Source organism: Salvelinus sp. IW2-2015, linkage group LG5 (genome assembly GCF_002910315.2).
Source record: "Salvelinus sp. IW2-2015 linkage group LG5, ASM291031v2, whole genome shotgun sequence".
NCBI classification, from domain to species: domain Eukaryota; kingdom Metazoa; phylum Chordata; class Actinopteri; order Salmoniformes; family Salmonidae; genus Salvelinus; species Salvelinus sp. IW2-2015.
Genome location: NC_036844.1, coordinates 12,173,143 through 12,245,231, shown reverse-complemented (window position 1 = coordinate 12,245,231; position 72,089 = coordinate 12,173,143). Strand labels below are relative to the sequence as shown.

At 43.1% G+C, this 72,089-nt stretch overlaps 3 protein-coding genes and 1 long non-coding RNA gene across 16 annotated transcripts in view; 3 read left to right on the top strand and 1 right to left on the bottom strand.

The window, feature by feature from the left end:
• Positions 1-6,982, top strand: part of LOC111963930 (uncharacterized) — a 36,014-nt gene extending 29,032 nt beyond the window's left edge. For 4 of the 5 annotated variants that reach the window (XM_023987524.2, XM_023987526.2, XM_023987522.2 and 1 more), the window contains exons 6-9: positions 2,445-2,655; positions 3,144-3,277; positions 3,490-3,561; positions 4,588-6,982. In XM_023987524.2, the coding sequence (XP_023843292.1) occupies positions 2,445-2,655; positions 3,144-3,277; positions 3,490-3,561; positions 4,588-4,858 (688 nt within the window). In that variant the 3' untranslated portion in view covers positions 4,859-6,982. The remainder of the gene's footprint in view (positions 1-2,444; positions 2,656-3,143; positions 3,278-3,489; positions 3,562-4,587) is intronic. The other variant, XM_023987525.2, reaches the window with a different exon arrangement.
• Positions 6,983-9,771: 2,789 nt separating this feature from the next.
• Positions 9,772-15,958, bottom strand: LOC111963929 (uncharacterized). The gene is made up of 2 exons (XR_002877310.2): positions 9,906-15,958; positions 9,772-9,864 (listed from the first exon to the last, which is right to left on the bottom strand). It is a non-coding gene; the product is annotated as an uncharacterized lncRNA (long non-coding RNA).
• Positions 15,959-21,226: 5,268 nt separating this feature from the next.
• On the top strand, positions 21,227-61,077 carry pisd (phosphatidylserine decarboxylase). 8 transcript variants are annotated; one of them, XM_070443559.1, is made up of 9 exons: positions 21,228-21,450; positions 23,137-23,207; positions 25,613-25,788; positions 46,827-46,992; positions 51,043-51,279; positions 54,517-54,664; positions 54,953-55,102; positions 57,153-57,313; positions 58,661-61,077. In XM_070443559.1, exons 3-9 carry the CDS (start codon positions 25,778-25,780, stop codon positions 58,883-58,885), a joined length of 1,098 nt encoding a protein of 365 aa, XP_070299660.1. In that variant the 5' UTR covers positions 21,228-21,450; positions 23,137-23,207; positions 25,613-25,777; the 3' UTR covers positions 58,886-61,077. The 8 variants fall into 8 exon arrangements, with proteins under 8 accessions (XP_023843282.1, XP_070299660.1, XP_023843284.1 ...); XM_023987514.2 differs by lacking the exon at positions 46,827-46,992 and having other exon boundaries at positions 21,227-21,450; XM_023987516.1 differs by lacking the exons at positions 21,228-21,450; positions 46,827-46,992 and adding an exon at positions 22,277-22,364.
• Positions 61,078-65,649: 4,572 nt separating this feature from the next.
• Positions 65,650-68,410, top strand: LOC139027745 (uncharacterized). 2 transcript variants are annotated; one of them, XM_070443557.1, is made up of 2 exons: positions 65,650-66,030; positions 66,415-68,410. In XM_070443557.1, the coding sequence occupies exon 2, from the start codon at positions 66,594-66,596 to the stop codon at positions 66,912-66,914; it is 321 nt and encodes a 106-aa protein (XP_070299658.1). In that variant the 5' UTR covers positions 65,650-66,030; positions 66,415-66,593; the 3' UTR covers positions 66,915-68,410. The 2 variants fall into 2 exon arrangements, with proteins under 2 accessions (XP_070299658.1, XP_070299659.1); XM_070443558.1 differs by having other exon boundaries at positions 65,693-66,030; positions 66,575-68,410.
• Positions 68,411-72,089: the final 3,679 nt, after the last annotated feature.

Sequence of the window (72,089 nt, the reverse complement as noted above, 5' to 3'; positions counted from 1 at the left end):
GGGAATGAGAGCAGTGCTTGAATGAGGCATGAGTTGAGGTGTTCAGAGGCTTGACCAGTGCAGGACAGGATTTGACTGAGAAGACAAAAAAACAATAACACAAGAGACTACACAGTTAGACAAAAGAGCTAAGAATGAGTTAGTCTAAGCAAGGTAACATCATTGATGTGTAATGTGTTTTGTCTATGTGATTGACTCAACATACAGTAATGAGAGAAAATTGATATGGGTACTCTTGGAGGGGAAACATTCAATGTGCCAGTGGATGAGCGGCCACATGAGACGTGGCTTCAGTTAATGTCAGGAAAAGTTGACAATGGTAGTGGAGTGGAGTGGTCATCACCTCTTAATCAGGGAACAGGAGGGGACTTAGCTGTAAATACAAATAGCAGATACATTATTTTACAGCTGCACCATRGTAGGTTTGGACAACGAGTTGTTCTATGAAGTTAAACTCAGACGTCTCAAAATTCATAGTCWKAKACAGATTACGCATCTCGCCCACTTGACAAATCAAAGTATCCCAAGAAACGTTCCTGAATAAAGCCCTGATCGTCCACATACGATGACTGACAACTGCAAGCAGACTGGTGGCACCATAGGTCCCAGAGTGGTTGGGCAATTTTTACCCCCTGGTACCTGGAGTTTTTCCTTATATATTAACCTAAGTAGGAAATCTCTGGACCCTGATAAGGTATGGCAGTGATTAATCAGTTGTAAAAAGGTTTTATATGGGCTATGATGCGACCAMTTTTTCCTCGTGGCCCTTGGGAGGATGAAAACCCTGTCAAACTGCAGCTACCTTACATGTGTTCATATACATTACATTTAGACTAGATTAGGATGGGTCTTTCCTCTACCCTGACACATAGACAACAACTGATAGTCAATAGAACTCACAGGGCTGAGCTTTATGCGTGTTTGCATCATGCAGGCCTATTCAACTATAGACCTTGTAAAAAATGGACTTACATCTGTCATCACTATGTTGATTGATTAATTCCAGTTAATKATTTTGGATTCAAAACGTATAGGCAGCCTAGCCAGCCCAATTTTGAATATAAACTAAATTTGATCACATTCACATTTTCTCCCGACACACAAATGGACTATAAATACAAAACGTTACCAATTAGTTTACCCTGACCAGATGGACACCATGGTGCTAGCCCAGACAGTGATGTTGAAGTTACTGTAGACCCTCTGGGCTCCCGAGTGGCGCAGCGGTCTAAGGCACWGCATCTCAATGCAAGAGGCGACACTACAGTCCCTGGTTTGAATCCAGGCTGTATCACATCCGGCCGTGATTGGGAGTCCCATAGGGTGGCACACAATTGGCCCAGCGTCTCCAGGTTTTTAAGCCTTGAGACAATTGTGACATGGATTGTGTATGTGTGCCGTTGAGGGTGAATGGGCAAGACGAAAGATTTGTGTCTTTGAACGGAGTATGGTAGTAGATGACACACACCGCTGCTTCTGTCAAGAACTGCAACGCTGCTGGGTTTTTCATGCTCAACAGTTTCCCGCGTGTATCAAGAATGGTACACCACCCAAAGGCTGTCTCTTATACACATCTAGATGTGTATAAGAGACAGGCCTCCGAGTGGCGCAGCGGTCTAAGGCACTGCATCTCAATGCAAGAGGCGACACTACAGTCCCTGGTTTGAATCCAGGCTGTATCACATCCGGCCGTGATTGGGAGTCCCATAGGGTGGCACACAATTGGCCCAGCGTCTCCAGGTTTTTAAGCCTTGAGACAATTGTGACATGGATTGTGTATGTGTGCCGTTGAGGGTGAATGGGCAAGACGAAAGATTTGTGTCTTTGAACGGAGTATGGTAGTAGATGACACAAACCGGTGCGCCTGGCAAGAACTGCAACGCTGCTGGGTTTTTCATGCTCAACAGTTTCCCGCGTGTATCAAGAATGGTACACCACCCAAAGGACATCCAGCCAACTTGACACAACTGCATTGGAGTCAACATGGGCCAGCATCTCTATTGAACGCTTTCGACACCTTGTAGAGTCCATGCCCCAACGAATTGAGGCTGTTGAAAAGGGAAAAGGGGGGGTCAATATTAAGGTGTTTTTAATGTTTTGTACACTCTGTACATTGCATCCTTTACTGCTTTTGTCAGTGGCATCGCAAATATAAACACAATGTTGTAATCATAGCAGTGGGAAGATTTGTGGGGATGCGGCGACTCTTTCGCCGACGGGGGGTGCAGAATTAATTTTTTTCACCCACACTACAGGCTATATCATTATTTAATTTTGGGATTTATCTAGTAATGAAGATTGTTAGTTAATTCTGATTTTTGAGCAGGTGCTTCAGCACACCTACCTCCTGTGACTATGATTGTAACGGTGCACAACCTATGAATTTGATCAAAAATACTTTTTCTAACAGTTGAACTGTTTTTCTCRTTCCTGTCCTGCCCCAGCAGCACATCTCTCACCTCTCCACCCACACAGCGATGTAGGGTCAGACTCACCCCAGAGCGGGCCCTTTCCCAACCCAGAACCAGCCACGGGGACAACCCCAAGACCATGCGTCTGGATAACCAACCTGAGCCTGTACCCAGTCTTGCCATCGCTGCTGCCAACGTCAAATACCCAGGTCTGCATGGGCATGGCTGCAGCCCATCCAGAGAGGTGAGCCTGCCATATACAGTAACTGTACACGTCGAACACTATACTCTTAGACTGGGCTTTGTTTGGTTGTACTACACGAAGGCTTCTACTCAATATAGGTGTGGCTCTGATGCTGTGTATTATCCTTACAATTTATTGGGGCCATGCTCAACAAACATTCCAGCAGATTTTAGCGAAATCTCAGTTGCAGTGTCTGCAGTCTCGCCCTGGTCCTAAGGGGCCTGATGAATGTTGTGTGACAATGGGAACACCATTTCGGTGTTGACTAATGAGGATGCTCATCTTCTCCACGGAGAGAGATGCGTATCTTTTATTCCCTTTGAGCATCATTCTTTTTCAAAGAAGTACCTCTTCCCTTGTTTTCGTACAAACTCTTGCAATCCAGCTAGTTGTACCTCTCCCATGTGACTTCTTTGCCATATTAAAATACAAATATTTTCCGGTTCTGTGACCCTGTTCACTTTTTCTTTCTTTCTGTGGCTCTGCAGGGAGGTCTGTATGAGGCGAATGTGGGGGCCCAGCCAGGCCAGCGCTCCAAGAGGGTATCCCAGATCCGCATTCGGAAGACTGTTCCCAAACCAGACAACAACCTCACGCCCATGGGCCTGCCCAAACCAAAGAGGTGAGGGGAAAAAKCAGTAACTAACAAAACAATGGGAATATTGATTTTATAGGGGCTCGTGTGATCACACAGATTGCCAATAGTAAATACTTAAGTCAAGCTGGAAGACACGTCTGAACAGGGCCGTTATGTCGAACTAGTAGTTTGATCAACTATCCTCCTGTGTCTCAACTGTGTTTGACATGTTTTTATTTGTGTGTACATTGCATCAGACTGAAGAAGAAGGAGTTCAGCTTGGAGGAGATTTATACCAACAAGAATTATAAATCACCCACTCCCAACAGGTCAGCCATCATCATCTGTATTATTCAAACTGTACCTTAAGTTGAACATGACAACGCACAGTTTATTGAAACACTTTGTCAGTCAGTAGGCTGTTTTTAAATGGGCATATCTACTGTAGTCTATACCTCTCATCGCTGCCCAGAGATCTCACCTTGCAGCCAGCTTGGCTCATGATATTAGACCTGATGCTTGCCTTACTTTATACATACTTTATATGTACACGGTGGCCACATACACGTAGTGTTCGAAACATTAGGAACACCTTTTTCAATTAGTCAAGGGCTTTGGTGATTASTTGGCTAATTGAATCAGGTGTGCCATTTTAGGGCTACAACACGTACACTGAGTGTACAAAACATTAGGCGCAGCTTCCTAATATTGAGTTTCACCCCCTTTTGCCTTCAGAACAGCCTCAATTTGTCAGGGCYTGGACTCTACAAGGTGTCAAGCTTTCCTCATGGATGCTGGCCCCATGTTGACTCCAATGCTTCCCACYGTTGTCAAGTTGGCTAGATGTCCTTTTGGTGGTGGACCATTCTTGATACACATGGGAAACTGTTGAGCATGAAAACCCAACAGCATTGCAGTTCTTGACACACTCGAACTGTTGCACCTGGCACCTACTACCATACCCCGTTCAAAGGCACTTAAATCTTTTGTCTTGCCCATTCACCCTCTGAATGGCACACATACACCATCCTCGTCTCAAGGCTTTAAAAAACGTATTTAACCTGTCTCCTCTCCATCTGCACTGATTTGAAGTGGATTTAACAAGTGACATCAATAAGGGATCATAGCTTTTACCTGGTCAGTCGGTCATGGAAATAGCAGGTGTTCCTAATGTTTTSTATTGCCCCTTATGTGTCCTCTGCCAGTGCACTCACCCTTCTCTAAGGCACTGAAGAATCTCTCTTTGTCTTTCTCTCATTATGCTCAAAATGCAAATMTTATCCTTGATATTCTTTTATCATATGGTTCATATTTTCTTTAGTATATGGTTTATCATATTTTTTTTACCATACCAGGAGCCTAGAGACCATCTTCGAAGAGCCCAAGGAGAAGAACGGATTGCTGGTCTGCATCGGCCACCAGAAGAGGAAGCGCGTGCTGGAGTTCCCAGACTTCACACTGCCGCGCAAACGAAAAGCCAGAGCCAACCTGCTGCCCCTGCGCGCGAAGGGCCCCAGGGGCCGGAGCCGGAGGGGGAGGCCTGACGATTCCGACCTAGACATTATGCTCATCGAGAGGCTGAGCGAGCTGGAGGACTTCTTCACCTGCCAAGGCCTGGAGGACTGAGCAGTCCCTCAATACCCCCTCCTTCACATCCAAATGCGCAGGCTGTGTCCCAAATGGCACCCTGTTCAGCATATAGTGCTCTACTTTTGACTCGAGCCCACCGGGTCAAAAGTAGTCTCATTTGTGACATGCTACACATGCATTGCACGCAGTTCCTCATTCTCAGTTTAAGTTTTGTTAGTCGCACTTGAAATACCCAGCCATTCACATTATTGTTTTATAACTGCTAGCATTTGAAGAGCTAGAAAAGAGCAAAGGCAAACRGCGCCACTGGCCAGCCCAGGCGCATTTGTTATTGTTTTTGTTTTGAGGAAATGAGCATTCGGCATCGTTAAAAATAAATATATTTGAACACACCGTGGTGTTCTATTGCGCATGCAGTGATGTCCGGGGGGGGCAGCAGTGTTCGTTGTTTGAAGTAAAGTCTTTGTTGTTGTAATATCGCAAACGGACGTTGCACCTTCAGCGCTATGGATTKCAGCTTTAATGCCTTAGTGGAAGTTTAAACTCAATCCAGCAAATCAATTATTTTGTTGATAGACAATGAATAGTGGTTGAACAATAACTGTCTTCTTAGGAACTAATAATTGAAACTGAGAATTTGGAACACTGATACCTAAATGTGTGCGTTCGTTCACACACATGCACACACATGAAACTTTTTGCATATGAACACTGTAGACTACACAAGCACATGGACGACAAGTTCACCAAACCATACCTGAGCACTTTCCTTCTTACCTTATTCAGACCATGTGACCTGTACTGGGAAAACTCTGGGTTATAGTTAAGGCCCAGAATCTTTGTTAGTCAGGTGGTCACATGGTCAGGAAAAACTCTTGTCCTTAACCATTTTCCATTTGATGGGGGTGTTTGAGGAGTTCAAGTCATGTGCACTGAGTGGTCCGTGCTTCTAGTACAGTGTGGGCTGTGTTGTGTGCCTGTAGTTATTTTCCTAATTCCTATTGCTGCTATACCTCCTACCTAGTATATTGCTAAATTATATTATAAATGTTATCTTAAAGTTCAGAACATACGTTTTTATTTTTTAAACCACGTGATCCATAGTCATATTCAGTGCATTGGGAAAGTATTCAGATCCCTTCCCTTTTTCAATATTTTGTTACGTTACAGCCTTATTTTAAAATGTATTAAATGTTTTTCATCACACATCTACACACATTACCCCATAATGACACAGAAAAAAAACAGGTGTTTAGACATTTTTGGCAAAATTATAATATAAACTGCCTTAGATTGGAAGGCCTAACCTGGTTGCCAGATCTGTTTATACTTCTAGCGTTGTCATACCAAACAGTCTGGCCTTAGTGCAATCTCATTTTCACATTGCATAATGACTGTCAAGATATGTTTATGCTTTAGCAATATCCTTATCTGGGAACCAGGCTGTAACTATTTGTTGTAGTGTTTGCTTACCACTTGTGCATTTTGTTATGACAGCATTTGTTATGAAACACTAATTTCAGGTGAATAATTAGAGTTTTTGAACTGTGGTCAGTCATCATTACATATCAGACAGGTCTTGGTGCGGATTGAAGTGGAAACGTTCAGCTCCGCAGCCACACACACATTGACATAATCCTCTCTTGAATTGTTCAGCACAAAATGAAAGTGTCATTATCTGACAGTGATCTAATGGGGTTAGTATTTAACGCCCAAATAATACTGTTCATACTTTTCTTAAGGTTTTTAATTTTTTCAATTCATTTTCTTTTGTATGGTTACTTTCTAAGAGAGCCCTCATGTGGATTGCGATCATTGTTTGTATACTTCTCTGCTACCCTGGACCTTTTTGCCAGTAGCTTTTCTTGTGTGGCAGAAATCTTCACTTATTGACCCCCCAAAGAGKAAGASCCAGACCCTGTGAAGTGTTCTATTGCACATTCTCTCCCATCCTCTGACCTCTGCTCTTTAGGCCAAAGACTGAATTGTAGAAACAAATTATTTGAATTTAGCTGTAGCAGAGGATTATTTGTGATTTCATCCTCTGTTAAAAGTGATGGGTGCTTACTGCGGAAATGTATCTCAGACTGAAGGTTAGTATTGTCAWTTATTGTAATATATTTTTATGAATAAAATGGTATTGAAATGTGTCGTTTCTTAATTGRTTTAATGTGCTTAGAACTGATTTGTTTGTCTGAAACCATTGCTCTGTTTGAGGAATCTAGAAGTGAGACCATTTCATCATGTATTGTAAGCAGTCTATGGACAAGGTATGACAGCAATCCATGCTTTACCTGGCTGCTGTTGTGGTACAAATCCAATGTAAATCAGTGCTACCTATATTAGCATTTTCACACGTCATGTCCAAAACATTCTAAAGTATGTTAAATTGATTGTGTAACTCAATGAAGTTACAAATCATAGATTTGGACATTAAGTGTGAAAATGCTAAAAATGTAGTGCCTTCAGAAAGTATTCAGACCCCTTGACCTTGTCCACATTGTTAGGTTCTAAAAGGTATTAAATAGTTTATTTTCCTCATCAATTTACACACCATACCCCATAATGACAAAGCAATAACTTTATTTTATTTTTTGCTAATTTATAAATAAATAAAAATCACATTTACATAAGTATTCAGACCCATTACCCAGTACTTTGTTGAAGCACCTTTGACAGCAATTATGGCCTCAGGTCTTCTTGGGTATGACGCTACAAGCTTGGCACCTGTATTTGGGGAGTTTCTCCCATTCTCTGTAGATCCTCTCAAGCTCTGTCAGGTTGGATGGGGAGTGTTGCTGCAAAGCTATTTTCATCTCTCCAGAGATGTTCGATCGGGTTCAAGTCCGGGCTCTGGCTCAGCCACTCAAGGACATTCAGAGACTTGTCCCAAAGCCACTCCTGCGTTGTCTTGGCTGTGTGCTTAGGGTCGTTGACCTGTTGGAAGGTAAACCTTCGCCCCAGTCTGGAGTACTGAGCGCTCTGGAGTGGGTTTTTATCAAGGATCTCTGTACTTTGCTCCGTTCATCTTTGCCTCGATCCCTCCCAGTCCCTGCCGCTGAAAAACACCCCCACAGCATGATGCTGCCACCACCATGCTTCACTGCAAGAATGGTGCCAGGTTTACTCCAGACGTGACGCTTGGCATTGAGTTGAACCTTGGTTTCATCAGACCAGAGAATCTAACCTTTTGGCAAACTCCCTGACCAAGACCCTTCTCCCCCGATTGCACAGTTTGGCCGGGTGGCCAGCTCTAGGAAGAGGCTTGGTGGTCCCCGGATCTGTGCCTTGACACAATCCTGTCTCGGAGCTCTACGGACAATTCCTTTGACCTTGTTGGGGTTTGTTCCTTGTCAATCATTGGTGAAATTAGCATTATGACAATATCTTTAATTAAATCATTCAAAAACCTTTATTAATGTAATTGCAGACAGCATGTTTCTGAGTAAGTTCTGCAAAATAGAAAAGGTCCCAAGTTGCTTTTATCAAGCCTGAAGTCCAGCCTTAGTGATGTCACTGCCTATGTCATTACCTTTTACACATGAGACCAAAACCCTACACAGCTATATAAACAAGGCTTTTAGTGTTATCTAAAAGCTTAGCAGTAAATGTCCAAGTTGATTTATAGTGGAATGTCTGACTAGTCTCCTATCTCTTACACTCCCCTGCAGAGTTCTGTCTTCAAAGTCACACATTTCTCAGACAGTTTCTTCATAAGAGGCAGAGAGCCTAGAAAAGTACTGTGGAACAATATTAAACCTCAATGTATATATATTGTTAATCTGTAGTCTAGGACCCTATAAATGTAAGGAGGGAGGGGTCTTATAACCCCTCCCCTTCTGTTAATACAACATAAGCATAATCAATTATTCTAATACATCAAACATTTGGTACAGCCCCAATTGTGAACCTCTAAAATGTTCCCCTTTGAGACTAATTAGTCTCACAGCTTCAATCATAATATTTTCCTCTGAAATCAAATAGATTAGGCAAATCCCCCGGATCCATTTGATCCCAGGGATGGCCTGCTAAAGGGAGAAATAACTCCTGAGGTTCCTGGAATGCTGGTGGGGGTGGGGTGAGTCTGTCTATACTCCCATTCCTCCTGAGTCCTGGGAAGAACCACACGAGTTGAATAAACAATGGGATTAAGAGAAACCAGAAATGCACCAGTATCATTTTCAGCATGATTTGTATCAGCTTCCACCAACACCATCATTCCAGCATGTTCATGAGCAGTTACAGTCATTTTCTTACAAATATAAACAGTAACCAAAATCACCAAACCTCCCACAAGTATAGGAATAAACAATGAAAAGAGTCAACATAACTTTTCCCATCACATTTCCAAATGTAGCATTAAACTAGTCACCAATTTTGTCAAACCAGATTTTTCAGATTTTGAGAGTTTTACTAAGATCAGCAATCTTATCAATTATTGCAGTCATATTCTCAGAGGAGTCAGGGAGGAGCATAACACAATTTTCAGGATCAATAATACCTAGTGCGTTACAGTGTCCTCCTTCCTTCGCCAAAAGATAATCTAAAGCAAACTCATGGCGCCAGACTACTGCGTTCAGATTTTGGACATCTAATGAGAGCTGGCTAAATCCTCAGATTGTTAAATTCATATGGGCCTGTAAAGAATAGGTTAAATTGTTTACCCACTTTCCTAGTACAGCCACACCCCAGGAGGGTATGACTGACATACCAAAAATCTCACCTGGGTGTAGGACATGACCATAGGCTTCCTGATTGTCTGGGATGAGTCGTTTGGCAAGCTGCAGTACCACAGAGTTTGTTTTACCTGTCTCATTGAAAAGATCGGTGACCTGAATTCTTAACATGTACATTTCTGTTCTCCCCAAATAACAACATCCCGCCCATCCAYGAGGTAAAGTGAGGTACRCCTTGTCACTGCTACCCACATCCARCCAAAAGGTGCTCCCATGCCTTCCTCTATCCTGGAAATGTTTACACCTGTCACCTGTTACTGTAAGTCTCATGCCTTCCTCTATCCTGGAAATGTTTACACCTGTCACCTGTTACTGTAAGTCTNCCTGGAAATGTTTACACCTGTCACCTGTTACTGTAAGTCTCATGCCTTCCTCTATCCTGGAAATGTTTACACCTGTCACCTGTTACTGTAAGTCTAACACACTAAAATCCCCTTTAGCACAGTTTCTCCGATCACTATACTCTTCTCCCAGTTGACCCATATATTCATGACAAGCTCTAGTATCTCCCATATCTTCCTTCTAACACATTAGGTAAGTTTGCTCCCTTCTTGTGATCACCCCAACATACCTGTGTCACATAATCCCCAAATGTTCAACAGTCTTTCTAGCCAAGCACTTTATTATATCTAAAGCAACAACAAAACACAAAAGTGGAAGTGGAACAATCATGGCAGACATGAACATCATTACCTTACCCATCACGTTTCCAAATACACCCTTAAACCAGTGTCCAATTTGGTCAAAGATGGTGTTGTCAGCTTTTCACAGAGTACCTCCTAATTTAGCCAGGTCATTTATAATAGCTGTCATGTTGTCAGAGGAGTCAGGAAGCAACATGACACAGTAATCCTCATTGTTTATTCCAAGGGACCTGTAGGCCCCTCTGTCTTTAGCCAATATGTGCCATTTCGTCTCTGGTTACTACTGCCTTCAAATTCTGCACATTTAGTGACAACTGAGTAAAACCCTGTACTATCAAATTAGTAAGGGCCTGCATGGAGTATGTCAAATTGTTAATCCCCTTACCCTTTACTACAACTCCTGCACCTGGAAAGATTACTAGGGCTGCCATCTCWACCTGAGACAGCACATGTCCATAAGCTCCATTATTTTGAGCCACTGCTCTTTTAGCTCTGCCAATCGATTTGAAACTAATTTGCAGTGAACTGTTCAGCAGCTCAGAAGCAAGTAATGTTGCTGCTGTCAGTTCAGTTTTCCCCAGATAACAACACCCTTTCCATCCCAMGGGGAGGAACATGTAGCCAGTACCCCCACAGATCCAGAGATGATCCGGAGGTGTCCCCTTGCCTTTGCCTATGTTTGACATATTTACACTAGTTATCAATTGTTGCCCATCCAGTACATCAAAACTACTGGTATCCGTTTTTAGGCCTGTGTAAGAGAGGCAATTAGTGGTGTTTCCTACATCCCCAATCCCTGAGTTGCAGATACAAACAGGGGGAGTTATTGTGGGTTTTAATCCTGTCAACACAACATCTCCTTTATCATTTAGGGGCTTTACACTACCAGTCAGATATTCTCCCCATTGTACTTTTGGAGGTCCTATGCATTTAATCAGCTGGGAATTGTTACCTGGTTGTACGCTAGGAACCTTCTTCTACCTTGGCCATTTAGTCGCAATGTGCCCACCCTCCTTAAATTCTTTAGCTGCATCTGAACTATTACCTATTGTCTTATTGGATACTCCACCTTCCCATGTTACTTCCTTCCCCCTAGTGACCAACATTAGAATAGTATAATTGCTGTTTCTTTGTCGAACCCTGGTATTGTTCCTTTGCATAAAATGGAGTCAGTACCAATTGGACAGAATGATTCTGGATGTTAATATCTGAGTTTCCCACAGAAAGGCTGTGGAGGTGGCTTTATGGAAAATCATTACCCATGTGCCAGATGTGTTCCCCCTCCCCTGTAATCCTATGTATGTCACTGTTTCCACCCATTTATTATTCTCCACATCCCGGTCCAGAAAGGGAACGGGTAGATTTGGAGAGCAATAAATACCCTGATGTGTGTTTCCATGGTTGTGATTTTCTTGTTTCACAACCATAGTGTGTGTGTATGATGGTTTCCCCGACATCTGATGARTCTTCAGGTTCTGTGGCTGAACCCTCTGTTGGTTCTTCTGACCTTTGGTCTCGGCCTTCTGCTCCTGTCCTTTGGGTCGGACCTGCTTCCTCCTGCAGATGTTCTCGGGGCCCTGCTCTCCCTCCCTCCAGTCGCTCATCCATGGCTTCCACTCTGGGAGGTGCTTGCAGTGGGAGAGATGATGCTAGCCGMACCTCTCCTCTAGCCGCAGGGCTGTTGGTGTTACCATGGTTACCTGGAACAGACCCATCCATCGTGGTTGGTTCCATTTTCGCTTGTGGACCCCGAGTTTCACCCATTTTCCAACGTTTATGGGTAGCTCGTCAGGGTCTTCACCTGGGATTGGTTCTGCTGCTTTCCTAGTGTGAGAGTGGAGAACTTACAACAGAAGTCAGTTCCTTCATGTACTCAAGATGGTCACACTATATCGCAGTTATGTCTGTCTGTCGGTCAGTCATAGGTCTCACCCCTGGGGTGTTCATTGGTCGTCTTGTTAACATTTCATAAGGTGTACACCCAATACCTTTGTTAAGGCTGCTGCGCATTTTCATGAGGACAAGAGGTAATCCCTCTACCCATGTCATTCCTGTGGAGTGGCATAGTTTGACAAGGGAGCCTCTCAGGGTCCAGATTGGACCTCAGTAAGTTACTAGTTACTCCACGGTTGATAGATGGACACAKACTTCTGGTCAACACCCATCATTTTGGCCATTTGGGTAACCACATCTCCTGTGAGATGGGTCCCATTGTCTGCAGACAAACCTCAGGCACTCCGAACCTGAGCATAAATTCCTTAACTAGCAATTTTGCAACTGTTCGCGCATCACGGATGGTTCCACCCACCTGGTAAACCTGTCAATTATCACCAGGCAGTATATTTTTCTTTCTTTTCGCTCTACCATGTCTATGAAATCCATAGCTAGGTGGACAAAAGATCCTTTTGGAGGGGGGAACTTCCCTGGTTGCAGTTGAGTTCCCTTGTCTATGTTATATAACAAACATGTCGCGCAACGATAATTGAACTGTTTTACGTGCCGATTCAAATTTTGGGTCAAATTTTCAAACATTCTCCTCCATTCTCCTCTCATATCCCCCTTTGACGAATGGCTCACTTCATGAGCCAATCGGCAATTATTAAAGATCATGGTTGATGGTAAACAGGGCATGCCATACAAAAGATATAGCAACAAGCCAGACCTAGGACAGAGAGCACACCCTCTCTCCCTCCACACTTGGTGATTGAGAATATCAGCCTGCTGCTGTTTCTCAAGATCAGTAGTTTCAGATGACACAAACGACTAAAAATAAAATGCATGTGTGTGACAACGGGAAACAGCCAATTTGGCCGCCTCATCAGCTATGCTGTTACCAATTCTAGTATTATCATACCAAACCGTGTATGCCTCAACCTTAACACTAGCCAATGTGTTAGGTTTTCACATAGCTTCAATCAACTGTTCAACATAAGGTCTGTTGTGGGCCTCCCGGGTGGCGCAGTGGTCTAAGGCACCAGAGACTCTGGGTTCGAGCCCAGGCTCTGTCGCAGCCGGTCACGACCATGGGGCGGCGCCCCATTGGCCTAGCGTCATCCGGGTTAGGGAGGATTTGGCCGGCAGGGATATCAGTAGTTTCATCTCACACTAGCGACTCCTGTGGTGGGCTGGGCACAGTGCACGCTGACCAGGTCGCTAGGTGTACGGTGTTTCCTCTGACACATTGGTGCGGCTGGCTTCCGGGTTGGATGTAAGCTGTGTTAAGAAGCAGTGCGGCTTGGTTGTGTTTCGGAGGACACATGGCTCTTGACCTTCGCCTCTCCCGAGTCTGTGCGGGAGTTGTAGCGATGAGACAAGACACTAACTACTAAACAATTGGATACCACGAAATTGGGGGTAAAAAAAAAACATAAGGTCTGTTTTTAATAGATTTGGAGAGCAAGAGAGTTTACTAATAGGCGTGTGCCTGGTATTAGTAAACTCTCTTGCTCTCCAAATCCCACACCATGACAAACAAATCCCAATAGCATATGCTGAGTCTGAGTAGCCTTCCCTTCCCCCAATTCACAAACTGTAATAAATCTGTCTGTTGCGCTGATAAATGGTCTGGTAGGGGCCGTATAACCTCAATATCACCTCCCACATCTACTACAMCAAATCCTACATGTTTCWTCCCTGTGCTTTGATCTATATAAGCAGAACCATCAACGAACAGCACCATGTCAGAGTCAAGCAGAGGTTCATCAAACAAGTCTTTGTCCAGTACACATTCCTGGGCTGTCCAGATGCCCCTGTTATTTGCTCAGGGAAGCTCCAACAACTTGTTCAGGTTTGCATGCCCCAACTTCCCACAGGTCCAGCATTGAGTGTTTGTCCAGTCACGAGGGGCTCTGGTGGGCCCATATCCTCTTCCAGTCCATGGTTGTGGTGAGCCTGTAGAAACAACTTGAGCAGATGTCTAGGGTCTTCCAGTCTGTTCCTTTTTGTAGAGTGAGTTGGGGTGGTGAGGGGAAACTCCCTCCAGGAACTGTGCCTCCGTTTTCTTCCAGCACCATCATTCCCATCACAGTTTCTGATACAAGGGCACTCTTCATCCCCTTCTTTTTGTCKATTTTTCTTGTCTGAATTATCTCCTWGACTAAATCCAACCTAGTCTTGTTGAATGATCCAGCCATTGGATATCTATTTTCTCCTGCCATCTCTGTCCAGACATGCCATTTCTCAAAAGTGAATGTAAATTCCACAGCAGGAAACATCTCTTGCATATATTCAACAGGCGTGACAGGCTTCATTGCTCCTATCTCCTCATTCTGGTTTGACTGTGCCATTGTTCTCCGGCTTTTTATTTAGATAGTCTGCGTGTAATGTGTTTTCCAATTACTATAGGGCTATTCTAAAGRGGGTGTAATATGTATGAATATGCCTATATAAATTCCTCTCTATCTCCTTTCAGTGTGTGTTAAATAAGAGTGGTTGATACTGTAATCCTAATTATATTCTCAATTAATCCAGGCTATATATAAATGGTTCTCCTAAACTCAAATATATTTCACACACGGGCCTCACAGAGAAACCCGAATGCCAGACTTCAATTCCTAATGTGATATCTTAAGTGTAGAGTAACAGTAATATGTTATACACCAGTGCCCCCTGCTGGTGATAAAATCACATAATKACTTTTAATGAAAATTTCCACAGAATTTCTTCGTATTTCTTTTACTGGTATACTAAGGGTTGTACATTTCCAATACTATGGTAGGAAAGTGTCACTAACAAATACGTTCAACCTTTTAAWCAAATAACTTCTGTCCTAATCCTAATTTTTTTATCCACCATCGGGCCATTACCCAATAAACCCCGRRCTAATCCACAGACAAACAAACAATGAAACATATAACGCACTATTCATAAACAACTCAACTCATTCACTTGGTAAATTTCACACAAAATTACCACTATTCATAACAAACTCAACTCATTCACTGGGTAKCTCTACAAAATAAAAAAATAACTAGTATCCAACAAATAAAATGAGGTGATTAACGCTGAATCACCTCTGCAAAACGAATTAGTATTTAACTCATAACCGGCCACCRCTCCGTAGATAGGGCATGCCTCAGGTAGCCTCGTCAAACCACCTCTGCAAAATAAAATAACTAGAAAAAAATTTAAAATTAAAATCATCAAGCTTTCATTTCATTCATCCTATATTGACATCATGCATTTCACCAATAGCCCGTTACGTAAATTTACCAAATTAAGATCCGACTATGTCATATTCAAAGTGTATGTCTAGAATTTAAATTGAGTGAGGTGCCACACCAGTGAATGCCAATTAAATACAGACTTAGATTAAACGGGTGTCTGCTTACCTTTTTAAATTTGGAGCTCTGGCACATGGTGTGGAATCTCCTCCAACCGGGGGTTGACACTCACTCCTGGCTAGCTCACCAAATGTTGGGGTTCGTTCCTTGTTCCTTGTCAGTCATTGGCTCATTGGTGAAATTAGCATTATGACAATWTCTTTAATTAAATAATTCAAAAACCTTTATTAATGCAATTGCAGACAGAAGTTGACAACAGGAACATAACGCGTGTTTCTGAGTAAYTTCTGCAAAGTAGAAAGGTCCCAAGTTGCTTTTATTAAACCCGAAGTCCAGCCTTAGTGATGTCACTGCCTACGTCATTACCTTTTACACATGAGACCAAAACCCTACACAGTATATAAAAACCAAGGTTTTAGTGTTATCTAAAAGCTTAGCAGTAAATGTCCAAGTTGATTTATAGTGGAATGTCTGACTAGTTTCCTATCTCTTACACTCCCTGCAGAGTTCTGTCTTCACAGTCACAATTTTCTCAGACAGTTTTTCATAAGAGGCAGAGAGCCTAAAAAAGTACTGTGGAACAATATTAAACCTCATAATGTATATATATTGTTAATCTGTAGTCTAGGACCTATAATGTACAGGAGGGACCCCTCCCCTTCTATTAATACAACGTAAGCATAATCAATTATTCTAATACATCAAACATTTGGTACAGCCCCAATCATGACCCCGAGGTGAACCTCTAACAAGCTTATGGCTTGGTTTTTGCTCTGACATGCACTGTCAACTGTGGGACCGTATATAGACAGGTGTGTGCATTTATAAATCATGTCCAATCAATTGAATCTACCACAGGTTGACTCCAATCAAGTTGTAGAAAAATCTCAAGGATGATCAATGGAAACAGGATGTACATATTTTGCGGATGTAGCGAAATGCTTATGTTCCTAGCTCCAACAGTGCAATAATACCTAACAATATACGCGAATCCCAAAAATGTGATGTCAGAGTCAGGAATATAAATGTATATGATTGTGTGTACAGACATTATGGACAGTATATTAATAGAAAAGTTGTGTACAGCATTAGTTGTATAGAATGAGCCTTGTCTAGAATACAGTATATACATATGAAGTGGGTAAAACAGTATGAAGTGGTCACTTTAATGATATTTACAATGACTATCGGCAGCAGTTTCTAAGGTGCAGGGTTGAGTACCGCTCTCTGGAGAACCCTGCCGTTGCAGACAGTGCAGTTTCTGTACCAGGCGGTGATACAGCCCTACAGGATGCTCTCAATGGTGCATCTGTTGAAGTGCGTGATGGTCTTAGGGGCCAAGCCGAATATCTTCAGCCTTCTGAGGTTGAAGAGGCGCTGGTGCGCCTTCTTCACCACACTGTCTATGTATGGACCATTTCAGGTTGTCAGTGATGTGTACGTCGAGGAACGTGAAGATTTTCACCCTCTCCATTGCGGCCAGTCAATGTGGATGGGGTCGTGCTCCATCTGCTGTCTCCTGAAGTTACCAATCAGCTCCTTCGTTTTGTTGACATTAAGGGAGAGGTTATTTTCCTGGCACCACTCTGCCAAGGCCTTTACCTCCTCCCTGTAGGCCAGGGGTTCCCATTTTGAAACATTTGAGTGACCTCAACAATGTGAAAAAATTATGTAATTAACAGACAGTTTACTTTTTTATTTCTGTGAGTGGGAGGTATGGGAGGAGTCGACAGTGGGGAGTGACCATTACCCCATAGTATGCACAGTAGGCCAGAGGGAGGAGGTGTCTTGGCATAACTTGGCAAATGGGGCAGATGGGGAGAGAGAGAACGAGAGAGGAGCATCCTGGAGTGCTGGATAGGAGGGAGGATGTAAATGATGCGTTGAATGCACCATTTACCATGGCAGAGGTGAAAAAGGCAATAGGTAAGGCTGGGTTAACTTCACCTGGGAAAGATGAGGTGTGCTATGTTATGTTTGCCYGTCTTAGTGATGAGGTACTGGATGGAAGGAGACAGTAGTGGTACCAATCCGGAAGCCAGGGAAGGACCCAACGAGGCCAACAAGCTATCGGCCAATAGCTTTAACATCACATGAATGTAAGATTATGGAACGTATGATTACGGAGAGGCTAACTTACTTCTTGGAGAGCAGGGGCCTAGTATCGCCACATCAGAGTGCYTTCAGGAATGGTAGGGGAACTATGGACCCAGTGCTCTGCTTAGAAGCAGAGGTCAGGAAGGCTCAGGTGAACAATGAAACTGTTGCAGCTGTCTTTTTTGATGTGGAGAAGGCCTATGATATGATGTGGAAGGAGGGGTTGTTATTCATGCTTGATATAATGAGGGTAGGAGCAAGATCAATCATGATCAATGATGTTTACTCTCAGGTACGGATGGATATTGGGAGGTCGTTATTTACAGATGATGGGGCCTTATGGAAGAGGGGAAGAAATGTGCCATACATAGTCAGGAAGGTACAGGAAGCAATTGAGGAGGTAGAGCGATGGGCATTAAAACCTCTTWTGGCTGAGATCAGCTAAGATCCCGTTAACGGGATCGATTTTACAACAGCCAGTGAAAGTGCAGGGCGCCAAATTCAAACAACAGAAATCTCATAATTAAAATTCCTCAAACATACAAGTATTTCACACCATTTTAAAGATAAACTTGTTGTTAATCCCACCACAGTGTTCGATTTCAAAAAGGCTTTACAACGAAAGCACACCAAACGATTATGTTAGGTCAGTACCTAGTCACAGAAAAACACAGCCATTTTTCCAGCCAAAGAGAGGAGTCACAAAAAGCAGAAATAGAGATACAATTAATCAATAACATTTATAGGACTTCATGTTACACAATACATGTATGTTTTGTTCGATGAAGTTCATATTTATATCCAAAAATCTCAGTTTACATTGGCGCGTTATGTTCAGTAATGTTTTGCTTCCAAAACATCCAGTGATTTTGCAGAGAGCCACATCAATTTACAGAAATACTCATCATAAATGTTGATGAAAATACAAGTGTTATGCATGGAACTTTAGATAAACTTCTCCTTAATGCAACTGCTGTGTCAGATTTCAAAAAAGCTTTACCGAAAAAGCACACCATGCAATAATCTGAGTACTGCGCTCAGACAGAAAACCAAGCCATACAGATACCCGCCATGTTGTGGAGTCAACAGAAGTCAGAAATAGCATTATAAATATTCACTTACCTTTGATGWTCTTCATCAGAATGCACTCCCAGGAATCCCAGTTGCACAATAAATGTTTGTTTTGTTCGCTAAAGTCCATCATTTATCTCCAAATACCTCCTTTTTGTTCGCGTGTTGAGTTCACAAATCCAAACTCACGACGCGCGGGCAAGTCCAGGCGAAAAGTTCAAAAAGTTATATTACAGTTCGTAGAAACATGTCAAACGATGTATAGAATCAATCTTTAGGATGTTTTTAACATAAATCTTCAATAATGTTCCAACCYGAGATTTCCTTTGTCTTTAGAATTGCAATGGAACGCAGGTCACTCTCACGTGAGCGCGCYTGATCAGCTCATGCCACTCTGGCAGACCTGTTACTCAATCAGCTCTCATTCGCCCCCACTTCACAGTAGAAGCATCAAACAAGGTTCTAAAGACTGTTGACATCTAGTGGAAGCGTTAGCAAGTGCAATATGACGCCATAGACATGGTATATTCGATAGGCAATGACTTGAAAAACTAAAAACCTCAGATTTCCCACTTCCTGGTTGGATTRTTTCTRAGGTTTTTGCCTGCCATATGAGTTCTGTTATACTCACAGACATCATTCAAACCGTTTTAGAAACTTCAGAGTGTTTTCTATCCAAATCTACTAATAATATGCATATATTAGCAAATGGGCCTGAGTAGCAGGCAGTTTACTCTGGGCACCTTATTCATCCAAGCTACTCAATACTGCTCCCAGCCATAAGAAGTTTAATGTGGGGATTCAGGTTCTCTGTAGAGAAAACTCAGACAGTGTTCTTTACCAGGAGGAAGGTGGGAGATGAGGTTATATGGGAGAAACTTGGAGAYGGTGGGGGCCTTCAGGTTCCTTGGGGTGTAATTTGACACTAGACTGACCTGGGCAGAACACATTGAGAGAGTGGTGGGAAAGAGTAAGAAGGTGCTAAATGTGATGCGCTGTCTGACGGGGAAGGGGTGGGGAGCTGGGCGTTCCTCAATGAGGACCATGTATGTTGCATTGATCCGATCTGTAATAGACTATAGCAGTATAGCGTATGGTTCGGCAGCCCAGACCTCATCTGTAATAGACTATGGCAGTATAGCGTATGYTTCAGGAGCCCGGACATCATTGTAAAGGCTAAATGTCATACATGGGCAAGGACTCAGAATATGTAGTGGGGCGTTTCGTACGTCCCCAATGGCTACACTGTAGGTGGAGATGGGGGATATTCCATTGCAGATTAGGAGACAGCAGCTGGAAATTTATTATTGGGTCAACCTACAGGGACATGGGGTGTGTCATCCGGCAAAAGGTATTCTACAGGCATGCTGGTTAACATGAGCGAAGACAGAACACAAGCTTTTGGTGGGTGGGTATTACCCAGGCGAAGGGGATGGGACTGTATGGAAGGGAGTTTAGTCCAACAGTAGCTATTCCTGTAAATCCACCATGGCTACTCTCACCTCCAGTAGTTGATCTAGAAGTGTTGGAGAGACTACAAAAAGATAGGGATGGTGTTGATCCATCTGATTTGTTTAAGAGATGTCTGGATAATGTGTATCAGGATTTTGTGGCCATTTACACAGATGGTTCAAAAGATCCAAGGACAGGACGTTCTGGGTCAGCATTTGTAGTGCAGGAATGTGGGGTGGCAGTCAGGAAACGTATAAAAAAAATATATATATATATATATATATATTTTTTTTTTAAATAGAAAAAATAAAGGAAACGTATTACAGATCATCTTGCTGTATATACGGTGGAGCTGATGGCCATACTGTTAGCCTTGCAGTGGGTGGAGGAAGTCAAGCCAGACAGAGTAGTTATTTGCTCTGATTCATGTGCAGTGTTGAGTCTCCAGTCCTTTAGCTCACATAGCAGACACAACCTGCTTTGAGGCGCAACAAATCCATGGRAGGATTAGACAGATGGGTATACAGATAAGATTTACTTGGGTCCTACCCCATGTGGAGGTGATAAGCAAGGCAGGGGCAAAAAGCCTGATATGGACAGTGATGGTGCAGAGATGGCAGGAGCAGTGGAATAGAGATACTAAGGGCAGGAATTTATTTCAAGTACAGAGGAACGTCAGGGAGGGGAGGACAGCAGGAAGCGACAGAAGAGGATATTTTTACAAGATTAAGGGTGGGACACGGCCGGTTGAATAAGACTTTAATTGTGATAGGAAAGCATCCAACGGGAAAGTGTGACTATTGCCAGGAAACAGAGACCATGGAGCATGTATTACTACAGTGTGTGGGCCATTATCAGAGGGAAAGAGAGAGGCTGATATCTAGTATCTGAGTATACTGAGTAGAACGTCATTAGATATAGTCTCAAATATGTTATCTTTGTTTAAGAGCAATGGGGCTGGCAGGTAGGATTTAGTTTCTCCCTGTCTCTGGCCCACACTCCAGTACCGTATCTCGGTAAAGCACCATACGTGGATGCCAACCGCTGATAAACCCCGAAGAAGAAGAATAAGCAGCAGCGTTCCTCAATCCCGAGTTATGATTGGTTGTTAACGCTAGCGTTTTAGGCYTCGCGTTGGATGTGGAGACCTCGTGGTTTATGAGGAGCATACCAGGAGTAGTTGAAGCACGCTGGAATTTTGAAGTYGATTTGAAGAAATTAAAAAGCCTGTCGGTATTATTGATGTTTGACGAAGAGTATCTCCATTCACATGTGAAGATGGGATGTGTTAGATATGCGGCGAGAGCTTTTGTGTCCAATCCGTTGTTTTGCCGGAATTGTAAAAGGTATGGACATGTATCAAGTGTGTGCCGGAGGAATGTTGTTATAGAATCTGAGGGTGTTCGATTATGTAATTGTGATGGAAACCACATTCCCAATTCCCCGGAGTGCCCGGTTAGGGTAAACGCGGGTAAAGTGGCCAGGGCTACACAGCAGGGCTCCTACACTGATGCACGTGAAATAGTTGAAGGAGCTGAAAATATGGCGGTGGATGCGCTGCAGACCGTAGATTCAGTGTTGTTCAACAGTTGAGGGGAGCTGATATGCTGATGGTGAAGGTGGATTTTTATGGTGTTTATTGCACATATGATTAATTGTACTGAACAAGAAGTCCAAGAAACTGGGTATTGTAACGATACAGTATCTGCGGCTGAAAAGTTTGAGTTTCCAGGACTTCACTTTTTTAAAGTAAAAAAAAAAAAGAACAACAAATCAATACAGGAAGTACATGTGGGAACACAAGTGCATATATAAATAATATACGAAGGACAATTGGGCTAGGGGGTACAATATCACATTACACAAAGACCAAGGACTTGAAGACCACAAAGACCACTGTTGAAACATTGCAAAGCATGTCCGAAGATGCTCTTCCTACAGGGATGGGCGCCCACAGTTGAATCTGAATAAAGGCGTACATTGAGTTTATTTTGTTTAGTTTTATTTAAATTATTTGGGCTGATATACAACCAAAACAGTAGGTGGCAGCATGCACATATAGCATTTATTTGGGGAGTAATATATATTTTTTTTATAAAAAAAGACTCCGTACAGTAGGTGGCGGCAATACACAAATAGGTGTTGTCTGCCATAACACTTTAAAGTAGAACACTAGCGTTCTACACACTCACAAGATGGCAGCGTCCTTAGGAAAGGTGTGCTCTTATCAGCTGCCACTGAATGCAGGGAGATTTGGCAGGTAATAGGTAAATTGCTATTTCAATGTGTGGTAGCTACACACTATTGGAAGAGTCGCAKAGACACAGTGGCTGTCTTGGTGGGAGAAAATGAATTCTGGTTTGCTCATTTCATAAATTCTTGCAGCTAACATTAGCTAGCCAGCTAGTGTAAGCTAACTAGCAAGCTCTTACCTTATGATGCCAATGTCTTGTTACTCGTGTCAACAAATCTACTTGTCAGCAATATAGTATATTATAGACTTTATATAAACCAGGTGGTTCGAGCCCTGAATGCTGATTGGCTAAAATGTGTCATATACCACTGGTATGACAAACATTTGTTTTAATGTTCTAATTACGTTGGTAACCCGTTTTATAACACCAATGGGGCACCTCAGAGGTTTGTAGTATATAGCCAGTATACCACGGCTAAGGGCTGTATCCAGGCACACCCCCTCTTGCCTTATTGCTTAAGTATACCACACCGACCTACTTTATGATTCTGCATTGTCTCTGTCAAATTGTCAGTGACAGTTTCTGGAACATGCCTTAGTATTAATAGCCTTACAGACATGTCCAACCAGAACAGGAGGGTTGCTGTTTTTGTGAGTTCCTTTTTGACTTCATCTGACTGTCAAATAGCCACTCCTCAGTTATTGGTATAGTTTGCAATGGTTTGGGTATTGTATCATAATGCCAATATGTTTGACGCAGGCAAGTAGGAAAAACTACATTTGAGTCCATCTCATTGGGTACATTTATAATATGTGCTGCTTCTCTGTCTGTCTGCAGTGACTGGCTCCTCCTCAGAGCACAAAGAGCCCGGCAGTTTCAACAGTGGCCATGGTGTTCATTATCCAGTGGTGAGTTTCACAATGACATCCTCAGTCCGACCCAGCTTTTTACAACCCACATATTGTTGACTGAGGCTGTTGACACACTCTTAGGCTACCTTCGCATTAGTCTCTGTGCTAATAAGATGAGCACACTCGGTGAACACACTAGCTTTACTACCCTCTACCCTGCTGTATTGCTTACAAACTTTCTTTTAACCTGTTCGGGAATCAGTACTGGCGGTACAATTTCCTGTCAAATTGGAGGGTGCGTAATTCAAAAATTGTAGTAGTTATTATAGCGGTTAAACATTTAGGTACATATAAATGTCTTATATCGGCTGAAAGCTTAAAATCTTGCTAATCTAACTGCACTGTACAATTTACAGTAGCTATTACAGCAAAAACATGCCATGCGATTGTTTGAGGACGGCTCCCCAAATCAAAATATTTTTCCCACCGGCACAGGTTTCATACATTCACATAAAGATTAAATATTCACTCACTTTTTGATAATCTCCCTCTGATTTGTCATCCAGAGTCCCAGAGATAACATTTGGTATCGTTTTGTTAGGGGAAATCCTTTTTTATATCCCAAAAAGTCCGTATAGTTGGCGCCATCGATTTTGAGTAATCCACTCGTTCAACTTGCAGAGAAAGGAATCCGAAAATCTACCCCTAAACTTTGTTTCAACAAGTCAAAATGCGTTTCTATTTACTCCTCAGACACCCTAAAATGTAATCAAACTATAATATATATTTAGGAAAGAAGTATGTTCAATAGGGAACTGATTTAAGCAGGTGCGCAACTTCATCATGGCGTGCGATGACATGGATTTTCAAGACTGTCTTCATACAAAAACTCTTATTTCTTATTCGTTTTTGAAGTTACAAGCCTGAAACTTTGAGCAGACTGCTGACACCCTGTGGAAGCCATATGAATTGCATCCAGGGAGCTATTTTACAATATGAGCTTTCTCTTACATTTCTAAGAGGATGGTCTCTCTCAAAAAAAATTCTGCTTGGTTTTTCATTGGATTTTCTCCTACCATATGCATTATATTCTCCTACATTATTTTAACATTTCTACAAACTTCAAAGTATTTTCTTTCAAATGGTACCAATAATATGCATATCCTCCAATGGCKTCACAGGGGCGCCATCTCACCTCTGACACCAGGGTAGCAAATTCAGAGACAGTGAGACCAGGTCATCTGATGTAGCACTCCATCACTCTCCTTGGTCAAATAGCCCTTAGACAGCCTGGAGGTGTGTTGCGTCATTGTCCTGTTGGAAAAAAAATGATAGTCCCACTAAGCGCATACCAGATGGGATGGCGTATCTCTGCAGAATGCTGTGGTAGCCATGCTGGTTGTGTGCCTTGAATTCTAAATAAATCACATACCACCCCCTCCCCCCACACCATCATAACTCCTCCTCCATGCATCACAGTGGGAACCACACATGCGGAGATCATCCTTTACCTACTCTGTGTCTCACAAAGACACAGCGGTTGCAACCAAAAATCTCAGATTTAGACTCATCAGACCAAAGGACAGATTTCCACCGGTCTAATGTCCATTGCTCGTGTTTCAAGTCTCTTCTTATTATTGGTGTCCTTTAGTAGTGGTTTCTTTGCAGCAAATCGACCATGAAGGCCTGATTCACGCAGTCTCCTCTGAACAGTTGATGTTGAGATGTCCGTTACTTGACCTCTGAAGCATTTATTTAGGCTGCAATTTCTGAGACTGGTAATTCTAATGAACTTATCCTCTGCAGCAGAGGTAACTCTGGGCCTTCCTTTCCTGTGTCGGTCCTCATGAGAGCCAGTTTCATCATAGTGCTTGATTATTTTTGTGACTGCCCTTGAAGAAACTTTCAAAGTTCTTGATATTTTCAGTATTGACACCTTAATTTCTTAAAGTAATTATGGACTGTCGTTTCTCTTTGCTTATTTGAGCTGTTCGTTCCATAGTATGGACTTGCTCTTTTACCAAATACATCTTTCTTTATACCACCCCTACCTTGTCACAACACAACTGATTGGCTCAAACGCATTAAGAAGGAAAGAAATTCCACAAATTAACATTTAACAAGGCACACCTGTTAGTTGAAATGCATGCCAGGTGACTACCTCATGAAGCTGGTTGAGGGAATGCCAAGAGTGTGCAAAGCTTTCATCAAGGCAAAGGGTGGCTACTTTGAAGAATCTTTAATATACAATATATTTTGATTTGTTTAACACTTTTTTGGTTACTACATGATTCCATATGTGTTATTTCATAGTTTTGATGTCTATTATTCTACAATGTATAAAATATTGAAAAAAAACTGTAATGAGTAGGTGTACAAACTTTTGACTGGTACTGTATATGCAATACTTGTTATGGGAAATGCTTAAATTGTTCCTAATATAAACCTCTGTGTATATTCAGGGCGAGGGCGGTTCAATGCAGCCTCTCTAGGCCTTCAGGCTCGCGTCAGGCCCTTTCCCCTCCTCATCGCCACCGGCGGGGGCTACATGGGATACGACCAGTACGGTCGCTACAAGGACCGCCAGTTGACCAAGATTGGCGTGGAGGTGCCTCCACGCATCGCCAATGACYCCCAGGTAGGGTAAATTCAAGTGTCAATCTATTGTACTGTATCTTTGGACCTGGTCACGGTCCCAGGTACCAGGATGGGTGTTGTGCAGAGAAATATCACTTGTCTTATGCTTGCTGTCAACACTAATTCAGCGCACTGTTTACTGGTTGGACTTGAGTAGCTCACTTGAATTTCAACTCGCCACCAAGGAAAATCCACACCTGGTATGATTGAGCCCCGTGGTTTTTCAGTCCCTCCATGTAAGACCAACGCTCAACTTCAAGTTGACACCTCTGGATGCTGAGAAGTGTGTACAGAGCTAAGACTCAAAGGATGTGTGCATTATGTGTGATTGAGCTTCCTACGTCTTTGTCCGCCGGACCCTGTCCATTTGTGTCCTTCCTCGATGCTGCTCTTTCTTTTCTTCCTGCTCGCTGGCATTGTCTGTGTTCTGTTGCTCTGTTTTGCGTTGTCTGTGTTTTGTGGCTCCACAGGGAATATGTTTGTGTCGCCATAACGCTGTTCCTTCCCCAATAGTTGGAAAGTACCTACCCTCGTGTTCAAGAGGAGCAGCTGTTGCGAAATGAATTGCTTTCYCATGAAGACATTTTCAGTTCTGTTGCACCTATGATCTAGCCTATGTAGGCAAAATATTGTTTGCTGAGATCACAACATTGCTTTGAATTATGCCAGGTATGTTGGCTTCATCAGTTTAAGTTCTCTGTGTTAGTTATGTTTTTTCTGAGTGAACTATATTTGTTCCTCACTTTGGGCCTCTAATGCCCTACACGTTTTTGACTTAATCAAGTTGGTTTGGAACAGCTGGATTAGCAAACCTGATCCAGAAGTGATACTGAGGCTCATTCTGTGAGATTTTACAGTTAGATTAGTGACGAGTGAGGAGGGTCACCGTGTTCTTAGTGTCCATAGTGTTGGTGTCATAGGAGTAATCAAAACAGGCCCTTTGTCTGTGTGCCATAGGAATAATCACAACAGGCTTCACAAAGCGTATTGTTTGCTTAGGCTATTTAACATGGGAGAGAGCCAAGTGGCACCATAGGTGATGTCATTGCAGATACAAAAGGGTGATTATTTATTCACCAAAACTGTGATAGATTTTTGCTTATTGTGAAATGTGCTCTTTGGGGGGCATGGCCAGTAGACTTGCTCAATAGGGCTTTGCAATGAATAGAGTGTGGGGTGAGGTTCCCAGTGGAAATGCAAGCTCATTGACTGGTATGGGGGATTGTTTTAGGGATTTTCCTTGACTGCAAATGAAGTTGTCGCTATATTGTAAATAAACATGGAACAGCAAACATGATGGACTTTCAGTTCCACCCCCTGTGAACTGTTCAGTACAACATGCCACAAGGGAATTCCAGCGGTCTCTATTTGGCAAGCGTACCTTCCTGAAGTTGTTGACTTGTTGTGCTGGCAAGTTTGCTAGCAGTCCTTAGCTGTTGGCAGTTTCATACTGTATTTGTATTTTGAAACGCGTATTTAAATTACTTTAGTATTTTGTCATGTAGATTTTTACAGCCTGAACTACAATCCAATGTATTTTGTAACAAGATATTTCTGTGAACTGTGATTTGTTTTCAAAATAGTTTTCTATACTTTTTTTTTTGTGCGATTCACACTTTTCTGGGCCCATTTCACCCTGCATTCGTATCTGAAGTCTCATGGCACTATGGTGTGATAAGTGTGTGCTAAATGAACACTTGCAAAGCACGCTGGGTATTATTTGAATGAGCTCCACCCCTGAAACAAGGCCTAAAATAATAACCAGTGTGCTTTGGAATTGTTTACGTTTTGGTCATTTTATCAGACACACTTAACCAGAGCGACTTAGTCAGTGCATTCGACTAAGGTAGATAAACAATCACAGACATAGCAAGTGACACGTTTTTTTGTTACTGTTAATGTTGCAAATGTATTTCGAAATGACTAAATACCTCCAATATACCTGTATTTAATCGTAATACAATACTTTGGAAAGGTGTTTTGGTTTGATATGTTGGTCTTTAGTGTCTTGTGTTTGTAACAAGATAGATACATCAAAATGTATGTTTTTCCCAGCTCTGAAATATTTAATGTGACAGATAAAACAAAAATACCGTTTTATAGAAGGTAATGTAAAAATCCAAACTGGTCCGTGAATGAATACCGTTATAGTTTTTACAGTTTGTCGCCCAGCCCTAGTCAACACACACAACCCATTGGAACAAATACATAGTTTGGCCCACGCTTCTCAAAGAACCAAATGCACATGCCCTCCTAACAATGGCCTGAGTTTTTCTCCGGGTGAATTTGGGCTGAGACGTGACTGGAATGGTAATGAGCAGACTGGAGAGGGGCCCACACTTTTCCCTCGGACAAGCCAAAGACGCATGCACAATTCTGAGCCAGCTACTGGGATAGGAGCATTCACTGTCTCACTCTCTAGTCTCTACCCAAATTGGAACTGCTAACTGCTAACTGTCTGTAAAGAGTGCCACTGAGGTATTGGTGTAACATATTTTACATTTGTGTGGATGGATACATTTTGAACATCTAAATATTTCATAACACCTTATTTTGATAGTCCATCTGTAGATGCTCTACAGACTCAGTAAGATTTCAACTATATCTACTAACCGTAACTAGTGATGCACCGATATGACATTTTTGGCCGTTACCGATATCCGATATTTTCCTTGCCAAAAAAACCTGATACCAATATTTAACATTTTTGCGGCTTTTTAAGCATTCTAGTACTGTTAAATAGTTACACACACACACGGGCGCAGTGGTCTAAGGCACTGCATCTCTGTGCAAGAGGTGTCACTACACTCCCTAGTTTGAATCCAGGTTGTATCACATCCGGCTGTGATTGGGAGTCCATCTATGTGAATCTAGCCACAATAAGGATTAGCCACAACAGTGGACTTTGCGGTCAGCCTTCAAAATAAAAGTACCTCATTGACAGTGATGCAAATGAATACAAATAGTAGAATTATGCCATAATTGAATAGATCATGCTAAACGAGGTTGGAATATTATATAAAATCAATAAGACAATAATTTGATGACAATCTGTTGCAATCACACTGGATGTATTATACTTTAGAATTGCATTGGGGGCATACTTATTTCACTGTACATCCTTACCTATGATTCTGGATCAATGACATGGGGTATCAGTCTATTCGGTGACACCCAGAGAACATTAGCTTCGTCGCTCTTATTGCGGGACTGAAACATCTGAGTTGAGCCACATGTATTGTCAACCTTTGTGTATTGAACACTTCCAGAGGGAAAACAATACTGCATGGATGTTTTGGCGTCTGATAACTCTGAGGATGACGTTGGGAAAAAATATCTTGAGTATTGAGTAGACTGATAACAAATTGCATTGATCCCCAATCCTTAGGTAAACCTGTACAGTGCAATATGAATGTCAATACACACAATAGGCTGATTGGGGAGGTGATTTCACAGTCCCGCAATAGCTACAATGATAATATTTGCGTAAACTCTTCAGTTGTGTTCTGTGCGTGTCACCGAGTAGACTGATACCCCATTTCATTGCTTCACATTCCAACCTTGTTTAACATTATCTAGTCTAAATATGGCATGATTACACCAATTGTAACCTTCATCGCTTTCAAAGAGGTACTTTTATTTTGAAGGCCAACTGCAAATTCCACTATTGTGCCTAATCCTTATTGTGACTAGTTTCACAACACAACCCACTCCGGTCGAGCGACACCAGCCAGATGAAGCTAGCTGGCTGCTTATAACGATAGCTTTGGGCAACAGGGTTAAGTAGCTGGCTAGCTATTTATTTTCATGAACTGAAGTTCAATTTCAATAGGTGAACAACAAGTGGCTAACTAGCTAATACTTACAAGGATTCCTAATTCATAGCTAAMAATAATGAAATGGCTGCCGTTTCTACTGGTCATTGTTTTCAGGCTATTGGTGCTAGCTAGGTACCAAGCTAAAGCTAGCTACCACAGAAMTTGCGGTCTAACAAATAATGTGTTATTTCCAAGGCCYTATTGTAAACACATCGTTCGTGGCCGGTGTTTGCTTGTTTGCAGACTTTTTTTTGTAGAGCTTTGACAGTGCCACTGATAGTAGTGGTGGTGCTTGGCTTGCACGTGCAAATTCAGAACACACAACATTCTATAATATAACTGTTATTTGACATGTATCTTTTTTGACACGTAAAGACCCAAATGGCGTTTCATACTATGTCGTGAAGCTAATAGCAGTGATGCTATTACTGTGTAACTCTGGTAGGGCAACATGTGTACCGGTGCTCGACCAGTCGGCGAAAGCCAACATCACCCACGACAGAGAACGGTTGATTGTCAAGGGCAATGAATTCCGTTATCTTGCCGTTGTCTTGCTGAAATGTTGTTACTCTTTCAAATGACTGCTCGACTTGTTGACTGCTCGATACACACAGCAGACATTGTGGGCTAGGTTAGGAATGCTGTGTTGCACGTGTACCGCAACATTTTACATGGCGTCATTACGTCACGTACCTACCATTATATAGGTATGCACGTCAGCTTTGACATTGGTTTTGCACATCGGCGTTAAACTAGACATTMGGCAGATWCCGATGTTGTCATTTTAGCTWATATCTTCCGATTCCAGATATTTTCACCGTTTTATATCGTGCATCCCTAGCTCTAACCTTTACCGTAACCTTAGCAAGKAGTTGCTTATCAACAGATGGTCGTAGTTTGTTAGTAGTATCTGTAAATCATCTACCGATAGAAAGTCCAGACTACTCAAAATAAAATGACCAAATATTTAAATAGGGTAATATTGGCGCTTTCTATCTCTGCTCATGGATGCATGTTGAATACAGTTGAATACAGTTCATCACCCCAAATCGTTAAAGAATCCTTAGTTGCTACATTTTTTTTTACTTGTAAATTTAACGATATACCCATTGATTCTAGAAYAATATAACTTATAAATGCTTCATGAGCTTAGTTCAACTGTCATACCCCATAACTCAAAATATAAGCTTGTTTTAGGTCAATGTTTGGAAACAACATATGTTAACAAACATGGTTAAAATTKTACATTTGATATCATGGATGGTCAGTTCCTGTACCCATAGCAGAACACTTTTTATTGTATCAATTAAGGATTCTAGCTTTTAAGTTAGCTCTGCTGTAAACTTGATGAATGATGAGATATTGTACAGCTACAGTAGATTTGTGTGTTTGGCCCATCAGGCTACTTTTTCTGATGACATCACCCAGCAATGACAGTCTTTAGAGGGTGGGTGGGCAGATTTCACATTCAAGTCTCTTAAAGGGCTTGTCTAGTCAGCATGCAGCACTTTGTTGTGAGAGTTAAGTTTTCACCTTTAACTAGCACGCAGTGAGAGACTTAACTTCGCCTTTGTCAATTTTATTCACATTTCAGACAAAACACCAAGAGAAGGTAAGGTTCTGAGTTTCTTTTTTWAAATAAGCTCAATACTGTTTGATGAACTTGGTATAATGCATTAGCTGAAATACGTAACTGTTTATGGAAATTGTTCAATGTATTCTAGTTAAACCGAAGAGTGTTTTAAAATGGAACTGTTACAGTAAAGTGGTCAAAAACCTACYTGAATTTAGGCATAAACAGTCTGTACTGAAGTTTTATTTGGACAGTTCCTGTCTTTACGGTAACTGTTTAGATGAGTCATCTCACAGGATATGTAGTCTGTAGCGTCAGTGTTTCAGATAAGGAAGTGGGTCCTGTTTCCTGCTTTTTGTGGCTTTTAGGGACCGCCTTCCTGTTTGGTCAAAACGGGTTGGTTGAGAAACTAATAGAGTAGGAACTCACCCCTGAAGTCCAACATCAGACTGCTGGATAAACAATATTGAGAAAATAGTTGCACACTTTTGGGAGTATAGTAGGCCTATAGTGTGCGACTACTAGCGTTAGCGCAATGACATGCTAGCTGTTCCCATAGACTTCCGTCATTGAGCCAATGACTATCCATTTAAAAGCGGGTCTTGGAAGAATATATACATACGTACAGTTGAAGTCAGAAGTTTACATACACCTTAGCCAAATACATTTAAACTTTTCACAATTCCTGACTTTTAATCCTAGTAAGAATTCCCTGTCTTGGGTCAGTTTGGATCACAACTTTATTTTTAGAATGTGAAATGTCAGAATAATAGTAGTGATTTTATTTCAGCTTTTATTTCTATCACATTCCCAGTGGGTCAGAAGTTCACATACACTCAATTAGTATTTGGTAGCATTGCCTTTAAATTGTTTAACTTGGGTCAAACGGGTAGCCTTCCACAAGCTTCCCACAGTAAGTTGGGTGAATTTTGGCCCATTCCTCCTGACAGAGCTGGCGTAACTGAGTCAGGTTTGTAGGCCTCCTTGCTCGCACATGCTTTTTCATTTCTGCCCACACATTTTCTATAGGATTGAGGTCAGGGCTTTGTGATGGCCACTCCAATACCTTGACTTTGTTGTCCTTAAGCCATTTTGCCACAACTTTGGAAGTATGCTTGGGGTCATTGTCCATTTGGAAGACCCATTTGCGACCAAGCTTTAACTTCCTGACTGATGTCTTGAGATATTGCTTCAATATATCCACATAATTTTCCTGCCTCATGATGCCATCTATTTTGTGAAGTGCACCAGTCCCTCCTGCAGCAAAGCACCCCCACAACATGATGCTGCCACCCCCGTGCTTCACGGTTGGGATGGTGTTCTTCGGCTTGCAAGCTTCCCCCTTTTTCCTCCAAACATAATGATGGTCATTATGGCCAAACAGTTCTATTTTTGTTTTATCAGACCAGAGGACATTTCTCCAAAAAGTACGATCTTTGTCCCCATGTGCAGTTGCAAACCATAGTTTGGCTTTTTTATGGTGGTTTTGGAGCAGTGGCTTCTTCCTTGCTGAGCGGCCTTTCAGGTTATGTCGATATAGGACTTGTTTTACGGTGGATTTAGATACTTTTGTACCTGTTTCCTCCAGCATCTTCACAAGGTCCTTTGATGTCCTTTGGGATTGGTTTGCACTTTTCGCACAAGTACGTTCATTTCTAGGAGATAGAACGCGTCTCCTTCCTGAGCGGTATGACGGCTGCGTGGTCCCATGGTGTTTATACTTGTGTACTATTGTTTGTACAGATGACGTGGTACCTTTTGCTCCCAAGGATGAACCAGACTTGTGGAGGTCTACAATTTCTTGGCTGATTTATTTGTTGTTGTTGATTTTCCCATGATGTCAAGCAAAGAGGCKCTGAATTTGAAGGTCGGCCTTGAAATACATCCACAGGTACACCTCTAATTGACTCAAATGTCAATTAGCCTATCAGAAGTTTCTAAAGCCATGACATCATGTTCTAGAATTTTCCAAGTTGTTTAAAACCACAGTCAATTTAGTGTATGTAAGCTTCTGACCCACTGGAATAATCTGTCTGTAAACAATTGTTGGAAAAATTACTTGTCATGCACAAAGTAGATGTCCTAACCGACTTGCCAAAACTATAGTTTTTTAACAAGAAATTTGTGGCGTGGTTGAAAAACTAGTTTTAATGACTCCAACCTAAGTGTATGTAGACTTCCGACTTCAACTCTATATGCGCGCGCGCGCGCACACACACACAGTACCAGTCAAAGGTTTGGACACCTATTCAAGGGTTTTTCTACATTGTAGAATAATAGTGAAGAACTCAACTATGAAATGGCACATATGGAATCATGTAGTAACCAATAAAGTGTTAAACAAATCAAAATATATTAAAGGTTCTTCCACGTATCCGCCCTTTGCCTTGACAGCTTTGCACACTTGGCATTCTCTCAACCAGCTTCATGAGAAATGCTTTTCCAGCATTCTTGGGGTTCCCACATATGCTGAGCACTTGTTGGCTGCTTTTCCTTCACGCTAAAAGTCCAACTCATCCCAAACCATCTCAATTGGGTTGAGGTCAGGTGATTGAGGTGGCCAGGTCATCTGGTGCAGCACTCCATCCCTCTCATTCTTGGTCAAATAGCCCTTACACAGCCTGGAGGTGTGTTGAGTCATTGTCCTGTTGAAAACAAATTATAGTCCTACTAAGCGCAAACCAAATGGCATGACGTATCGCTGCAGAATGCTGTGGTAGCCATGCTGGTTAAGTGTGCATTGAATTCTAAATAAATCACTGACAGTGTCACCAGCAACCCCCCCCCCCTCACACCATCACACCTCCTCCTCCATGCATCACAGTGGGAACCACACATGCAGAGATCATCCGTTCACCTACTCTGCGTCTCACAAAGACACGGCAGTTGCAACCAAAAATCTCAGATTTGGACTAATCAGACCAAAGGACAGATTTCCACCGGTCTAATGTCCATTGCTCGTGTTTCTTGGCCCAAGCAAGTCTCTTCTTATTGGTGTCCTTTAGTAGTGGTTTCTTTGCTATTTCACGCAGTCTTCTGAACAGTTGTCTGTTACTTGAACTCTGAAGCATTTATTTGGGCTGCAGTTTCTGAAGCTGGAAACTCTAWTGAACTTATCCTCTGCAGCAGAGGTAACTCTCGGTCTTCCTTTCCTGTGGCGGTTCTCATGAGAGCCAGCTTCACCATTCCGCTAGCGACCCACCTCGACAACATCCGGTGAAATTGCAGAGCGCCAAATTCAAAATACAGAAATAGTCATAATATACATTCATAATAAATACAAGTGTTATACATCGACTTAAAGATTAACTTCTTGTTAATCCAGCCGCTTTGTCAGATTTCAAAAAGGCTTTACGGCGAAAGCATACCATGCGATTATCTGAGGACAGCGCCCCGCTTACAAAAGCATACAAACATTTTACAACCAAGTAAAGGAATTACAAAAGTTAGAAATGGCGATATAATTGATCACTTTGAAGATCTTCGTGTGGTTACATTCACAAGAGTCCCAGCTACACAATACATTTTGTTTTGTTCGATAAAGTCCCTCTTTATATCCCAAAAACTCTGTTTTGTTGGCGCGTTTTGTTCAGTAATCTACAGGCTCAAAGGCGGTCAACATGCAGACGAATACATCCTAATAGTACCGGTAAAGTTCGTTGAAACATGTCAATGTTTATAATGAATCCTCAGGTTGTCAATTGTCTAAATAATCTATAATATTTCAACCGGACAATAGCGTATTCAAAAGAAAGGAAAAAAACAACGAAGGGCGTGCAATCGGTCATGCGCGCAAACCAGCTCTGCGTTCTTCCTCAGTCCACTGAGAGAGAAATCTCATTCTTCTTAATTTTTCTGAAAACAAGCCTGAAACAATGTCTAAAGACTTGACATCTAGTGGAAGCCATAGGAACTGCAATATGGGTCCTAACCCATTAGAAACTCTATAGGCATTCAGTTGAAAAGTACCCACATCAAAAACATCCCACTTCCTGGATGGATTTTCCTCAGGTTTTCGCCTGCCATATCAGTTCTGTTATACTCTGACATTATTTTAACAGTGTTGGAAACTTTWGAGTTTTTTTTTWATCCAAATCTACAAATTATATCCATATCCTAGCTTCTGGGCCTGAGTAACAGGCAGTTTACTTTGGGCAAGCTTCTCATCCAGATGTTGAAATACTGTTAATTGAAATGCATTCCAGGTGACTACCTCATGGTTTAGAGAATGGAAAGAGTGTGCAAAGCTGTCATCAAGGCAAAGGGTGGCTACTTTGAAGAATGTAAAATAAATTTTGGTTTAACACTTTTTTGGTTACTACATGATTCCATGTGTTATTTCATAGTTTTGATGTCTTCACTTTCATTCTACAATGTAGAAAATGGTAAATAAAGAAACCCTTGAATGAGTAGCTGTCAACTTTTGACTGGTACTGTATCTTTTAAATGACATGTCTTTTGCAGCAGTGGCAACAATTTAGCAGCGGTGGGCTACCGCTGCTAAAGGAATATAGGGGAAACACTGGAGCTGCATCTTGAGTAGCCTTTTAAAATCTTACTTAAAAAATTACCAGTCAGGCAACAGATGTCTAATGATGACGATTAACTTTCTGAAATGATTAACTGACAAAACAGCAGATAGTGTGTGGGGGGTTAATCTATTCACTGAGCTTTGCTGAGCTGATGGTAGGATAGGATAAGGTAGGAAGCAGTGGACTCCAGGCTCCCTAAATCAGGCCAAAATCTAAGGAGAAAAACAAGGTATGGCATGCTTATGAATGCCAAAAAGATACTGTAATACAAAACGATACAGATCAGCAGTATAGGGTAGCTGCCAGGAGTCTATAACAGGGTCCGTGAACACTTTAGCTGATGGGGTTATTTGTATTTATTATGGAGCCCAGTAGCTGCTGCAGCTACTCTTCCTGTGGTCCAGCAAAATTAAGCAGTTATGAATGTATTGTAATGTTTTTAAAATTGTGTAACAGATTTCACAACACACTGTGTGCCCTCAGGCCCCTAATCTACTATCACTTATTCACAACACAAAATCCATGTGTACTAGTGTGTGTGTGTGTGTGTGTAGTACGCATGTTATTGTGTTTTTATGCATGTCTGTGCCTATGTGTTGCTTCACATTCCTCGCTGTTCCATAAGGTGGTAGTCTTTTTTTTAAATCTAATTTTACTGCTTGTGTGATTTACTTGATGTGGAACAGAGTTCCACGTAGTCATGGCTCTATGTAGTGCTGTGCGCCTTCCATYGTCTGTTCTGGACTTGGGGACTGTGAAGAGACCTCTGGTGAAATGTCTTGTTTGGGTATGCATGGGTGTCTTGTGCCAGGAGTTCAAACAGACAGCTCGGTGCATTCAACATGTCAATACCTCACACAGATACAAGTAGTGATGAAGTCAATTTCTCCTCCACTTTGAGCCAGGAGAGATTGACATGCATATTAATGTTCGCTATCTGAGTACATCCAAGGGCCAGCCGTGCTGCCCTGTTCTGAGCCATTGTCCCTCTTTGTGGCAACTGCGACAAAACTAGAGCCTGTAGGAACTTCCCTGTTCATAATGTTGTTCAGAAGTTAGAGTAACACTTTATTATGGACAGACTTCTCCCAATCCTAGCTACGGTTTTATCAATGTTTTGACCATGACAGTTTACAATCCAGGGTTACTTCAAGCAGTTTAGTCTCCTCAACTTGCTCAATTTCCACCTTCTTCATTACAAGATTTAGTTGAAGTTTAGTGAATGATTTGTCCCAAATACACATTTTTGTTTTTGAAATATTTAGGACAAATGTGTTTCTTCCCACCCATTCTGAAACTAACTGCAGGTCATTGGTAAAAAWTAAGGGGCCTAGATACTGGGGAATTTCTGATTCTACCTGGATTTTGTTTGAGAGGCTTCCATTAAAGAACGAACACCCTCTGTATTCTGTTAGACAGGTAACTCTTTATCCACAATATAGCAGGGGTTGTAAAGCCATAACAAGTTTTTCCAGCAGCAGACTATGATCAATAATGTCAAAAGCCACACTGAAGTCTAACTAAACAGCCCCCACAATCTTTTTATCAATTTCTCTCAGCCAGTCATCAGTAATTTGTGTAAGTGCTGTGCTTGTTGAATGTCCTTCCCTATAAGCGTGCTGAAAGTCTGTCGGTTTGTTTACTGTAAAATAGCATTGTATCTGGTCAAACACAATTTTTCCCAAAACTTTACTAAGGGTTGGTAACAGTTGGTTGGTTATTTGAGCCAGTGAAGGGGACTTTACTATCCTTAGGTAAGAGAATGACTTTTGCGTCCTTCCAGGCCTGAGGACGCACACTTTCCAGTAGGCTTAAATTGAAGATGTGGCAAATAGGAGTGGCAATATTGTCCGCTAWRATRCTCASTAARTTTCCATCCAAGTTGTCAGACCCCCGGTGGCTTGTCATTGTTGAAAGACAACGTTTTTTTTAAGGTGCTCCAAATCTTTTTACTATCATTCTTAGTCATGCATCTGTCTTTCATAGTGTAGTAACTACTTTTTTTTAAATTCAGTTTAGTCACATGATTTCTCAATTTGCAGTACGTTTGCCAATCGGTTGTACAGCCAGACCTATTTGCTATCTCTTTTGCCTCATCCCTCTCAACCATAGTTTTTCAATTCCTTATCAATCCTTGGGGATTTAACAGTTTTTAGTCATTTTCTTAAAGGGTGCATGCTTATTAGTAACTMGGATAAGCAATGTCATGAATGTGTCAAGTGCAGCGTCTGGTTGCTCCTCATTACACACCACGGACCAGCAAATATTCTTTACATCAACAACCATAGGAATCGCAAACCAAACTTGTCGCATTTCCCTCCTATCATCAAGCTGCCCCTCCCCCAGGCAGACCAGTCCTCCTCCAGTTTCCCACCGTCACCAGTCTGCTGCAGTTCCTCTCAGGTCAGCCCTGAAACAGTCAGCCCACCCAGAAAATGCCCATTCTCTAGTACAAAATCACTTCCAGAGGCCCTTGGATCCCTGAGAGAGAAGAGGAGCGAACGGATTACCCTCCACCACGTCACATCCGTCCTACCAGAGAAGGGGGCTGGGCTTGAGAGTAGCAGAGCGAGATAACGAGATCCAGCAAGAGAACAGAAGTGCGCACACCGAGCAAGAGCGGCAGCCCCAGTGAGCGCGAGAGAGAAGCGTCTGTAATCCCCCCCCACGCCTTCAGTGATCATGTGTCAGAACAGGAGCCTTCAGCGGGCGGCAGCGCAGAGCTCAGGGAAATGGTGAGATGCTGCAGGTCTTTGCACAGCCCTCCGTCTTGCTACAATCTCCACAGAGTTAGGGTTGATGTGCGCCGGCTCCGGACGATCAGCTCCACAGGAGCTGCCGGGGAGCAGGGGGGAGGCAACGGCGGCAACGTCTCAGGCCACGGGGCCCAAGCACTCAGCCACAGGAACCGATTCAGGTATGCTGAGAGCAGGAGAGAATGAGAGCGAGAACAAGAGATGAATGACCACAGGATGCCTTAGCATGTGTATAACATGCTTGTTAGACATGACAAAGACAAGACTGACGCCGAGAGGGAACGAATGGTTTTCACCCTATAAAGTGATTGTTTACAGTATGTGAGAGATGGATTAATGGCGAGTGAGAGAGGGATGACCAGAGCGAGCATAGAGGGGATGATTAATGTTCTGCTGTGAGATTGAAGCTCGGGCAGTTATGGTTTGTGAGTGGGGGGTTGTGTGCACTTCGCGTGTTAAGCTGCTACATGAGGAGCAGGACAACCGAGGGGCTGAATATTGAGTGACCACAGTCTGTCCGCTCTCCCAAAGCCCCGTCTTTCTCGCTCTTTCTCTCGCTCTCTTCTCTTTCTCTCTCTGTCCCAGGCAGCACAAAGCCGCTGTTTGGCCTAATTGCAGCGTAATGCCCTTAAGCCCCATCCAGGCAGGCCAGTCTAAGGAGGAACAATATATCTGGGCCAGGCCAAGGCCAGCCCTATACAGCCAGTTAGCCAGCCTTACCCAGCCAACCTCGGAAGTGGGCCTGAAAGAAGTGAGGGATAGATGTAGTTTTAGAGATCTGTGTGGCGGCTGAGAGAGACTGTTGATGTAGATAGAGCGAAGCAGGAGAGAGAGAATGCTATGCAGCCAGTGATTGGCTAATATGTGCCTGCATTGAAGAGGGGGGGTGCTGTTGGAGTCTGCGTTTTGTGTGGTGGAGGGAGACTGGATAGCCGGGAAATAAAACAATTACAGAAGTGTATTCTTTACGTGTTGGTTTTTTGTTGCGTTTGTTGTGGTTGGCTGGGATATTTAAGCTATACTTTGCGTTTGCTGAAACCAAGGTGCATGACATGCTACGGTAAATAATATTTAAATGATACTGCACTGGTTGACTTGTATGAGAATTGAGATTCAATTACAGCAAATTAATGACTTTCAGGGTAATTTCRATGTAAAAGGACCCATGAGTACCAACGTAAAGTTCATAGGAGAATGTCAAATTTAAGCTTTTTTGAGATGTTTATTTTTTTAAACATTTTCCATCATAAATATTASGAATAAGTAAAGGCTTTGATTTCTGGTCAAACAGATGGAAAAGTGGTCTTTAGAAAACATCTCCTAAAAAGTCTTAAGGTATTAGAAATACATCATTTTGAAGTAAAGACCCCTGCCAATTACTATCAACACATTTAGTTTAGGAGTAATCTTTCTCCGTTCGGGAAATTTAAGAAACATTTCCTAGTGCCTTGAAATTCCATTACCAAAAACCCACATACATTACATGACCAAAAGTATGTGGACACCTGCTCGTCAAACATCTCATTCCAAAATCATAAGCGTTAATATAGAGTCGGTCCCCCCTTTGCTGCTAGAACAGCCCCTACTCTTCTGGGAAGACTTTCCACTAGATGTTGGAACGTTGCTGCGGTGACTTGCTTCCATTCAGCCACGAGCATTAGTGATAACAGGCACTGATGTTGGGTAATTAGGCCTGGCTCGCAGTCAGCGTTCCAATTCATCCCAAAGGTGTTCAATGGGATTGAGGTAAGGGCTTTGTGCAGGCCAGTCTAGTTCTTCCACACCAATCTCAACAAACCATTTCTATTTTTGTCCTCGCTTTATTCACAGGGGCATTGTCATGCTGAAACAGGAAAGGCCTTCCCCAAACTGTTGCCACAAAGTTGGAAGCACAGAATTGTCCAGAATGTCATTGTATTCTGTAGCATTAAGATTTCCCATCACTGGAACTAAGGGGCCTAACCCAAACTGTGAAAAACAGCCCCAGACCATTATTCCTCCTCCACCTTAACATTACTTTGGCGCTATTCATTCGGGCAGGTAGCGTTCACCTGACATCTGCCAAACCCAGATTCGTCCGTCTGACAGCCAGATGGTGAAGCGTGATTCATCACTCCAGAGAACGTGTTTCCATTTTTCGAGAGTCCAATGGCGGTGAGCTTTACACCACCCCAGTCGACGCTTGGCATTGCGCATGGGGATCTTAGGCTTTTGTTCGACTGCTCGGCCATGGAAACCCATTTCATGAAGCTCCCGACGAACAGTTCGAACAGTGCTTCCAGAGGCAGTTTGGAATTCGGTAGTGTCTTGCAACTGAGGACAGACTATTTCTACATGCTTCAGCATTCGGCGGCCCCGTTCTGTGAACTTGTGTGGCCTACCACCTCGTTGCTGAGCCGTTGTTGCTCCTAGACATTTCCACTTCACAATAACAGCAGTTACAGTTGACCGGGGCAGAACTGACTTGTTYGAAAGGTGCCAMCCTATGACGGTGCCACGTTTTAATGTCASTGAGCTCTTCAGTAAGGCCGTTCTACTGACAATGTTTGTTTATGGAGATTGCGTGGCGGTGTCCTCGATTTTTATACACCTGTCAGCKARGGGTGTGGCTGAAGTAGCTGAATCCACAAATTTTAAGGGGTGTCCACATACGTTTGTGTGTATAAAAGTGTCTTTAAGATATTTTCTCATTTCTCTTCCTCATGTGGGAGGATAATATTTTTTTTTTTTTTCTTTCACCTTTTATTTAACCAGGTAGGCTAGTTTGAGAACAAGTTCTCATTTGCAACTGCGACTGGCCAAGATAAGCATAGCAGTGTGAACAGACAACACAGAGTTACACATGGAGTAACAATAACAAGTCAATAACATGGTAGAAAAAAGGAGAATCTATATACAATGTGTGCAAGGCATGAGGTAGGCAATAATCGAATAATTACAATTTAGCAGATTAACACTGGAGTGATAAATCATCAGATGATCATGTGCAAGAAGAGATACTGGTGTGCAAAAGAGCAGAAAAGTAAATAAATAAAAGCAGTATGGGGGGTGAGGTAGGTAAATTGGGTGGTAGTTTACAGATGGACTATGTACAGCTGCAGCGATCGTTAGCTGCTCGGATAGCAGATTTTTAAAGTTGTTGAGGGAGATAAAAGTCTCCAACTTCAGAGATTTTTGCAATTCGTTCCAGTCGCAGGCAGCAGAGAACTGGAAGGAAAAGGCGTCCAAATGAGGTTTTGGCTTTAGGGATGATCAGTGAGATACGCCTGCTGGAGCGCGTGCTGCGGGTGGGTGTAGCCATCGTGACCAGTGAACTGAGATAAGGCGGCACTTTACCTAGCATAGCCTTGTAGATGACCTGGAGCCAGTGGGTCTGACGACGAATGTAGCGAGGGCCAGCCGACTAGGGCATACAGGTCGCAGTGGTGGGTCGATAAGGTGCTTTAGTAACAAAACGAATGGCACTGTGATAAACTGCATCCAGTTTGCTGAGTAGAGTATTGGAAGCTATTTTGTAGATGACATCGCCGAAGTCGAGGATCGGTAGGATAGTCAGTTTTACTAGGGTAAGTTTGGCGGCGTGAGTGAAGGAGGCTTTGTTGCGGAATAGAAAGCCGATTCTTGATTTGATTTTGGATTGGAGATGTTTGATATGAGTCTGGAAGGAGAGTTTGCAGTCTAGCCGAACACCTAGGTACTTATAGATGTCCACATATTCTAGGTCGGAACCGTCCAGGGTGGTGATGCTAGTCGGGCGTGCGGGTGCAGGCAGCGAAGGTTGAAAAGCATGCATTTGGTTTTACTAGCGTTTTAAGAGCAGTTGGAGGCCACGGAAGGAGTGTTGTATGGCATTGAGCTCGTTTGGAGGTTAGATAGCACAGTGTCCAAGGAAGGGCGGAAGTATATAGAATGGTGTCGTCTGCGTAGAGGTGGATCAGGGAATCGCCCGCAGCAAGAGCAACATCATTGATGTATACAGAGAAAAGAGTCGGCCCGAGAATTGAACTGTGTGGTACCCCGCCATGAGTGTCCGGAGGGACGGACACCATCCCTCCAATTGACACACTGAACTCTGTCTGCAAAGTAGTTGGTGAACAGGCCAAGGTCATTAGAAACCGAGGCTACTGAGTCTGCCGATAAGATATGGTGATTGACAAGAGTCGAAAGCTTGGCCAGGTCATGAAGACGGCTGCACAGTAATGTCTTTTATCGATGGCGGTTATGATATCGTTTAGTACTTGAGCGTGGCTGAGGTGCACCCGTGACCGGCTCGGAAACGGATTGCACAGCGGAGAAGGTACGGTGGGATTCGAGATGGTCAGTGATCTGTTTGTTGACTTGGCTTTCGAAGACCTTAGATAGGCAGGAGGATGGATATAGGTCTGTAACATGTGTCCAGGGTGTCTCCCCCTTTGAAGAGGGGGATGACCGCGGCAGCTTTCCAATCCTTGGGGATCTCAGATGATACGAAGGAGAGGTTGAACAGGCTGGTAATGGGGGTGCGACAATGGCGGCGGACAGTTTCAGAAATAGGGGGTCCAGATTGTCAAGCCCGCTGATTTGTATGGGTCCAGGTTTTCCAGCTCTTTCAGAACATCTGCTATCTGGATATGGTTAAAGGAGAAGCTGGGGAGGCTTGGGCGAGTAGCAGCGGGGGGGCGGGGCTGTTGGCCACGGTTGGAGTCGCCAGGAGGAAGGCATGGCCAGCCATTGAGAAATGTTTGTTGAAGTTTTCGATTATCACGGACTTATCAGTGGTGACCGTGTTACTCGCTCAGTGCAGTGGGCAGCTGGGAGGAGGTGCTCTTGTTTTCCATGGACTTTACAGTATCCAGAACTTTTTGGAGTTAGAGCTACAGGATGCAATTTCTGCTTGAAAAAGCTGGCCTTTGCTTTCCTGACTGACTGCGTGTATTGGTTCCTGACTTCCCTGAACAGTTGCATATCGCGGGGCTCTTCGATGCTTTGCAGTTCGCCACAGGATGTTTTTGTGCTGGTCGAGGGCAGTCAGGTCTGGAGTGAACAAGGGCTATATCTGTTTTTGGTTCTGCATTTTTTGAACGGAGCATGCTTGTCAATATGGTGAGGAAGTAATTTTAAAGAATGACCAGGCATCCTCAACTGACGGGATGAGGTCAATATCCTTCCAGGGTACCCGGGCCAGGTCGATTAGAAGGCCTGCTCGCAGAAGTGTTTTAGGGAGCGTTTGACAGTGATGAGGGGTGGTCGTTTGACGCGGACCGGTGGCGGATACAGGCAATGGCAGTGATCGCTGAGATCTTGATTGAAGACAGCAGAGGTGTATTTGGAGGGCGGTTGGTCAGGATAATGTCTATTAGGGTGCCCATGTTTACGGATTTAGGGTTGTACCTGGTGGGTTCCTTGATGATTTGTGTGAGATTGAGGGCATCAAGCTTGGATTGTAGGACTGCCGGGGTGTTAAGCATATCCCAGTTTAGGTCACCTAACAGAACAAACAGAACAAACAAATAATGAACGTTTACAGAAGTAACAAGTGAAGGAAGGTCTGTCAATTACTTAGTGTTTTTACTGATATCAATTTTGTTGATGAATTAAGTGAACTCTAAATTCCGTTACCAAATCTTCAAAGAATTTCAGAAAAAACAATAACGGAATTTCTGCAATTGAATTGGCTGCAATGGAAAATCATAGTCAGTTTGGTTCACAAGTTTGGACAGTACAATACAGTAAAGAAAAGCAGCGTAGAGTTAAATACAGTATTGTAAAGTTCAGTAGAGCACACTAGAGTTGTACTATACTCTGCTGTACTTTGATGTTTAACTTGTGAAACAGGTCGGTTCAAATGTTTTCTTGTTTGGGGGGGGGGGGCTCATTAAAATAAGAGTGTGTAGAATAATATCGAAATATGCAATGGATTTTGCATATTTCTACCCTTTTTTTTGTACCTATTTAGTATTCATCTCTATAAAGAGTTACATTCATATCCATAATTATACATTTCTGTGTAATACAGATCAGGGAGCCATGATGCAATTCTGTTACCGGGTGTAAATCCACTTCACTTACTGTAGTTCATTAAATTCAATTTGTCATGTCATAGCTGACACCCCATTCTTAATTTTAGAGTTATTCTCTTTTTGTAAAATGTTGTTTAAATTGTTATAAGTAGTCCTTGTGCATAGAGTTGTATGGTTTTGTAAAACAAAAAAATCTATGGTATTTGTTTGGCATACATTTTTTAAAGTGAGAAATCTGAGTCTCAGCGCAATTCCGTTATCGTGGAATTGCCCTAAATCTATATTAGCGCCATTAGCTGGAATCTAATTATAGGCTGTGTACCCGGCCAGGCTCTATAGTAAACCTTGCTTTCCTGTTTTTAGAGCTTAGAGAGGATGAGTGGCCCAGTCTAACACTCTGCAGTCCAAACTAGGCCAGCCAGCCAGCCAGCGGTAACTATGAGGAGAGCAGTCGCTATCTCCAGTTAACTAGGCACCATACAGCAGTGTGCCTCAGTGGAAGTAATCCCGTACCCAGCTACCGTGGAGCCAAAGTAATCAGAGATGGGATTTTTCCCTGATGAATCAGGAATTTCATTCCAGATTTCCAGAATGGGGCGATTTTAAATCGCTGTGGATCATTCAGATGTGTTTAATGATATCCTTTTCCTTCATGACTGCCGTGCTGTGGTCCTCAAACCCTTGAGAAATTACACAGTAAAATGTGGTGGTGTGCGGCTGTCTGTGCGGACCCACTGAACCTCACAGCTCCACACGCTGCTCCGGATCTATAGGCCATCCTCAGATACATGTGTATTCAGATAGTGGAACAATATGGGCAGTGTTGTGTCTGAACGGCTGTGCTGCCAGTGGCGAGTGATCGTCTGACAGCAGTTTCACAAAGGGGGCATCAACACCAGTCTGTGAAGCACCATTCAATTGATCTGATTCAACGCAGAGGCCAAACAGGTCTATAATAACACAGGGATTAATATAGACGCCGCGGGAGATAACTTACTGTTCGCCAGTCACTACACCATTTTTTCTCTGTCATGTCAGTGTGTGTTATATCGGTGTCTCTGGATTGTGTGCGTGCGTGAGATGGTTGGGGGTCAACTGTTTCCAGCCCTTCTCCCTTGTTGTCATTAGGGTTGTTGGCCTACAGGTCCTCTCTAGCTGGCAGCATCTGTGTGTATGCCAGTGATTGTGGCAGTAAGGTGCTGCTGACTGACGGCTGTCCGTTAGGGTGTCAGTGGCTAAACCATGCATGGCATGGCCTCACGCTTTGCCGTTATCCTGATTAGAGTGGACAGGTCTTCTTTAAGCCTATAGATAGCCCCACAGAGGCTATACAGCTAGCCTGTGTTATGCCACTGCTTCTCTCAAATCTGGACTCTCACTCGCTCACTGTCTTTTCACAAGTCTGGATTTTTGCAGAGCTAAGGCTGCAGCACCTCCTGTCACTTGGCTGAGAACTAGCTATACCCCCCCCCCATATCGCATCTAAAAGCCTTTGGTGTTGTACATTTGTGTGTGTTGGATGTCCCTTGTTGAGAACATTGGCCTCCCCCTTAGAGTCCAGTCCACCGCTGCATCACTGCTGCCCTAGTTGTTCCTATTGTACAGGGTCAGGACAACACAAGCACCACTGAAGCCTATTTTAATAGACCTATGCAGTGCGGCCAGGCATAGTCATGGACAGATTATGGATTTGACTGTTGGGTGGATATGCTGTTTTTCTATGCGTTTTTAGCTGTGTGTTTACCACCCACACTTCGAGAGCACAGTTTGTCATTTAAAATCCCTCTCCGCCTAAGGCTAAGCGAATAAAGTGATGCATTTTTTTTTAACATGTCATATTGAGAGATCTGGATGGATGGGAGTCGGAAATTTTAAGGAGAGACAGTTGATTTGACTAAAAGCAGCCTGAAGAGTAGAGTGGGTTCTGTATGAAATATGAATTTTCAGGAAACGAACCACGTGGGTGTTTTAGATGAGTTACTGTGGAAGACTATCATCTAGGTGGTTGAGGCCATTCTGGGGGAGGTTCTGCAGTCAGAACGTGTGACGGCTCAGTAGCCCATTTCCCGATAGGAATGTGCTGTGTTTGAACAGTATAACGTAAGAGGGCATCATCTGTCAACTATTTCTGTTTGTGCTTTGTTGTCGTGTCATTTAGTTCCCGTTATACGTGTATTTACCCACGTCTTTGCGTGGACGTTCTGTCATTTTTCACGTGCTTTGTGGGTGTGCGCGTGGGTGAGAGACTCTGTGCTTGTCTGTGAATGTGAGTCTGTCCTGCCTGTGTTTGTGAGTCGGAGACTCTGTTTGTGTGTACACTGCCATACCTGTGCCAACCCAGGGCTTTGTATGGTTGCGCAGGTTGCAGTTCCCTCAGTTGGCCTTGCGGCGTCGTCTTGGCCAGTTGAGCTGCATGTCCCGGCCCGTCTTGCGGCTGCGCTCATGGCCGCTCAGCTTCCTCTACTACTTCCTGACCTTCGGCGCACTCAAGCCCCTGGCCAAGGTTGGCTGGAGACCAACAAGCAGGGTGAGTACTTCCCTACTAACGAGCTACTACAGCGTTTTTCTCGTGTGTGTGTGTGTGTGTGTGTGTGTGACATTCATTCATTCTCTCTCACACAATCTCAGTATCCAGAGGTACCAAGTCCTATAATACTAGTTGAGTTAGGATACCAGTTCCTCCAGTACAAAGTAAATCGCAGCTGGAACACTTGAAAAAGCACTTTAAATCCACTTGAATAACCCCTATGTTCATTACAGTTCCTACCAAACATAGTTTGTTTCCCCTGCTTCACTAGGTTTTCTTGGCTAGAAGTGCTCTGTTAGAGAGCCACTGATGTGAGGMGCSCCCCCCCCCCCCCCCCCGTCACAGATGGCCAGACCCATATGGACCTGCAGAGCTCTGATCTCGGCCCAGGCTCTATCGTAAKGCCTATCAAAGGCCCTTTGTGTGATCCACACAATAACGGGAGGAATGCTTTGTTTTCTTCTCCTGCTGTGATTGCTCACACTGTCGCGGCAAAGGGGCGAGTGAGTGGCCTAAGTTTCAATGGATGCTGTTTCCCCCTTACCAATAAGCATTTAATGTTATTAATGAAATGTTGATCTATTCCGCCTCCCCTTGGCCTATTAATCAAAGTGGATACTTAATCATGGAGATAGAACTTGTCTGCCACCCATATCCTCAGCTGATCTATTTCCTGCAGTTTGGACAAGATCTGTGATCATCTCTGGAGCTACAGGACCTTACTGCCTATGAGTTATGTGGGCGGGTCCAGACTCAGCATGCAGCACCGGTTTGGCTTAAATTCAGGAGGGTGCGCAAAGTTCCAGAGAATTTGCATTGAAATGTTGTAGAACAGACATGCTTCTCTCTATTGTGCACATTGAATCGGTTTGTCAGTTTGATCTATACATTAAATCGGCAATGTWAAGCTCCAAAATAAGCTCCAGTATTTCTCCACTGTTTTTCTGTTTTACAGTCTGAACTCTGATCAGCTTTAAGGTTTTTAATCCTGGGGTCAAAAGGCTTTTTGAGACCCTCCTTACCTACCTGTTAAACTCCTATTCTATTGCAGGTGTATTTTAAATCTGATTTCTACATGTATTACCCTGACCTCGCATCTGAGGCCATGTAAAGAAATGGCTATTCCAATGCATTTTTTTATTGTGCCGGTGGTCCGTTCGTAGCCGCGTTGGATTTGAGATGGAATATCATTAAGGGCTTCAGCTGTTCGGCGGGGATAAGGGGTGGGGAAGATCCCCAGGCAGCCGATCCCTAAAGTGCACAGTTAACAAATTAGAATTCAATAATAATTTATTTATAAAGCCCTTTTTACATCAGCCGATGTCACAAAGCGCTGTACAGAAACCCTGCCTAAAACCCCAAACAGTAAGCAATGCAGATGTAGAAGCACGGTGGTTAGGAAAAACTCCCTAGAAAGGCCAGAACCTAGGAAGAAACCTAGAGGAACCAGGCTCTGTGGGGTGGCCAGTCCTCTTCTGCCTGTGCCGGGGGTGGAGATTATAACAGAACATGGCCAAGATGTTCAAACCTTCATAGATGACCAGCAGGATCAGATAATAATAGTAATCAGTGGTTGTAGAGTGTGCAACAGGTCAGCACCTCAGGTGTAAATGTCAGTTGGCTTTTCATAGCCGATCATTCAGATTTAGACAGCAGGTGCGGTAGAGAGAGAGTCCAAAACCGCAGGTACAGGACAAGGTAGCACATCCAGTGAGCAGGTCAGGGTTCCATAGCCGCAGGCAGAACAGTTGAAACTGGAGCAGCAGTATGACCAGGTGGACTGGGGACAGCAAGGAGTCATCAGGCCAGGTAGTCCTAAGGCGTGGTCCTAGGGCTCAGGTCCTCTGAAAGGGAGTGAGAGTGAGGAGAGAGTGAGGAGAGAGTGAGAGGGCGCATACTTAAATTCACAGGATAAGTCATGAGAAATACTCCAGATATAACAGACTGACCCTAGCCCCCCGACACACAAACTATTGCAGTATAAATAGGCTGAGACAGGAGGGGTCGGGAGACACTGTGTCCCTGTCCGACGATACCCCTGGACAGGGCCAAACAGGCAGGATATAACCCCACCCACTTTGCCAAGGCACAGCCCCCACACCACCAGAGGGATATCTTCAACCACCAACCTAATACCCTGAGACGAGGCTGAGTATAGCCAGCGAAGACCTCCCCCGCGGCACGAACCRGAGGGGGGCGCAAACCCGGACAGGAAGATCACGTCAGTGACTCAACCCACTCAAGTGACGCACCCCTCCTAGGGACGGCATGGAAGGGCACCAGTAAGCCAGTGACTCAGCCCCCGTAATAGGGTTAGAGGCAGAGAATCACAGTGGAGAGAGGGGAACCGGTCAGGCAGAGACAGCAAGGGCGGTTCGTTGCTCCAGTGCCTTTCGGTTCACCTTCAAACCCCTGGGCCAGACTACACTCAATCATAGGCCCTACTGAAGAGATGAGTCTTCAATAAAGACTTAAAGGTTGAGACCGAGTCTGCGTCTCTCACATGGGTAGGCAGACCATTCCATAAAAATGGAGCTCTATAGGAGAAAGCCCTGCCTCCAACTGTTTGCTTAGAAATTCTAGGGACAGTAAGGAGGCCTGCGTCTTATGACTGTAGCGTACATGAAGGTATGTACGGCAGGACCAAATCGGAAAGATGGGTAGGAGCAAGCCCATGTAATGCTTTGTAGGTTAGCAGTAAAACCTTAATCAACCCTAGCCTTAACAGGAAGCCAGTGTGGAGAAACTAGCACTGCAGTAATATGATCACATTTTTGGGGTTCTTGTCAAGATTCTAGCAGCTGTGTTTAGCACTAACTGAAGTTTATTTAGTGCTTTAACCGGGTAGCCGGAAAGTAGAGCATTGCAGTAGTCTAATCTAGAAGTGACAAAAGCATAGATGCAGAAAATTTATCATTTTTTGACCGAACGTTTCAGATTTTTGCTATGAAAATGGAAAAAAGCTGTCCTTAAAGTATTCTTGATATGTTCTTCAAAAGATAGATAAGGGTCCAGAGTAACGTCGAGGTCCTTCAGTTTTATTTGAGATGACTGTACAACCATCAAGATTAATTGTCAGATCCAACAAAAGATCTCTTTGTTTCTTGGGACCTAGAACTAGCATCTGTTTTTGTCAGAGTTTAAAAGTAAAAAATCTGCTAGGTCCTGGCAGTGTTGTGCAGATTCAGGACAACTGAGCTTTGGAGAAATACGCAGATTTAAATAGTCCGTAATTTGCTTTCTAATGAGCATGATCTTTTCGTCAAAGAAGTTCATGAATTTATCACTGCTGAAGTGAAAGCCATCCTCTCTTGGGGAATGCTACTTTTTAGTTAGCTTTGCGACAGTATCAAAAATACATTTTGGATTGTTCTTATTCTCCTCAATMAAGTTGGAAAAATAGGATGATCGAGCAGCAGTGAGGGCTCTTCGATACTGCACATTACGGTCTTTCCAAGCTAGTCAGAAGACTTCCAGTTTGGTCTAGCTCCATTTCCGTTTCAATTTTCTGGAAGGGGTCTGTAAGGCCGTGACAAGATGGCTTCCATGCGACTTAAACTTTGTTTAATTTGCAAATGTACATGATCTGTGCGAGTTCTGATGGTTCACATTTGGCTTCTACAATGCACCTGTAAATGAAGACCGTACTTCAGGAGTGCAAAAGTTCAATCTATTCAGGTGCGTTAAAACACTGTCAACTCTCGCTTGCTACCTATCCTGCACATGGCCTTGATGCAGTTGACTTTTAATGCTCTTTTCAGAGTTGCGATTGCGCCTTGCCTTAAGCTTAGTGATCTAGTCAACTTTATAGCCTCGTCTGCCATGGTTCTAGCTTCTCCTGTTACAGTTCACCCAGTAGAGAGGTAGTAGCCCTGTCTCAGCTGTGTGTGTAGTCTTGCCAACTCCTATGGTTGTTTGGTGTAACAATGAGCATAGGAGTTGGCCAGACAGCACAAACCGATCTGGGATAAGCCAGGATGCAGCCAATGTGAGAACATGCAGTTTAACTATGTGTAGACTAACCCAATCATCTCTCCCTCCCTGGCGCAGGTTGCTCTGTACAAGACCATCCCAACACGGCTGCTGTCTCGGGCCTGGGGTCGCCTGAACCAGGTGGAACTACCGACCTGGCTGAGAAAGCCAGTCTACAGTCTGTATATCTGGACGTTTGGCGTCAACATGCAGGAGGCGGCTGTGGAAGACCTAATTCAATACAGGAACCTGGGAGAGTTCTTTAGACGGAAACTCAAACCGGCTGTCCGGCCCGTGTGCAACTCGCACTGCGTGGTGAGTGTGTGTGTATGCGTGCACGTGTGTATTGTGCCTACAAAGTATTCATACCTCTTGACTTATTCCACATTTTGTGTTACAGCCTGAATTCAAAATGGATTAAATTTAAAAAAAAATCTCACATCTACACACAATACCCCATAATGACAATGTGAAAACATGTTAGCAAATATATTGAACATTTAATGCAGAGATGTCTATTTTACATAAGTATTCAACCCCTGAGTCAATACTTTGTAGAAGKACCTTTGGCAGCGACTACAGCTGCAAGTCTTTCTGGGCAAGTCTCTAAGAGCTTTACCACACCTAGGTTGTGCAACATTTGCACGTGTATTAATTTCAGAATTCTTCAATCTATGTCGCCGTTGTTGATCATTGCTAGACAACCATTTTCAGGTCTTGCCATTTGACTTAAATCTACTTGGAAATCAAAACTGTAACTCAGCCACTCAGGAACGTTCACGGTCTTCTTGGTAAGCAACCCCAGTGTAGGTTTCGGACCCACCTATGTGAAGCTGGCCACAATAAGGAGTAGACACAATAGTGGAATTTGCGGTTCACCTTCAAAATATGTCTCTAATTGAAAGTGATACAAATAGTGGAATCGTGCCATAATGTAATAGATCATGCTAAACGATGTTCGAATGTTATATAAATTCAACAAGAGACTTTGTTAATTTGACAAATCATGTGTTAGACTTGAGAATTGCATTGGGGGCGTACTTATTTCACGGTACAGCCTATGGATTGTGGATCAATGGCACGGGGTATCAGTGTGTTCTGTGACATCCACAGAACATTAGCATCGTAGCTCTTATTGTGTGACTCTGAAACCACTGTGAAATAAGCAACATTTATTATACCAGTCAACCTATTTGGATTGAACACTATTCCAGAGGAAAAACAAGTCTGATAACTCTGGGGGGGGGGGCACTTGGGTACTGAGTAGACTGATACCCCATTTCATTGCTCCACATTCCAACACTCCAACGTTTAACATTATCTAGTCTAAATATGGCATGATTTCACTAATTGTAACCATTTGCATCACTTTCAAAGAAGGACTCTTTTGCGGTTTGTTTGAAGGCGAACTGAATTCCACTATTGTGGCTAATCATTATTGTGGCTAGCTTCACAACACATGACCCGGACCGCAGGCCAGATGAAGCTAGCTAGCTGTTTATAACGTTAGCTTGGGGTTCGTTATCTAGCTTTATTTCCTTGAACTGAAGTTTGATTTCAATTAGAGAACAAGTGGCTACCTAGCTAATACTTACATGGATTTCTAAGTCATTGCTAAGAATATTGACAATGAATGCAGTTTCTACTCGTCATTGTTTTCAGGCTGGTTGCATTGGTGCTAGCTAGGTACCAAGCTAAAGCTAGCTACCCCAGAAGTTGCTAGTAACATATATATTTTTTTAAATAATGTTTTTCCTTCTTGTTTGAGCTTGATCTTATTTCAAATGCTCCCATTCGGTTGAACAAATAATGCCTTATTAGCAACGGAGTATGGTAAACACATCGTGGAGACTTGGACAGGCCTTTTTTGGAAAATGGACACATCAGCAGAAGTCAATCACAAAGTCTTAAGGTTAAATATTAATAGCCACTTTGATAGTAAGGCATGGCTACACACACAAACAACAACGATGAAAATATAAAATTGTCATACTTTAGAGGAAAGGTGCCGTATTCACACCCCTTGACTTTCTCCCCAAAAATGGTATTACAGCCTGAATTTCAAATGATTTTGATTTTGTGTTACTGGCCTACACACAATACCCCATAATGTGAAAGTGGAATTATGTTTTTAGAAATGTTAACAAATTAATAAAAAATGAAAAGCTGAAAAGTCTTGAGTCAGTAAGTATTCAACTCATTTGTTAAGGAAAAGCCTAAGTTCAGGAGTAAAAAAAATTGCTTAAGTCACAAGTTGCATGGACTCTATGTGCAATAAGTGTATAATTTATGATAACCGATATGTGGGGTACAGAGATGAGAGAATCTGTAAGGTCCCTCAGTTGAGCAGTACATTTCAAACAGTGTTTTACAGGGAGGTTTTCCAATGACTCGCAAAGGAGGACACATTTGTAGATGGGTAAAAAAACAAAAGAGACATTGAATATCCCTTTGAGCATGGTGAAGTTATTCATTACACTTTGGATGGTGTATCAATACAACCAGTCACTATAAAGATACAGGCGTCCTTCCTAACTCGGTTGCCGGAGAGGAAGGAAACTGTTTAGGGATTTCACCATGAGGCCAATGGCGACTTTAAAAGAGTTAGAGTTTAATGGCTGTGATAGAAAACTGATGGCTCAACAAGATTGTGGTTACTCCACAATACTAACCTAAATGACCGAATGTAAACATGCATCCTTTTTGCAATAAGGTAAAACTGCAAACAATGTGGCAAAGAAATTAACTTCATGTCCTGAATACAAAGCTTTATGTTTAGGGCAAATCCAACACATCACTGAGTACCACTTCATATTTTCAAGTATGGTGGTGGCTGCATCATGTTATAGGTATGCTTGTCATCGGCAAGGACTAGGTAGTTTTTTATTTTATAAAAAGAAACGGAAAAGAGCTAAGCTCAGCCACAATCCTAGAGGGAAACCTGGTTGTCTGTTTTCCAACAGACATTGGTAGACCCATTCACCTTTCAGCAGGATTATAACCTAAAACACAAGGCCAAATATACAGCTGACTAGCTTATCAAGATGACGTTCAAGATGTTCCTGAGTGGCCTAGTTACAGTTTTGACTTAAATCGGCTTGAGAATCTATGCCAAGACTTAAATGGCTGTCTAGCAATGATCAACAACCAACTTGACAGAGCTTGAAGAATTTAAAATGTGCAAATATTGTACAATCCATTTGTGCAATGTTTTTAGAGACTTACCCAGAAAGACGCACAGCTTCAATTAATCGCTGCCAAAGGTGATTCTAACATGTATTGACTCCAGGGTGTGAATACTTATGTAAATGAGATCTCTGTATTTCATTTTCAATACATTTCTCAAAACATGTTTTCACTTTGTCATTATGGGGTGTGTGTGTAGATGAGTGAGAAACGATATTGAATCCATGTTGAATTCAGGCTGTTACTCAACAAAATGTGAAATAAGTCGAGGGGTAGGAATACTTTCTGAAGGCACTGTATATTCTAGACATAGAGGAGTAGATCCCTGGCTCAAGCCGTAAATGTCGGAGTCTTTTTCTTCTTCAGATCAGCCCAGCAGACGGGAAGATCCTGCACTTTGGGCGGGTGCGGAACTGTGAGGTGGAGCAAGTCAAAGGAGTCACCTACTCTCTGGAGACCTTCCTAGGACCCCACACCTGGGCCGAGGCCATCAACTGTACCATCAAGCCATCAAGTGAGTACCTCTTCCCTCCCCCCAGTCTAATGGGATCTAATACCTAATCCTAATTCAAGCCTTAATCCCCTTGAGACTTGTTGATCTCAAAGGGTTGGGCGGGTAAATACAGTATAACTGATGTTGTAGACCTAATAAGCCCACCTTGCCCCCAATCATTTTTATACATCTTATCAGAATTAGACGCATCTAATCCTGTTTTGTTTAGAGGCTAGGGATTTAGGATTGGTTTGTATGACGCACCTTACCACCCTGCCTGCTGACCATAATTATGTGCGTGTTTCCCAGATGAAGAGGACCCCAGCTCATTCCAGGACCTGCTGGTGACTAAAGAGGGGAATGAGCTGTTCCACTGTGTGGTGTACCTGGCTCCAGGAGACTACCACTGCTTCCACTCCCCCACAGACTGGAGGGTGGCCCACAGAAGACACTTCCCTGGTCAGTGTGCTATTAGGACTGTCCTGCTCATACATTCAACATTGAAATTCCCCTATATTAACACCAGAATTACTCCGCTATGCTAGGACAATCCCAGGACATTCAGGACACACACATCATAATCAGGGGCGTCATGCACCCCAAAACATATGGAGGCACAAAGTATGTGAGGATGGCTGGGGCTGGTAAATTGGAGAATTATTTTTCCAAAACCTGAAACGGCTTCCTGCAATCTAGAGCAGTAATCATTATGCTTCATTCTATGTAAAAAAAAAAAATATGTATGTATGTATATATGTAGGTTTTTCTGCATATCTAAGCATACCTCTTGAGCTGTCTGTATCCTCCTGACTGGTGGTTATTTTTTTTAACCCTTCTCCTACAATTTCCGTGGCCACGCAGAAATTGAATTAACATAATAATAAAAAAACATCAATATCCYTCTGTTTAAAACCTCTTAAGGATCCGCCCCTTTTTAAATGTTTGCCTAAAATAACATACCCAAATCTAACTGCCTGTGGCTCYGGACCTGAAGCAAGGATATGCATATTCTGATACCATTTGAAAAGAAACACTGAAGTTTGTGGAAATGTGAAATGAATGTTGGAGAATATAACACATTAGATCTAGATTTTAGTATTTTTTTGTACCATCTTTGAAATGCAGGAGAGGCCATATTGTATTATTCCAGCCAAGGCGCAATTAGACTTTGGCCACTAAATGACAGCTTTGTATGTGCAAAGTTGTAGACTGATCCAATGAACCATTGCATATCAGTTAAAAATGTTGTATCAAGACTGCCCAAATGTGCCTAATTGGTTTATTCATACATTTTCAAGTTCATAATTGTGCACTCTCCTCAAACAATAGCATGGTATTCTTTCACTGTAATAGTTAGATTAACAAGAATTTAAGCGTTCTGCCCATATCAGATATGTCTATGTCCTGGTGTAATTTTTTGTATCTTACAACTTCGTGCATTAACCTACATTAGCTCAACCGTACCGCGGGGGGAACACTGATCCTGTAGATGTTTTAAGATTTATTTATTTTTTGCATGTGCTGCGTCTCAATCCAACACATCCGCCAATATCGCCCTTCTGCAGATGCGAGCTAGAGTGGTGTTTGTCAGATCATGAGACGTCCTGAAAATCGGTCTTCTCGAAAAACTTCTGTAGCATGCAAATGGTTTTCCCTCTGGGGAAAGATGCGACTCTCATGAACGCAATGGTGTTCTCCATTTTGCTCTACGACCCTCACAAGCATCACGGGACTCGTCTGAATTCGGTACAGCCTCTTCTGCCAACTTCTGTCTGTACCGTCAGAGTTTGGACTACACGTTAATATGACCCCTCTTACAAACACGTCAGACTTTTTGTTCTAGGATGCCTCGCAAGACCAGGCAATGTTTTTCCACTCAGTTGTCCAGTGTTTGTGATTTGCGTGCCCACTGGAGCCGCTTCTTCTTGTTTTTAGCTGATAGGAGTGGAACCCAGTGTGGTCGTCTACTGCAATAACCCATCCGTGACCAGGACAGACAAGTCGTGCGTTCCGAGATGCCATTCTGCAAACCACTGTTGTACTGCGCTGTTATTTGCCCCTTTGTGGCCCATTTGTTAGCTGGCACGATTCTTGGCCTTCTCCTTCGACCTCTCAACGAGCCGTTGTCACCCGCTGACAGGATGTTTTGTTTGTCCCACCATTCTCTGTAAACCCTAAACACTGTTGTGCGTGAAAAGCCCAGGAGGCTGGCTGATTCCGAGATACTGGAACCGGTGCTCCTGACACCAACAACCATACCGCTCTGAGTCGCTTAGGTCACTATTTTGCCCGTTTTTTTTTATAGCGTTCAATCGAACAGTAACTGAATGCCTCTGCCTGACTGCCTGCTTTATATAGCAAGTCACAACCACGTAACTCTGGTCTGTAGGCGTGAACCATTTTCGTACCTAATAAACTGGTGTATAGTGCTGCTTGCCGTGTTTGTATTATGTGTTGTATCTGTGTCGGTATACCTGTGTATTTACTTTCTGCTCCCTGTCTCTCCCAGGCTCTCTGATGTCAGTGAACCCTGGCGTGGCTCGCTGGATCAAAGAACTGTTCTGCCATAACGAGAGGGTGGTGCTGAGTGGAGAGTGGACGCACGGCTTCTTCTCCCTCACCGCTGTAGGGGCCACCAACGTGGGCTCCATACGCATCTACTTTGACAAGGTTGGAGCTAAAAACACACTTAGGTTGGATGTTTCACTAGTCTGAACCTGTTCCGGTTCTGTCATAGTATATAACCACTCACTCGTCCATTTTGCGCCGGCTGGTGCGTAGTGCAGAATCAATGTCTCGCCACGGCATAGTATTTAGGGACCTTGGCATTGTCCATACATGGAGGAAGTTCTGAAAGGGAGCATCAAAGTTAGTGGTCCCACTATTGTTTATTAAACATGTATTTACACTGCAATTCTATACTGTTGACAAGCTGTGCAGTTATAGTGTATGTACACATTTTCAAACTGGCGTTCGATGTGTTACTGATGGCGATCTCTTTCTCTGATATTGTGAGGACAGACAAGGGTCACCTGCTTAACCTATTAGGACATAACAGTACATGCAGTACAAAGTCAGTGTGACATAAAGCTGAGAGTGGGCCAGCCTGACTCAGTGTTTCTGACCCCTTGTCTCTCTGAGCCATGTTACACTTCTTATCACTCCATTAAGCTCCCTCTGCTTCCTGTCTCACTTACCTGTACGTCAGGCCATTTCCCTAAGCTGCCGACACGCACACACACACACTGGTAGGCCTATTTAATCTCCACACTCACTGTGTTCAAACTGACTGATGTCCCGTAGACTCCCATTGATTAGAGCAGAGGCTTAGGATGACGTGGACGTTTTAAAAGCCCACCCTCTCTCACTTTCCTGCTGTAGGTCAATAGGATCTCTGCTTCGGGGGCAGACATGCTAATGCGTTTGGTCGTCTGGATCAACGCTCGCCACTGGGCTGCCTCCCTGGGTCAGTCACCAGAGAGCAGACCAATAAGGAGACGTTCTGCTCGCTGGCGCAGCCTGCTGTCCCGTTTCATCGGAAGTAGATYGATACAGGAGTTTCTCCTTACCATGTGACATTGTGACCTGACCAGGAAATACTCTGTTTTTGTGTCCTAGTCATAGGATTCCGGATTCAGTTGTCATGAGATTAGGCCCTACAGTTTTCCTTGTCAATTCGTCAGGTGGGAAGGGAGGATAAAGTAGAGGAGGTGAGTGGGAGGAGAGGCGAAAAAGATGATGGTGAGATGAGTTGAGGGGGCCAGCGATACAAGCTGTTTCCACCTGGGAATAGTCAACACAACAGGAGGATATGACCTCATTCAGCTGCGCTGCTTGTTGTCTAATGGGAATTAGTCCAATTCAACTATTCTCCAATTCCCCATTTTCTTTTTCTTTTTTTTAACACATCACATGGATGGACACTGAATTTATGGGGGGGGGGGTTATAAAGCTATGCTCTATAACCAATATATGATTAATATATATTTACTAAACTGGCCACACTTTCCCCCCCAGGAGCTTCGGACCAACAGCCCGCGCTACAGCAAAGGCTCGTACAACGACTTCAGCTACTTGTCTAACAACAACCAGGAGGGTGTGAGCATGAGGAAAGGGGAGCACCTGGGAGAGTTCAACCTGGGCTCCACCATCGTCCTGCTCTTCGAGGCTCCGCACGACTTCACCTTCAACCTGAAGGCCGGCCAGAAAATCCGCTACGGAGAACCCCTGGGGACTATGTGAGCCAAGATGGCTGACCAGAGAGACGCTTTCTGGGGGAAACAGACTAAACTATAAGAAACTGATGGACACGCTAACGTGCGTGTACAGATCCAAGGGGACTTGCGTGCGCACACACAAACACACACACACACACACACACACACATACACACACTCATTCATACACTGACATTCAGTAAATGTACTGTACATTGAAATTGAGCGATGTACACCTACCATACGATGCACTGACTGACTCACAGCAAAAACTCACAAGCCACCACTGTTGCTTTATTAACAAGGGGGTCTCCCTGTTCCATTGACTAGTTTCAATTAACTATTTACTTATTTTGACAATTGATTACGACCAGCAAAAGCAAGATAGTTTACATCTATTAGTTACTTTTTTGTTCCATAAGAATAACATAGCTTAAATTTTATTAGCATCTTTTATTTTATTTTGATACATTTTACCCATATTGCCTTTTGTCAGGGGTCTCCTCGTCAATGGGGAGTTCCTCTGAGGTTTCAGACACAAGCAGCACGAGCCTGATTTAAAGATCTGCTTAGTGCCGTGTAGCCCAACTCCTTTGTCCGTAGGCCATACATCACAAACAGATCTGGGACTAGGCTAGCGAGCTGCGAGACGCATCCACACACACAGGTAACCCCCCCTGTCACACTAAGCCACTATCATGTGGACAGGCTTCCCTATATAGTATACACACCTACAGCAAACACACCGCGAAGAAGGAATGTACTAGAGACTATATACAGAGTTACCCTCTTCCTTTTCTTTCCCTCCCTCCTTCTCTTTCCCTCCCTCCTTCACTCTGATACTGAACGCCTTCCTCCTCTCCTTCTGTCTCATACACTCTCCGTCCGCACTGCTGGCTCTCCCTCTTCTGCCATCCCCAGAGAAGGTGCTTGTGTTGGGGTGATTATGTGGACTCTTCCCCCTTCCTGTCATGGAGGTGAAGACTGGCACGATTCCGCCCAGTCAAATGTGTCTGGGTCGTATTCATTAGGCACCTGCAGGAAGAAAACTGTCTGAAACCAGCCAGGAGTAGCTGGACTTGGTCCAATAGGAACCTCTTATTTTCAGTGTGTGATGAAAAAAATAAAATGTTTTGCTATGGGTGTGCCCTAATGAAAACTTCCCTGTTGTATTAAGCCCATAGTGTACGATCTCTGCCATGCATTATTCATCATCATTAGAGGTAGCTAGCAGCGCTGCCTGCTGCCAATTCTCCTGTAACCCTAACCGTAAATGACTGCTAAAAGGGGTATGTCACATTTTAGAGTAGACATTAACATGTGATGATGACTTCAGCGATTTCTGTGAAGATGATTTACGATGACGTGTGTTAATCTAACCCAATTCATCAATGGACTAAATCCTGATGTATTCCTRTGAATGGAGCCATTAATTGTATGCTGATATACAGCCATCTGACCATCATTACAAAAACAAACCCGTGCCGAAGTGCAGCACTTGTGGTAGGATCATGGGAGAGAATGTGCAAGCTGGTACTGGTAACTATTACGTTTTGTTTTCTGCTGTTCAGTTGAATTGGAATAAGTTGTTAAACTGGAAGTTATCTGCCAGTGATAATATTCAAATAAGTTGGGCTAAACCTTTTTAAGACTGTAAAACTTATGCTGATATCGATACTAACGATTGTGACAACCTTCAGATACCCAGGGCTGAGCTATTTAAAGCTATTTTTTTCTGTGTTTCTGTTTTAGATTTTCTAGTAGTGCCAAAAATACTAAGTGGTTTTTTGGGGTTGTTTTTCGATGTATTCACACAAAAAAATGCTTTGAACAAATGTAGACTTCCTGGCGCTTTTTGGGTTTCTGCTGCTGAACTATTGCTCTGTTTTGAGGGGGTAGCGACCTCTTCTGACTCTGACCCTTCGGTAAAGGAATTCTGATCGCCAGCATACGACGAGCGGTGGTCACAGACGTGATGGACCGGGGAGATGCCGGTGACACCAAACCCCTTGGCTACGTCGTCGTCCCACAAATAGTGTCGCAAACAGAAACCAAACGCCATGGCCTGGCCACTGCCTGCTGCACACTAGTTTTTATATGTACATTGTAATATACTTGAATCATGTGACTCATTCAACACTGCATAGACTTTAATCTCCCCCTTTTTTTTAGAAGCAGGAAAACATGTCTAATAAATTTTGGCGTATTCTTTAAAAAATATATTTTTGTGTATGTGTGTGACAAGAAAATATGTACTTCACACATTATAGGATTGGGGTTGATCTCTGGAGCTAACCCCTGCTCAATTTTAATGTTAGAGGAGTGATTTGATTGGAGCACAAGGAAAAATGTCCCAACGGTCATATTGGTTATTGGTAGCAATGGTCTGCTATGTAAGTTAGCTTGAGGTAGAAGTTACCCTGAACCACAGATTTAGGATCAAATTCTCCTATCCTAATTTMGATTTTTGTGAGATTCTTCCAACATTCACTCAATGCACTCTGGGTTTTTACAAAGTGCAAGATAAGCCATTCCATCAGATTGCGTTATTGGACAGCTTGATATACCTACTTACAGTTTGGAAGCTAATTGATTGCATTTACCWAATATTAGACACATAAATTGTAATAAGATACTGTTAACATGTAAATATTATTGGTAACAGAATAAATAGCAGAATAACTGCAGATTAAGTGATGTAATTAAAAGTTGTACACCCAATGTAGGCTACTTCCCCGTTAAGGGTACAAAATCAATTCTAGCTCTATGATGTGATTCTTTCCCAATGTTTTCTTCTCACACMATTCAAACCCCACAATTTAATAAACCGCCTAGGAAGCTCTTAGCCTATAGATCACATATTGCAAACAAATWATCAGAATTAAAAACCCTTTGTAATTTCTGTGCATCAATCGCTAATCAATATCCCAAAACGGCTCACGTTTTTTCTGCGACCCTGCATATCTTCTCTCTTGTGGCACCAATGTGAGGGTTTATGTCAGGGGAAACGGTGTTGCAGTAGTCTAGTGTGTGGTGCTGGAATAATGACGAGAACATGGGGAGCTTTGTTCACATTGCGCTAAAAAGAACCCAGACTTCAGAATTCAAGCAAGCTGAACTCCGATCACCTCAAGATGGTCTCAGTTCGATTCCTTTCGGGTGCTCTTTTGAGGGGTCGGAGTTCCTTTTGGAGTGGTCACACTGCACAAAAAAACTGCACTGAGTTCACAAACGTGTTAAAAGTAACCAAGTGTAAAAACACCTGGTTCAAGTGTGGATCCCCCTTCCTTCAAATTAGTGGATTCTGCTATTTTCAGCCACACATAATGGAGCACACAGCCATGCAATTTCCATAGACAAACATTGGCAGTAGAATGGCCTTAATACCTCAGTGACTTTCAACATTGCACCGTCATAGGTTGCCACCATTCCAACAAGTCTGTTCGTCAAATTTCTGCCCTGCTAGAGCTACCCCGGTCAACTGCAAGTGCCATTATTGTGAAGTGGAAACATCTAGAAGCAGCAACTGCTCAGCTGTGAAATGGTAGTCTACACGAGCTCACAGAACGGGAACGCAAAGTGCTGTAGCACGTAAAGAAACTGTTTGTCGGGATCTTCATGAAATGGGTTTCCATTGCTGAGCATAAGCCTAAGATCACCAAGCGTCGGCTGGAGTGGTGTATAGCTCGCCACCTCTGGAGCAGTGGAAACGCGTTCTCTGGAGTGATCAATCACGCTTCTCCATCTGGCAGTCTGGGTTTGGCGGATTCCAGGATAACGCTACCTGCCCAAATTCATAGTGCCCACTGTAAAGTTTGGTGGAGGAGGAATAATGGTCTGGGGCAGGTTTTTCATGGTTCMGGCTAGGCCCCTTACTTCCAGTGAAGGGAAATCTTAATGCTACTGCATACAATTACATTCTAGACGATTCTGTGCTTCCAACTTTGTGGAAACAGTTTGGGGAAGGCCATTTCCTGTTTCAGCATGACAATGCCCCTGTGCACAAAGAGAGGTCCATACATAAATGGTTTGTCAAGATTGGTGTGGAAGAACTTGACTGGCCTGCACAGATCCCTGACCTCAACTCCATTGAACACCTTTTGGATGAATTGGAACATCATCAGTGTCCAACCTCACTAATGCTCTTGTGGCTGAATGGAAGCAAGTCCCTGCAGCAATGTTCCAACATCTACTGGAAAGCTGTCACAGAAGATTGGAGGCTGTTATAGCAGCAAAGGGGGGGGACCAACTCCATATTAATGCCCATGATTTTGGAATGAGATGTTCAACGAGCAGGTGTCCACATACTTGTAGTGTAACTCCCAGAATTTGAGGATAATTCTGAGTGAAAAACTGAAATATACAATTGAAGTCGGAAGTTTACATACACCTTAACCAAACACATTTAAACTCAGTTCTTCACAATTCCTGACATTTAATCCTAGTAAGAATTCCCTGTCTTAGGTCAGTTAGGATCACTACTTTTTATTTTAAGAATGTGAAATGTCAGAATAATAGTGATTTTATTTCAGCTTTTATTTCTTTCATCACATTCCCAGTGGGTCAGAAGTTTACATGCTACCAAATACTAATTGAGTGTATTGCCTTTAAATTGTTTAACTTGGGTCAAACGGGTAGCCTTCCACAAGCTTCCCACAATAAGTTYGGTGAATTTTGGCCCATTCCTCCTGACAGAGCTGGTGTAACTGAGTCGGGTTTGTAGGCCTCCTTGCTCGCACACACTTTTTCTGTTCGCCCACAAAATTTCTATAGGATTGAGGTCAGGGCTTTGTGATGGCCACTATAATACCTTGACTTTGTTGTCCTTAAGCCGTTTTGCCACAACTTTGGAAGTATGCTTGGGGTCATTGTCCATTTAGAAGACCCATTTGCGACCAAGCTTTTAACTTCCTGTCTGATGTTTTGAGATATTGCTTCAATATATCCACGTCATTTTCCTACCTCATAATGCCATCTATTTGTGAAGTGCACCAGTCCCTCCTGCAGCAAAGCACCCCCACATGATGCCGCCACCCCCGTGCTTCACGGTTGGGATGATGTTCTTCGGCTTGCAAGCCTCCCCCTTTTTCCACCAAACATAACGATGGTAATTCGGGCCAAACAGTTCCATTTTTGTTTCATCAGACCAGAGGACATTTCTCCAAAAAGTACGATCTTTGTCCCATGTGCAATTGCAAACCGTAGTCTGGCTTTTTTATGGTGGTTTTGGAGCAGTGGCTTCTTCCTTGCTGAGCGGCCTTTCAGGTTATGTCGATATAGGACTCGTTTTACTGTGGATATAGATACTTTTGTACCTGTTTCCTCCAGCATCTTCACAAGGTCCTTTTGATGTTGTTCTGGGATTGATTTACACTTTTCGCACCAAAGTACGTTCATCTCTAGAGGACAGAACACGTCTCCTTCCTGAGCGGTATGACGGCTGCGTGTTCCCATGGTGTTTATACTTGCATACTATTGTTTGTACAGATGAACGTGGTACCTTCAGGTGTTTGGAAATTGCTCCCAAGGATGAACCAGACTTGTGGAGGTCTATAATTGTTTTTCTGAAAACTTGGCTGATTTCTTTAGATTTCCCATAATGTCAAGCAAAGAGGCACCGAGTTTGAAGGTAGGCCTTGAAATACATCCACACGGTACACCTCTAATTGACTCAAATGATGTCTATTAGCATATCAGAAGCTTCTAAAGCCATGACATGTTCTAGAATTTTCCAAGTTGTTTAAAACCACAGTCAATTTAGGGTATGTAAGCTTCTGACCCACTGGAATAATCTGTAAACAATTGTTGGAAAAATTACTTGTCATGCACATAGTAGATGTCCTAACCGACTTGCCAAAACTATAGTTTGTTAACAAGAAATTTGTGGAGTGGTTGAAAAACGAGTTTTAATGACTCCAACCTAAGTGTATGTAAACTTCCGACTTCAACTGTATGTAGACTAATATACTCAATAGCATAAATGTACAAAACAAAAGTACCAAACCTTAGTTGCTGTAAAGTGAAARGCATTGACAAGTAAAACCACTTGAGGGAAACAAAGGGCCATAGAATTGTTATCTTACAAAATCATGACGTGTGTGTGTGCATGCTTGTACGTATGTGTGTGAGAGAGTGACTGCGGTTGTGTTTAACTGAACTAGTAAATTAAAAAGAAATTGACCAACTGGGTGCATTTTGTCAGTCCCCACAAGGTCAAATACTATTTCTAGGGGATTTAGGGTTAAGGTTAAATGAGGGTCAGGAGCTAGGGTTAGGGAAAGATTTTGAATGGGACTGAAATGTGTGTCCTCACAAGGTTAGTTATACAAGACTGTGTGTTTGCATTTGTGTGTCCATTTGTCTGCATGAGCGTGTTCACTTTGACTCATTTCACAAACATGCTGAGCATACAAATGTAAAGGTTCTGGGTGAAAGCAGAATAAATAGCCACTTGAATGTGTTTCGTATGGAACCAGGTAAATGTAACACTGGAATGAACCTAAATTCAACAAAACCCATACAGGTACAAGTTATGTCAGCAATCCTGTAGTATCATGGTTTAAATTTGAATGGTCTCTATAGACCACTCTCTGCAACTCAAAAAGTATCAAATACAACAAACAAGACTGGTCATGTCAATATGACACACTGTACCTGTGTGATTATAGCTTTGAGTGGTCACACTCATTTACCAGTTACATTATATTTCAATGGGCGGTGTAGCTGAGCAGCAGGCTACAGATACTGTGAGAGACAAAGGGAGAGGAGTGACCTGGTCACCATGACAAATGCACCTGTGTTGAGCAGCGAGAGGAATGACATTCCAGGACTGAGGCTGCCAGTCGTCACCACACCCTCTCAGGGTTTCGGGCGTCTGCTCTGTTCTCATAGGGGTGGGGTCAGGTGGCTCCCAGGTATGCTAACAGCTCTCTACCTCACCGGAGCATGTGTGTGGGCCATCTCAATCTTTACTCTGACACACACCGCTACAGGTGTGGCTCCCTTTAGCTGTAAAGAGACACAGAGGAAGTACACCTAGAAGGATCTTCAAGAGACAACCATTAAACCTTTAAGTGCTCACTGGATTGTATGACCCATCTAAAGACCAGGGGAATTGACATTGGATGTCATACAACACTTGACTGCTGAGGAACTCCACAAGTTGAAGAGGTAAGCGGGAACAATCAGTGCTTGTTACTGGTGAAGTATTTTGTGTTTTTAAAAGATCCGTATAAAAGACGTTTCAGTGTCAACATGACATATGATCATGAAAATGATTTGGAAAGAGAATGGGACAGAACAATTCTAGCAGTAAGATGAGTTAATGGATAAAACCGAAAGTGACAAAGATCCTACAGTGAGCTTTGGATCAGGAATATGCAGGAACATTATGAAGCAGAGGGACTGAAAATTATTTTATATTATTATTTTACTCTAATGTGATACTCCTCTTCCCAAATTTCTCGAATGTCAAGCAGAACAAAACCAGAGCTTTTGTAGTTTCAGAATTCTCTTTATAACTATACAGTTGTTTTTTCAATCTGTCTTTTACAGGAGTATTCTTGGAAGGCCAGTTCAAGTCACCAGAGGAAACCAGAACAAATGTTGACAGCAAAGCTTAATGTTCAGATCAGAGTCTCAGAGCCTCAATACCGTGTCTGAGATCTAAGACATTGACAGTCACAGACCCTATCTACCTGTGTTTCGTCCTCAGCCTTCTATAACCAGCCATCATGAATCTGTCTCTGGACAGCTCTTATGGAGACGTAACCATCCCTCGGGCCAAGCTATGTTCTGCAGAGGACAGCACGATCATCATCAACCCCACGGCCCTGGAAAGTACCTACAGCAACCGCAACTCTTCCCTCAACCCGTACGGGGGCTTCAAACCCAATGGGGAGTCGCAAGCCCCCTCAGAAGTTACCAAGGATGGGGATGGTGACGCCTCAAACCCCCCGCGCTACAACAGCAAGTCCTCCTACACAGTGAAGGAAGACAAGGAAGAGGAGGTGGGTCGCTCTCGGGCCTGCTGCCTGCGCTGCCGACGGAAATGAACTGGCAACTTCCACCCAGATCAGGAAACCATCAAACAATGCCCAGCTACAAAGGTTCAGGGTATATGAACTAAGACAATCAAGGGACACTGTCGGAAGACACTGTCCAACCTGGTGTTACCAGCTGGATTAAAAGCCAAAGCCATTACTGGTGAAACGTATAGTTTTTGAAGGATTCATCAGTGGTATCATTTAAATTTTATGCAATTTTATGCAATCCCAAAGGGATTCTTTTTGAGATTGGATGCAAGATGCACTCACAGCCACTATGGCAGAATCTGCCTTTGAAACAGAAGTGTTTTACATAAGCCTTTCACTTCCGACTTTGTATGCTTGCTTTTTTCTTCTTCTAGTCGACAACACTGTGCTATATTTAGCTATGGTTTTTTTTTGTTAAATATTTATACCCTAATGTCTTTATGCCTTATTAGTTTTTTATCTGTCAGTGTTTGAATGACGTCAAAAAGGCCACTTGGGTGGATGATGCAACTAGCCAGTGTTCAGGGAGTGGTAGAGAGCAAGACAAATGCTACAGTACACATGTCAAGGAATTAATATGCAACAACCTTTTACTTTCTCTGTCAAACCAACCCGTCACAAAAGATGACATACTAGGCTTTTTTTGATTTGTCATGGACAGACCTGACCAAACCAGTGAGGTGGAACTAGAGGAGTGGCAGCTAGCTCAGAGGCTGGGTTCATTTCTATGGGCCTTACTGAGTCCAGTCTTCCCAACCCATAACACACCACTCCGTCCTGATGATCCATCTGCTGGGCTGGTTTACAATGCTGCCTTTGTGCAACTGGGTCCCAGAAACCAGGCCACAGGCCCCCGCAGCCCCAGCTCCAACCCCAGTAATTCTGCTCTGTGTATGTGGTAAACAGTACCTCACTGTCCCTCCTGACCATAAAGAGTTGAAAGCGAGGCCTGACTGGATGAGAATTGAAATGCGATATGGCCATGCTCATGCTGTCTTGTTTGTATGAGTTACACAACCACTGTACCTCCCATAGTTTAGCCTTGTGAAACTATTACTGAAACTCTACTCTGCATTGTTCGTTTTTAGAAATTTGATAGAATTTTTGGGGGCGAACTTGTACAGCATATTAGGGTCACCTCATGAACTGGTCCCATGTATAAAAGCCCCTCTTAGTTCAAGCCCCTAATCCCCCAACAAGATTACATGACATGTGTAGGAGTTAGAACTTCAATGCGTGAACTGGTATTTTTTTCTCCAGTCAGCAGTGGACTACAACTACTCAGCAAAGCTCCGTAGGTTACTAGGACCCAGAGTTAAGGGAATGTATAGCAAAGGTCGACACTATGTATGATTGATTTTGTATAATAATAAAGTGGAATAAAATGTTTTAAATAAAGCATATACGAATGATAATTGGGACTGTGGTATTACCTACACTGAACAAAAATATAAACACAACATGTAAAGTGTTGGTCCTATGTTTCATGGGCTGAAATAAAAGATAACAGAAATGTTCCATATGCACAAAACGCTTCTCATTGCTCTAAAATGTGCACAAATTGGTTTACATCCCTGTTAGTGAGCATTTCTACATTGCCAAGATAATCCATCCACCTGACAGGTGTGGCATTTCAAGAAGCTTATTTAAACAGCATGATCGTTACACAGGTGCACCTTGTGCTGGGAACAGTAAAAGGTCACTAAAATGTGTAGTTTTGTCACACAACATAGATGCCACAGATATCTCACATTTTGATAGAGCATGCAATTGGCATGCTGACTGCAGGAATATCCACCAGAGCTGTTGCCATGTTAATTTCTCTACCATAAGTCGTTTTAGAGAATTTGGCAGTACATCCACCCGGCCTCGCAACCGCAGACCACGTGTAACCACGCCAGCTCAGGACCTCCACATTCGGCTTATTCACCTGCGGGATGGTCTGAGACCAGCCAACCGGACAGCTGATGAAACTATTGGTTTGCACAACTGTAGAATGTCTGCACAAACTGTCAGAAACCGTCTCAGGGAAGCTCCTCTGCATGCTCGTCATCCTCACCAGGGTCTTGACGTGACTGCAGTTAGGCGTCATAACCGACTTCAGTGGGCAAATGCTCATTTTTGATGGCCATTGGCACGCTGGAAAAGTGTGCTCTTTACGGATGAATCCCAGTTTCAACTGTACCGGGCAGATGGCAGGGTGTATGGCGTTGTGTGGGTCAGCGGTTTGCTGATGTCAACGTTGTGAATAGGGTGCCCCCGTGTTGGTGGTTGGGTTATGGTATGGGCAGGCATAAGCTACGGACAACGAACACAATTAGCATTTTATTGATGGCAATTTGAATGCACAGAGATACCGTGACGATATCCGGAGGCCCATTGTCGTGCCATTCATCCACCGCCATCACCTCATGTTTCAGCATGATAATGCACGGCCCCATGTCGCAAGGACCTGTACACAATTCCAGGAAGCTGAAAATGTCCCAGTTCTTCCATGGCCTGTCACCCATTTGAAAATGTTTGGGATGCTCTGAATCGGCGTGTACGACAGCGTGTTCCAGGTTTCGCCAATATCCAGCAGCTTCGCACAGCCATTGAAGAGGAGTGGGACAACATTCCACAGGCCACAGTCAACAGTCTGATCAACTCTATGCGAAGGAGATGTGTTCTGCAGCATGAGGCAAATCATGGTTACACCAGATAATGACTGGGTTTCTGATCCTTGCCCCTATCTTATTTTAAGTTATCTGTGACCAACAGATGTATATCTGAATTAGGCCCTAATCCATAGATTAGGGCCTAATTCATTTATTTCAATTGACTGATTTCCTCATATGAACTGTAACTCAGGAACATCTTTGAAATTGTTGCATGTTGTGTTTCTATTTTTGTTCAGTGTACACAATAACTGCATTAGTATTGTTGTTAATAGGAGTTTTTAGAGCTTTTCCTGGTCAGGTGACCCAATAGAAATATTGTTTGACCCACATATTGGCCTTTTTCATGATGGTGTGTGATGCAGTCAAACACTGACAGATTAAAGGTTACCCCTGTCTTCTTTCCACCCGTGACGAGGTTGAGGTGTAACACTCACAGGATGGTGACGGCAGCGACAGAACCAGTTTAGGTTGAACTTGCTGTGCTTCTCAGAGCAGGAAGTTGAGGCTTAAAGTTTTCAAAATAATAGGTAGACATTTTGCAGGTAGACACTTGTAAATAAAGGCAGTGGGTAAACATTCAATTCCAGCCTTTTAAGCTTCTCAGAAAAAAWGAGCTACAGATGAATCTAGCACTTCTACTGCCATTCATTCACATTATTGGTGATTTTAATTATGATCATTATGTCATACTGCACTTATGAGGATACTGAAATAAACGACTTGTTGAATTTATGAAGTTACTACCCCATTTTCGTTCACCCTTACAGTAACTATGTCACTTGTTAGCCACAGACCATTCTACTACTGTGTCTGTGGGAGTACAAGAATGCATTCCTGTCCTTAATGGTCCTCAACTCATTTCAGTGAGCTGCCAGAGTACCAATAACAGGTTTGAGTGCATTGCTCGGAAGCTTGTGTCATAGAACAATTAATGCACCTGATCCGGCTCACACATTCCATCACAGGTTGTGATTCCTGAGTAATACGTAAGTGTTCTGGAGTAGAGGGTACTGTATGTGGCTGTATCTACATCCCGGTCCCGGATAGTGGAACCGGATAGGCCACTGGTGTGTCTGTTTTCTATGACATGCATGCCTTACAAGTCTTTCCACCAAGATACTTACTGGAATAACTGGCCCTACCTGCTCTTTGCCCGTGGGCCCCTGCCCTCAGTCTGGTCAACATTGAATGTTCTGTCCTCTATCAGTGGCGCAGCACAGTTTCGCAAGGCGGAACCTATTTTACACATTTTGCCATTCATCTGAGAGAAAATGTTGCTGTTTTTAGAGCTCATTTCCTGCTAATCCAGCTACACATTTTGCCATGAGGCCGAGAGAAGATGTTGCAGCTGCATCGAGCTAGCTACGCCAGTGTTGTGAGAGAAATTACAAGATGATGTTATAATGCTGTTATTGCATCAAATGGTTGTTTTARGCAACAGAATAAGGGGTTGTTAGAACACTCATCTGTGTGTGTTCTACTGAGGATGGGCCTCTGGAAGATTTACGATGTCTTTGGGTGATACCGCATTCCAGAGCARGAGTTAATGTTTCTGTTCTATAAGGAACCAGGGAGAGATGACCCCAGGGCCAGACCCTGGTCTCTACACAATGAGATACGTATAATTCACAGCAGACAGTATCTTTCATACTAATCTTAACCTTGTGACCCATTCCATATATCTGTTGTTTGTCATGTAGCCTGAAGGGGGTGTATCTTGGCTATAAAAGACCTTTGTACTTTTGTCTCGGTCCTCTCAATTCGTCGACCAGGCATCATTAACATAAAGCGCTCAATCGATTCACTTTATATGTGTGTGTTGTATTGACCTGCTTCCTTATTAACAAGTGAATAAAGATTTTGTTTAAGTATAACTGATTTGTGTGATAAGTTTGTCTCTCCTCATTTGATAATAAAGAAATTAACCACCACATTTGGCGACGTGGATGGGGATATCGGTACCGGTGCCCCCTGTATATAGCCTCGTTATTCTTATTGTGTTACTTTTTATTATAACTTTTTATTTTAGCCTACTTGGTAAATATTTTCTTCTTCTTGAACTGCACTGTTGGTTAAGGGCTTGTAAGTAAGCATTTCACGGTAAAGTCTACACTTGTTGTATTCGGTGCATGTGGCAAATAAAGTTTGATTTGATTTMATGTGAATCTTCACTTGGTGACCGCTCCTGACGACCTGGGTAAATCGTAGACGAGGGATCCTTCAAACTTGGGATCTCAGGGAGACCACACTTCGGGAACGGAGCAGATGGACCCACCCATGTTCTGAGAGGCAGAGAGGCGAGTGGAAACCACATCTCGAACTTAGTTTTTCTTTTTAAAAGAAAGAGGTGAGTGAAACACGCGAAGTGGAGTTTTTAAGAAAAGCCTCTGTTACGTAGGCTCTGAGTGTGTATTCCTGTGTGAGGGGGCACCTTGGAGGCGTAAACAGGGCCGAGTCAGTGGAGGATGATCTGAGAGTTAGTCGACTCAAAGACACCAATRATTGGTCGGTTGCYGGCGACCTAGAGCTGCCCTGA

Bases quoted from the DNA above. Each gene is read 5' to 3' on its own strand.
- LOC139027745 (XM_070443557.1), top strand. From the start codon at position 66,594: ATGAATCTGTCTCTGGACAGCTCTTATGGAGACGTAACCATCCCTCGG.